Source organism: Rattus norvegicus, chromosome 20 (genome assembly GCF_036323735.1).
Source record: "Rattus norvegicus strain BN/NHsdMcwi chromosome 20, GRCr8, whole genome shotgun sequence".
NCBI classification, from domain to species: Eukaryota; Metazoa; Chordata; class Mammalia; order Rodentia; family Muridae; genus Rattus; species Rattus norvegicus.
The window spans coordinates 21,893,311-21,965,399 of NC_086038.1; the positions used below are offsets into that span (position 1 = coordinate 21,893,311).

The 72,089-nt window shown below is 44.1% G+C and overlaps 2 long non-coding RNA genes across 3 annotated transcripts; one reads left to right on the forward strand and one right to left on the reverse strand.

Annotated features, from left to right (window-relative positions):
- Positions 1-13,153: 13,153 nt before the first annotated feature.
- LOC134483801 (uncharacterized) lies at positions 13,154-25,815 on the forward strand. Of its 2 annotated transcripts, none has more exons than XR_010060835.1 (3): positions 13,154-16,352; positions 17,584-23,348; positions 25,356-25,815. It is a non-coding gene; the product is annotated as an uncharacterized LOC134483801 (long non-coding RNA). The 2 variants fall into 2 exon arrangements; XR_010060834.1 differs by having other exon boundaries at positions 13,154-14,639; positions 14,921-23,348; positions 25,356-25,814.
- A 2,255-nt stretch (positions 25,816-28,070) lies between these two features.
- Positions 28,071-39,952, reverse strand: LOC102552132 (uncharacterized). The gene is made up of 3 exons (XR_597397.4): positions 39,774-39,952; positions 31,468-31,571; positions 28,071-28,289 (listed from the first exon to the last, which is right to left on the reverse strand). It is a non-coding gene; the product is annotated as an uncharacterized LOC102552132 (long non-coding RNA).
- Positions 39,953-72,089: the final 32,137 nt, after the last annotated feature.

Genomic DNA, 72,089 nt, shown 5'->3' on the forward strand with positions numbered 1-72,089 from the left:
CCACATAAAGATTGATTTTTATATTGTTTTATGAATATGAATGTCTCCCTGCACGTACATCTGTCTATCACATGAGGGCCTGATGCCTGTGGAGGCCTGAAGAGGATGCCCGATCTTATGGAACTGGAGTTATAGGTGGTTGTGATCCACCACGTGGGTGCTAGGAATTGAACCCAGGTCCTCTGCAAGGGCAGCAACTGCTCTTAACCACTGAGCCACCAACCTAGCACTTTACTGTAATAAATTTTAAAAAAATTCCAAATGTTTATCTTTCATTAATGAATAATTACATATAATTGTGAAATACAATGTAATATCTCGATGTATACATGCATTATGAAATGATAATATTGGGGTTAATTAGTATATACATTACATCACAAGTATTTATCCATGTTTTGGGATTATGAAAAGTACCAAATAAATCCTCCCTTCTCCAAGTTGCCGTGGACGTGGCTTTTTATCCCAGCCACAGACACATTGACTGAGGTTCCAACGTTTGCCCTTTCCGCATTACACCCACACCCTAAGCTAAACACTGTCCCATTCTCTACCGTCATGCCTTGTTAAAGGTGAACCAATTCCCAGAGGCCCCAGCTCTAAGACGTTAGGAAAAGCTTACAGAGAAACTGGAGGACCAACAGACGTCATCCTGTTGTCCAGTAGATGTCTCACGATCGCAAGATTATTAGAAGCTTGCCGATTTGCACCATCGTCTGTCTATGGCTACGGTTGTGTCATAGTTTGCTGCTTTCCACTTGGGAAGTGGACAGTAAGGGGGCACACGGGTATTAAGCATTCAGTTTGGTGGAGTGCCACGGAATGAAGACAGGTATTTAATCTCCTGGTAGATGAATATCTATTACCTCAGGAACAGAAGGGCACCCCTAAACCCTTCTCACTTCCCACCCGTATCCATTCTCAGTCTCCCTCTTCACAGGTGACCAGATTCTGGTTTTTAACATCAGGGAGAACTCGTCTGAGCTGGTCTGTTCACATCAGCCCTGTTCTTTGCAATCCTGTCTTTTCTTACGGTGATACGATTCTATGCAGTATCCGGGACTCTTTCTATTTTTGGCATTTTTGAGTGTTTAGGGATGATACCAATTTTAAAATTTGCATCGCCCTGATGACTAATCAAGTTGAATGTCTTCATAAATGTTTTCTTAAAGCAGTTTAGATCTTCCCAGTGAAAAGTAGCTGCTTGTGTTTTTATAACAAATTGTGCGTGCGCGTGCGTGGGTGCGTGTGGTGTGTGTGTGTGTGTGTGTGTGTGTGTGTGTGTGTGTATTCTTATATTTGTGCAGGTGTCTGTGGCCATGCCTGTGGATGGAGAGATCAGAAGTCAGGGTTTCACCATTATAGAAGCATGGGGAGGGGAGATGGGATCCCCTCTGGGTTATGGACGGGAAACCGGAAAAGGGTTTTATTTACATTTGAAATGTAAATAAAAATATCCAATAAATAAAAAAGTCAGGGTTCAATGTCTTCCCCCACTGGTCTCTGTCTCAGTTTTACAGACAGGATCTCTTTTGAACCTGGAGCTCATTGATTGGCTGGACAGACTGGGCGGAGTTCCTCCAGTATCCTCTTGTTTCTGATTGAGAGATGGCACTGGGATTGCGGGTGAATGCCACCGCTCTTTGCTTCTTATGTGGGTGCTGGGAATCGAATTCAGGTCTTCATGCTTGTCCAGTCAGTCCTTCACCCCTCAGCCACCTCTCTGTCCCCACGCTTGTGCCTTTGGGTCCATCTTCTACTGCGTCGCTTTCCATGAAGGACCGTATGCTGGCCTTGAATTCCTTGCTGTTTAGCACGTTTGTAAATACCGTGTAGTCTTTTTCTGATGTTTCGTATCTCAGAACATTGATGTTGTATTTTGGTGAAATTTTTTCTATTTTAGTTTTTCCCTTTATTTTAATACAGCTTAGTTATCAATCCTTCTCTCTCTGGATGCCTTTTATAGTCTGTCTACGACTTGAGACCTCTATCTGAACCTCCAGGGTGTGTAGTATTCTGTGTTGTTATCAAGGGTCTCTTAACTTTCAAGTGTAAATCTGTGGTTTATGAGATAGGGCTAACTAAGGGTGTGACTTCATCATGAGAAATCTAATCTATTCATCATCATCATCAACATCAACATCATCGTCATTATTATTATTGTTATTGTTGTTCATTCTTTTTAGTTTTTTGAAACAGGGTTTATCTGTGTAGCCCTGGCTGCCCTGGAACTTGCTTGTAGACCAGGCTGGCCTCGAACTCACAGAAATCCACCTTCCTCTGCTTCCTGAATGCTGGGATTAAAGGTGTGAGCCACTACATCCTCAATCTATTCAGCATTTTTTACTGAAAATCAGCTTCTATCTCCTGACATAATTCATCTTCATGAAACTGTGAGATGGCTGCTAGGACTTCAGAAGTCTAGTTCTACTCTGTCTTCATTGTTAGCTTTGTGAATCTTCCTGTCTTGTCTATGATTGCAGTTTGAATGGAAACTGTCTCTCACAAACTCATGTATTTGAACACTTGGTCCCAGCATGATGGATGGTATCCCCCTCTGTGGATTGAATCCCATCTCCCGTAGGTTATAAGATTTTGAATGAGCTATGAATTTTTGTACACTTGGAAACAATTGACATCATTCATCATTACCCCTTCTAAGTTATGTTTTACAGACATCTATGTATATATTATAAGCATATTTTTGTTAGATGTATTCTTAGGCATTCTTTTTTAAATGCACCCTTAGCAATATAATATTATTTAAAATATTATTTCCCATTTACTTGATAAATAGAATTCTTTCTTTTAGTCCCTTTTCTAGAAAACTCTTTGAACTCACTTGCTGTGACATCTTATTGGTCAACTTGGCTGCAAGAAGCCCAGGAAATTAGCTGAGCATTGCTCTGAGTGAGTCTGTGAAGGCATCTTCTGACATCATTAACTCAAGAAGGACTCAGGCCATCCCAAATGTGGGCAAACCTGGGGCCCTGGTAGAATAGGAGGGAAGAGGGAACCTGTGAGCTCAGGTGCTCTTCCTGCTTTATGGCCACTATGCTATGAACTGTTCTGCTCCCCCCAAACCCTGACACACACACACACACACACACACACACACACACACACACACACACACTAGCTGCCGTGATGAAGAGAGAATCCCAAAACCAGGAGCCAAAATAAATCTGCTTCTTTTGTTTCCCCTCTGGTGTTCAACAGAACACTTGCTAGCTATCAGCTATGTGCACATCCACTGCCCATGCTCTCCACACAGTTCACTCGCTAGCAATAGTAGCAGCTTCAGTTCTCTTTAGTACACCTCTTCTTCCCCTTGCTCCTTGCCAGCTCCTTCCTTCCCCTTCCCCCTCTTCCCTAGTACTATGTAAATGTGAGTAGTAGTCTCCTCACTTTAAGTCTTAGAAAAAAAGATTTCAATATTTCACCACTAAGTGAATATTTACAGTGTTTTATTTTTCTGTAGATATTCCATGTTAGGCTAAAAAGTTCTATTTCTAGTCTGTTGAAGTCTTTTTTCTTTTTTTTTTTTTTTGACCCTGAATGTGGTTGAGTTTTATGAGATGTGTTTCTTGCAATGCTATTGAGTTGATTATTGATTTTTTTGCACTTCATTTTGTTAATATGGTGAGTTACAGTGCATTTCTGGATTAAATCCAATTTTGTCTTAATGTATTCTTTCTACATTTCATTGGTTTTAATTTGGGTACATAAATGGCTTACACTAAAACAACTGACAAAAATCCATTTGTAAAATACTCCTTTTTTTCCCACTTCATGTTCATGAAGACCATTTTTCCCTTCTTAGACTAAACATTTTCTCTATGGCCATATTGTCAACATGATCAGGTGTTGAAGGCCAGCTCTGGAGATCTGGTTCTTTCTTGAAGGCAGCCAAGGGGGAAGAGTGTTGGAGAGGGCAAGACTTGGTTTTGAGAGAGATGAGAATCATTTTCTATAATAATGTATACCTACCTTGACTTTACGTTACTCTGAGGCCAGAAGCTTCAGGCCCCTGGATCTATGACACTTGTTGCTAATGGTTGGGGAATTAGGTAAATGATTTATTGCTAGTGCTCCCTTCTATGGCCAGGCAGCCAGGAGCCCCTTACTGACATTGCTGGCTAACACTTTGTAAACCAGAAAAGAAAAGAGTAGCCCATTCAGAAAACACACACACCTGATGAAGCAGAAAATGGCCACATCACTATTTGTTTATTTATTGCGTTTAGCTTTTTATGGCTTTTAGACATATATTCATATGCATACACACTCTGGTTGGGCCCAGCCACCTGTCTCATCAACTTCACAAGTGTTCATGCATGCTTACGCATGTACACATATACCTTCACATGTACATGTAAAGAAAACAGACATATCCATTTGGATGGATGGATGGGGCAGAGTCCCTCAAGCTATCAACCTAGTTTTTTTCTTTGGACTTTTTATCCTGTCTTAGACAGACAGAAGTTCTTAGGAAATTATCTCAGAGATAAAATGTTACATAAAATGGGAGGGTGTTACGGAAGGATGTTGATGTTGAGTTCAAAGCAGTGTTTCATTCTATACGCTCATTATAAGTTCAAAGCAATAGTTTTTACATGGTCTTGCCTTATCATAGTGAACACCCGTGACTTTATCCTTGGACCTAAATGTTTTTCCCTGAACACAAATTTGTCCCAAGTCTACTTCTCTTGTTAGTGTGATTATGAAAGCTCATCATATTTCTTATCATGCAGCCTTTACTTACTATATGAAGAGTGGGCACATTCTATTCCTGATTCTAAGTTTATTATATCTTTCTAGCAAACAACTAAGACCATCCCTTAAAACTTTCTTCCTGAAATTATTTGAATCAAATCAGGAATTCTATAGAATAATTAATTCATATAAACAGAATTAATTCACAAGAGTTCATCTTTATGTTGATAGGCAGGAAGTCTGACCGATAGGGTAGGCTATTGGTTAGGGATTATTGTATTAATTTAGTATAATGATGACAAGTAATGCATACCAGCTGCAAGAAGCAATCCTGAGATGAGCTCACCCATCACAGACCATGAAAACATGGTGGGCCACCTCCAGGGAGGTTACCTGCCAGCCTTAGCCTCTCCTAGATGGCTCCTGACAATCAGGTATATTGCATTAGTTACTTTTCTGGTTTCTGTGATAAAAATATACCTTCCAAGAAGCAGCTTAAGGAAGGGAGGGCTTACTTTGTTTTACACTGTGAGGTGATGTAGCCCATCATGGCAGGAAAGGCACATGCAACCGAGGGTTTGCTGTCTGTTGCAGTGATTAATGCTTAAGGCTGAAAGCAAGGTGCAGAGAAAAGGGTTTATTTCATTTTACAGGTTACACCTCATCATTCGGGGACCCTAAGGTAGGAGAAATACTGCCCAGTGACCTGTTTTCTTTCAGGTTCATGCCTAGCTACCTTTCTTATATAGTCTAGGCCAACTGGTCATGAGATGACACCACCTGCTACATCAATCAGTAATAAAATGTCTCACAGATGTGGCCAGAGGCCAGTTTGGTGGCAGCAACTCTACTGGGGTTTCCTCTTCCCAGGTGTGTCAAGTTGACAACCAAGATTAGCTACCGCAGCATGATAGCAGGGGCGTGAGATAGCTGGTCTCTCAGCATTACACATCTGTAGTCAAGAAATGCAGCATGTCTAGGAAGTAGGATGGGGGCTTATCAATCCTCAAGGCTTGTCTCCAGGGACCTGTGTCTTCCAGTGAGGCTCCACCTCCTAAAGGTTCCACAACAAGACAGCTAGCTCTGTCCAGATATTCAAATACAGGAGCCTGTGTGTGGTATGCCCCATTCCAGCTACACCATCATTCTCTTTGGATATAATAAGTAGTGTGTTCTCCCTTTTGATGAAAAATCAAGTTGTAACATCTCTTCTTGGAAAAAAATGTAATTTCCTATTTAAGAGCTGGAAAATACAATTGGTATGCATTTGTTCCTGGCTAGGAATATAGAGGCATTTCTTTGTGCTTTATTAACTGGGAAGGTTACTTACTGACATATATTTTACGGTGTTCCTCTCCCCACTCATATAAGTGAATAGCTTCAAAAGTCCCAGAGTTTGGGGAGGGATACATTTTAGCAAATTACCAAATTTGGTCCTCATCATCTTATTAAATATGTAGGACTAGTGTTGTGATTGTTAATAAGAAACTTAATAGGGAGGTTTTATGGGTATGACCCCGAAAGCACAGGCAATGAACGCAACTACAGACAAATGGGATTTCATTAGACTAAAATTCTTTGCATTGTAGATGAAGCAACTCACCAAGTGAGGAGATTAACCCACAGAGTGGGAGAAAGTATTCACAGACATGCACACTGACAAGTGGGTGTTGTCTAAAAGATATAAGCTCAAAACAACAACAATAACAACAACAACAACAACAACAACAACAACAACAAAAAACAAGAAAGGGAACAGCCCAGTTACCAATGGGTTAAGCACCTCAATAGACATTTTTTTTCCGAAAGACCTGCTGAAGGCCAACAGGTACAGGGCAAAATGGGGCTGATGAGGTGGTTCATAGGGTAAAGGGGCTTGCTGTACAAACACGGTGACCGGTGTTCCATTCCTGGAACCCAAATGAAGATGGAAGGAGAAAACAGACTCTACAGAGTCATTCTTTGACATCTATGGTGTGCTGTGGTGCATGTGCCCACATGTGCATTGTGTGTGCCCACACACTAGTCTCTAGGGAGATTCAAATTAAAGCAACAATGAGTTAGTTACCATTTCATACCTGCTGGGATAGCATGTGCACCCATTGATTGATGAATCCTGCCAGGATAGTGTGTGTGTGTGTGTGTGTGTGTGTGTGTGTGTGTGTGTATGTGTGTGTGTGATGAATGAATGGGGTCAAGAGAATGTGGTGTTGCTCTCACACAACCAGAACAGTTTAGTGTGAAAGGAGGGGGTGGTGAGGAATTCTGTACCTTACAATATGAACAATCCTGGTTGGCTTTAAGTGAAGGGAGCCACAAATAAAGAGACAAATATGATACAGCCTCTGTCTTCTGGCTTGGTTTTGTGTCAACTGAATGCAAGCTAGAATCATCAAAGAGCAGGGAGCCTGAGTTGAGGGAAATGCCTCTGTGAGATCGAGTGTAAGGCATTTTCTCAATTAGTGATCAATGCGGGAGGGCCCAGCCCATTGTAGGTGGTGCCATCCCTGGGATAGTGGTTCTGGGTTCTATAAGAAGGCAGACTGAATATGTCATGGGGAGCAAGCCAGTAGCAGCACCCCTCTATGACCTCTGCATCAGCTCCTGCCTTTAAGTTCCTGCCCTGCTTAAGTTCCTGTCCTGACTTCTTTGGTGATGAACAGCAATGTGGAAGTAGAAGTTGAACAAACCTTTTCCTCCTCAACTTGCTTTTTGGGTCATGGTGTTTTGTTGCTGCAATAGAAACCCTCAGTAAGATGCTCTGTTACCTGTGGAATCTGAAAAGTTGGGAGTACTGTGCTGGTTCCCATAGGGGAGAGCAGTGTGGAAGGATGGTGTCTTAGTTAGGGTCTTATTGCTGTGAACAAACACCATGACCAATGTGAGTTTTATAAAGGACAACATTTCATTGGGGCTGGCTGACAGGTTCAGAGGTTCAGTCCATTATCATCAAGGTAGGAACATGGCAGTATCCAGGCCAGAACGGTGCAGAAGGAGCGGAGTTCTACATCTTCATCTGAAGGAAGCAAGGAACAGATTCAGCGTCTTCAGGCAGCTAGGAGGAGGGTCTCCAAGCCCACCCCACAGTGACACACTTCCTCCAACCAGGCCACACCTTCTAACAGTGCCACTCCCTGGGCTAAGCATATGCAAACCATCACAGATGGGAAGGACAAATGTTGATCAAAGCAAACAGTGGACTCCATAGAGAGTAGGGGGTAGCGTTTGAGATTGTAGGCACAGCAGATGGATTTTAGGGAGTAATAATTATGGTTTCAAAGTAAAAGTAAGCTTCAGATGCCCATGGGAAATGTCAAGCAATATAATGTGTATGTTAATTAGCTTGATTTCATAATTCCTCATTGCTTACATATGTCAAAACATCACCTTGTGTCTCGTAAATGTATGTAGCTGGGATTAATCAATTAAAGGGAAGCATTAACGGGGCCAACAAATGGCCCTGTGGGTAAAGGTGCTTGCCACCAAATCTAATGGTATGAGTACAAAATGGGAGGAAACTGATTCTTACAAGTTGTCCTCTGACCTCCACACGCACGCTATCATATAGATCTCCGATATTGTAAATATATATATTAATAAAACAAGATCAAACATTATAAAGTCTTATCCTGAAACTGAAGGGATGATGGGTTAATGGTTATTTTCTTTCCTTCTTTGTCACCAAAGCTCAATGTGGATGCCAGTTTTGAAATGCCAGACTGAGGCCCTTCAAGCATTTTAACTGTTTCCTGTACTACGCTAGAGCCTTTGAGAAGGGCTCAGTGTCATCAGGCCTGTGACTTAGAATTCAAGAACTTAAAAAGATTTTGAGGCCATGGAGCATGGAAACACAGGCTGTGTTTAATTAAAAAAGAGTTATGCATATGTTTTGTTCGTATGTGTACTGTATGTGTGCCTGATGCCCACAGAGGTCACATGTGGGCATCGGATCCGCTGGAATTGGAGTTACAGATGCTTTTGAGCCTTCTTGTAGGTGCTGAGAACCAAACCAGGGTCCTCTGAAATGAATACTTTTAACCACTGAGCTGCCTCTCCAGCACCCACGGACAATGTTCATACTGTGATTTAGTCGGGATTCTCTGAGAGACGGGATTCTCTGATTTGCTTAACTACGGAGGCTGTCAAGTTTCTCAAGGGGTTGTACGAAGACTGCGGGACCAAGGCTGCTGATTCTGTCCAAGCCCAGAGGCCTCAGAGCTGGGGAAATAGATGGTGGGACTCAGTCTGAGCGTGGGAGCCTAGGACCCTTGGGAGGAACTTGGAGGGTCGCTCTTGTGAATCTTGGCGGCCAAGACACAGAAGGCCTGGAGACTGACATCCATGTGCAGGAGGAGGGTGTCCTAGCCTGGGAAGGAGAGAGGGAGGGAGGGAGGGAGGGAGGGGGAGGAGGAAAGGAGGGAGGGAGAGGGAGGAAGGAAGGAGGGAAAGGAAGGGAGATCAGAGGGAGGAAGGAAATGGGAGGGAGGAAGAAAGGAGGGAAGGAGGAAGAAGGGAGTGGGGAGGGAGTTCTTGGATTCTAAGTCACAGCCCCGGGCTGATTGGATGCCTCTTGCCCACACTCAGGGTGGATCTTCGTTCAGTTCCCTTACCCAAGCAGAATGAGCCACGCAAGGCACGACTGGGCAGCCTCGTCATTCTAATCCGACTGTCAGCTACACGGCTTTGTCTTGAAAGCACACAGAGATGAGTCCCGAGCCCAGTTAGGGAACACTCAGAACATCTTCCCGTTTGCCCCAGTCTACATCCAAGTTCAGCTGTTGTAGAGCAAATGGCTATTGCTCTTTCCTTTAGTTTTAGGGTGTGGATCACGACAGGCACTGGGGTCTGCAACACCTTCCCTCCAGCTGAGGACCCGGCTTCTCTTCTTGTCTCTGGGTTGGCTGAGAAGAAAAGGGATGTGAGCTGGGGAATCTGTGAAATCTTTGTCTCCTTTTGAATCATCCTTGGAACACAGTTTAGCACACATCCTTCCAGTTAGGGACTCTTGACATTGCGTGAGCTAGCCCACACAATGACCAAGCCTTCTCTAGGTAATCCTGGCCACTCAGGTACATGCAGGCTGTTGAGGGAGGGGCTCTGCTAACACTAGCTATTATCCTTAATGTCCAGCTTAAGGACTCTGAAGTTTTTTTTTAATAAGTTTTTTTTAACCTTTAGAGTGTGTGTGTGTGTGTGTGTGTGTGCATCTGAGCATGTGTGTGTTTCATGTGTATGTTTGTATGTTCACAAATGTGTGCCATGGTACATGGTGTAGAAGTTTAGAACCTGTAGGAGTCAGATTTCTCCTTCTGTCTGGTGGGCTCTGGGGAATTGAACTCAGGCAGTAAGGCTTAGTGGCAGTCGCCTTTACTCACACTAAGGCATCTCTTTAGTGTGTGAAGAAGGACTTGACCTCATGACTGAGAGGCTGAGTCAGCAGTGGGGGGCAAACTCTGAGGTTTTCGAAGCCTATTCTGACATTTTGATTTTACCGCATTTCCATCCCTCCCAAACGTCATTTGGCATTTGACAAGCTTTAGTAATGTGGAAGGGGACAGAGGAATGAGGCAGCTTTGATAATTGTATCTCTGGATACTCTCTGCCACTGGTTAATGGGAACGTGTGTGGCCTGCCTTAAAGAATTTCCGCAATTTCTCTTTTTTCCTCACACATGCTCAGCACCACTGTCTTCGCCTAGATTTGGTATCTGCAGGATTTTTTCTTTTCTTTTTTTTTTTTTTAATCCTTTTACGTCTCGAAGGGTTGGAGAGCTAGCTCTTTGTATCTCTTGTCACTCTGCTGCCTAGAGGTGTTTGTGCTCAGGGGAGTGAGTCTTTCAAAGGACAGGTTGAGTGCTGGGCTGCATGGTACTCTGCATGGATGCGTTGTCTCTGGTGAGCCTGGTTTTTTTTTTTTTTTTTTTTCTTCTTCAAAGTTTTGAAATAGGTATCTTACAGCACACTAATGTACATCTAAAAAAATAATAAATCAATAATTCCAAGCTGCTCTTCTTTATCTTTGCCCATGTCTCTCTCGTCTCTCCTGCAAACTTGCTAAAATTGATGGTTCTTACAGATGATGACTGTCTTTGTACAAGCAGCCCCAGCGCTGGGATGGACGAGAGACTGCTTAGAAAAACCCCCTTCTGGTTTCCTTTCTCCTGGCAGTGGGAGCCAGAGGGCTGCTCCTTCCGTTGTGTGCTGAGGTGTTTGTGGGGTAAATTATTCCATCTTGAGTTTTACTCTAAGGCCGTTAGAATTAGATTTTTGCTGGACTCAGCTTTGATTTAATGCTTGTATGCGCTACAGGGGTGTGTGTGTGTGTGTGTGTGTGTGTGTGTGTGTGTGTGTTGGATTCTAGTCACCCGAAAGCCCTTAGTGCACCAGCAAACTAATGAAAGCTACCCAGCTAAGTAAATCCATTTTTAATTATCAGCAACACAGTGGTGTTTTTAAAAATGCACAGTTGGTGTAGTCCTTGAGAGGAAAAAAAATTCTAACATAGATCATGCTTGACGTTCACTCAAGGTGCACCCTTAGATGTTTTGGTCTCTTTCTATTGCAAAGACAGTGTGTTAGCCTCGGTGGCTCAAGTGAGGGACTAATGGGTCCACGACATGAATTTAAATGCTGGGTAAAGAGTGAATCTTCCCATCAATCACAGCCATTTTCTGACCTTATTTATAATAGTGGATTTTCAGTATTGAGTTCTTGACTTTGCTGCAGTACAAATTTTGATGTAATCTGACAATGTAATCTTAAGGTTCTTGGCCACCAATGAAGCCCAGTGTAAAGGGGCTATTGCAAGTGGATCTGCAGGTTTAGGGGAAACATGTTTGCTCTCACCATGTTGGATGACTGCTTCAGGACGACATTCATTAACAGACAGTCATTCCAGTCCCTGCTTTGTCCTCAACTAAAAGGTAGGGCAACAACTTTTTGGGCTCATGCTTTTGTAAACTGTAAAACAGGGTGGAGGGGTCAGCGAGATGGCTCTGTGGGTAAGGGAGCTTGCTGCCAAGCATGGCCACGTGAGTTCAACTCCAGGGACCCACATGGTGGAAATTGAGAACTCCCACAGGTTGACTTCCAGATGCACACTGTGGCATGCATGTACGCATGAGCATGCACATGCACATGCACATACTCATACATACATGCAATCAAAATTTAAAGATGGGTCATGGCTATAGGTGAGGAAAGAGTACACATGTTCTTTACCAGGGTTGGAATGGTGCCTTCTGTGTGGCATATTGTTTAACTGTATTTGCTGACTCTTCTTAGGTGGAAACTGATCGTCAACTGTCCTTACAGACTGGTAATCAAGTCAACAGCTCAGTCCTGGCAAAGGAGAGGGGGTGAGCCACCCAGGACTCTTTGTAACCACGACTGGGAGAGCCTACATTTGTCTTCAGACTAGGAGTCCTGTGAGGGCTGGTTTCGTCAACCTGAGCAAGCTCAAGTCACCTGGGGAAAGAGAACTCAGTTGGGAAAAAAATTGTTCTGTAGGCACGTCTGTCCAGGTACTTTCTTGGTTGATAGGAAGGTCCAGCACCACCCCTGGGCTGGTGGTTTTGGACTGTATAAAAGACCTGAGTGGGGTTGGGGATTTAGCTCAGTGATAGAGCGCTTGCCTAGCAAGCGCAAGTCCCTGGGTTCGGTCCCCAGCTCCGAAAAAAAGAAAAAAAAAAAAAAAAGAGACCTGAGTAAGCCTTAAGGAGCAAGCCAGTAATCTGCACTCCTCCATGGCCTTCGCTTCAGTTCTTTCCCTGACTTCTTTTCAGGGTGGATTGTCCCCCTTCTCACCCCGACTGTACCTCGGGGTAAGACAAATAAGCCCTCTCCTCCCTAAGTTGCTTTTAGTCGTGGTGCTTATCACAGCAGTAGAGAAAGCTAACGAATACAAAACCCTAAAGGAATCTACCCAGAAAACAGCAAAAAATTGAAGTTAGCCCTGTGGGGACAAAGACAGAACACAACATCCCCTGTATTTTCTACATACAGGGGGCGCTTTGCACACAGGCTGGGAATACTGTCTGGCTTTTGCAGAAATGCATCAAGTATTCTTTTCAGAGAGCTCTCTCAGAGGTTGCTTGGAAAGTAGGGTTCTCCAAACTGATTTAAAAGATCACGATCCAGGTGTCCCGAGTGGGCTGGAAAGGAAAAGATTGGTGATAGTGTTCCCAGACACCTCAGCGCATGTCTTGTCTCAGTTGGTCCTGGTTCCCACAGGAAACAGACCGTTCCTGCCTTTCGAGCAGGTTGTGACTTCCAGTGTTCTTGGGAAAGGATCTTCCAAGCTATTGTCCCGTGCGTGCCTGGGGCTGGAGACTTAACAAAATGGGTCTGTCTTGCTCCCACACACCTGCATGGAGTCAGTGGGCCCTTGAGAGTGTGTTAGGATCACCGTTTGTGTTCTGTGCAAAGGTTCCAACGGTGTGCGCCTGCTCAGAGCATGCACAATCAACCTCGAGGGCTGCGTGTTCTAACCGCTCTTCACTGGCCTCTGGGCTTCTCATTGTGCGCAGCCCACTGACACCTCAGAGCTCCCGGCACCTCAGCTGAGTCCTCATTTTCTTCTGCTTTTGCCACCTTGGCTTCACCTCACTCAGACAGGCTCAGTGCCCAGTTCTGGGTGTCCTTCCCTCCCGGGCTGCTTGGAAGTGAGCCGCCCTCGGGTGCTTGCCATCTGGGGACCATCTAGAAGTTAAATATCCTTTCCAGATGGGCAAATAGACTTCAGCCTGTTCACCACTTAAGACAGTCAGTTATGTTTCGAAGCTGATGACATCGGTCCCTCGCATAATCTTGCTACTACAAGATTGAGGTGAAGATTCTGGGAAACTCCAGGAGGAGCTACGCCCACCAAAGAATGGAAGAAAGGTCTATCCCACCGTGTACTTATACAGAGCACCCTCAGAGTGGTACTCGCTTCTCCTGCGATCATTCTTTAAGACTTTAAGTTTTTAAGAGGAGTCAGTGAAGTTGGCTCGGATAAGAAGCCAGTCACCTCATGTGAGTTCGTTGGCCAATGCCTTGCTTTGTGGCCGGTTGTTGTGCTTCTTTCAAACAGAGACTTTTGCGAGCAGGGCTCCGCTAGAGTCTCTGGCTCAGCCTCATCCAGTTCTTTCCTGCCAGAGAGGGTAACGAAGCCATTGAGTTGACCCGGAAGGAATGCTTTTCCATGTTGGGACCGGGAAGAGGCCTTCTTCACCCGCCTTTCTCAGTCTCAGTTTTCATCGTCCGTCGCAGAATCTTCAATGCTGCTGCTACAGCCACTGCTACTGTTGCAGAGGGAGGCGATCTCTCCGCACCCTGTTGGTTTCCTTTATAGGATTCATCAAGGACCCGCGTTTAGAGATAACTGAGTGCTAACAGCTTAGTGTCTTAGCAGACCAAAGCTATATCAGACGGCAGTGCCAATCAGCCTGCTAGGTCTTTCTCCTCTCATGCTGTAGACTGGACTGTTGGGATCCTATTTTATTTGTTGGCTACTGAAGTACTTTCAGTCATCGAGTTTTCTGACTTGTCCCCAATCTTGTCTGACCCTTGACCCTCACAACAAAAGTGTAGTGAAGTGTTTTTGTTTTTTTGTTTTTGTTTTTAAAATTTGAGCTGACCTTGGTTTAAATTTTACATCTGCTTTTGGTGTCCTACTCAGTAACTCCAGTGGAAATTCTTGAAACCCATGAATTCCCATTGCTCAGCCATGGCTTACAATATCTTTTACTATTGACCCCCTCATGGTTCTAGCACCCCAGCTCTTTCCTCATAGCCTGCCTCCTGCATAATGGAGTCACCTGCACCCATGTATGTGGATTCTCCTCTCCCTTTCATACTGACCAATCCTCTAGAGACTTTTTCCAGTGACTTAACTCATCAGTCCACCATGGCCTCTGCAGTTATGGCGTCCATTCGGGGTCGGTATGTATGTGCGCGGCCCGTTTTCCCAGCCTGCTTTGGGACAGTGGTTTCACTGATTTCTGTCTCCAGACTTTCTCTTGAAGCTGGGCCTATGGAAGCATCGTACCACGCACACAAAGAAAGGATAAGCTATAGGTGACATTTGTCCTTGACCCTTGTGGTTTCACCAGGAATTCACCATGCCAGTCCGAGCTGTCAGCCGCAGTGACCCGAATGAGACTTGTGTGTGCTGCATAGCCTGTCCTTCTCATTCTTCTTTTCTTTTTTTCTTTTTGCATCAGAGAAACCAGGCCTACATGACCAGGGCAGATCTGTGGTGATTGCAGGGGCCCATACCACTTCTGTGCTTGGAGAGAACTCAGCTCATGACTAGCCTGATTAGAATATAGTTGTAGCAGCCCAAGGCCAATGCCATCTCTGGGCTGCAGCTCAGGGGCCCCAGAGAAGCCAGAATTGAACTGCATGGGGGAGCTGTGTTTTCTGCATAAGGTCAGTGCATGGTTGTTGCCTCCCTGTTAGAAGCAAACCTTTAATATTGAGGAGATGGGAATAAATGTAGCAGGAAGGGGGGATGGGCAGGTGTTTCTAGACTTCAGTGTGTACTCCCTCACATAAACCCTGACCCCCTGTGTGTGGACATCCCCAGAAAAGGTCCCAGGCTCTGCCAGCTTCTTGAATTTATGCTGTAGGGTGGTGGGCTGTGAAGATATCCTGATTCCTGGTCAGGATAGGTTTAATCCCCAGGGGACCCAAAGGGACGGCAGTCTCCTAGGAGATCAGGGCCATCTCACATAGCTGTAGCCCCCACAGACCCCTGTAGGCAGATCAGTCACAGTCACATAGGGCAACACCCCAAGCTTCTCCTCCACAGATGAGGATGTGACCTCAGGTCACTTAGGCTCAAGACAGAGCAGTCGCAGAAGCAGGACCACGCCCCCAAATGTGTAGGTGAGGACTTCCCAAGCTCTGAGGCCAAATCAATAGAAGTACCTGCTGTCTGACACTGAACCGTCCAAAAGCTGTATTTAAGAATTGTGTTCAGAAGGATTAAGAGTGTGTAGGAATTATTCCATCATCTGAGAGCTTCTGTCCTAAGAGCTGTAACTCTGCTGCTTGGGGAAAAGATCCGCTCTCCTGAAATCACGGCCAGAAGTTCCTCTGTGCCTATTGCCGGCCAGTCAGTCTCCTGCTGGCCCAGCCTGGTCAACCAACCAAAGCGGCAGTGGCAGAGAGGAGGACCGGCAGGTCCTCAGGGGCTGTGAAAGCTGTTCCCCCTCCCTGCCCGAGTTCTCTTCCCTTCTCCTGAATCCAGATTTCCCCCAGTGCACACAGCCCCATATTATGCTACTTTAATAAACAAACAAACAAACAAAACCTTTCTTTGGGCCAAGAGCCACAGCTCAGCCCTGGTTTTGAGGTCATTAATGGGCAGTGGTAGGAGCTACTTTCCCAGTGCTTCTCTGGTTCCTGGCTTACCACCTTTTGTCTCTCAACAGCTCAAAGTTGCAGTCTCCACGTCTATGCCTTTTTTTGACTTTGATGGAATTGATGTGGGTACAATGCCTCCTCCCCGACCCTTCCTCCCACTACCTCCTCCCCTTCACACTGTTCATGGATCAGCATCTCATAACTGTGTTTCTATCACCTTGCCTGCACAGTTGTTCCACCGCCTAAGCACCACCCTTAAACTTCCTTTGGTGATGATATGATCAGGTAGGGCTCTTTATCCTCTGTTTGGAGCTTCTGCTATGACAGCTCCTCCTTTGCCACATCTTGGCCATTCAATTGGCAGCAAAACTCAAGTCAGCCTTGCGTGCCCGTCACGCAACGTAGCTTAGCATCTTGTCCATTGACAGAGCTACTGACAGAAATCTGAGTGCAGGGGACAGTAATCGGCCGTGTGTCCATACTGCCACGAGACAACTTGTAGCCACAAGGTCTATGGCCCAGGTGTCAGTTTTACGCCTGGAACACTTTTCTGCTTTCCTGAGGGAACACAGACATTGACACCACGGTCTTGCTGTCTTGTAGCAAGCACTCTGGCTGAAATATACAGCGTATCTCTGTGAAGAGCCCATCTGTCCTTGGAGTCATTCTTCTTTCATGCCTATGGTCAGTCATAGTCAGCTGAGTGAAGGTGACCTCTTACTGTTGGGGGCGCAGGCATCGCCGAGAAGATGGGAACGCCAAGTGGCAATGTTGTGCCTTCTTGCAGTCAAACGACCCGAGTGGGACCCATTCTACCAGAGTGCAGCCTGTTGTAGTAGCAGGTGCTGCCAGTACCATATGTGTTGGGGGAGACTTCTCACCTCCTGTCAGAACTCTTGGTAAACCCCCTGGCGGAAACTTGGTAAACTTCTGGTGGGAGTGGAGGATCTCAGCATTCCTTTGACGTTTAGGGAGTCTTCTTGTGACCAGTCTGACTACCTGGGGCATACCTGACCGGAACTCATTTGTAGACATCCCAAAGGCCAGGTTCACTTTCTGGGCTTATAGGCTCTTACATTCTCACATATAGGCACTGGGTTATATGGGCTGAAAGCATTGTAGCAGGAGACCTATAGGACTCAGGCTGGGGGCAGGGGAGAAGGGGCGGGGGTGTTTCTCTTTATGCTCTCCTGAGCTGGGGAGATTGTAGCCAAAATGCTTTTGTTATAGTCAGAGGGACCAAGACTGTGTTTTAGTGTGGCATAGCTCTTTTTTTTTTCCTTTGCCTCAGTCAAAATACCTGGTCAACAAGTTATGGTACCTCCTTCAACTTTTGGGGAGACAGCACCGCTGAGGTATCACCTGTGTTTGAAGGTATTAAGAACTTTTGGGTTAGGATATCGAAGCTCTGGTGTGCACATGTTTTGCAAGTGCTATGTCTTTATCAAACCCAGAAGTGTTTGTTGGGGACAGAGGGGTCATAGGAACACCGACCGTTCTTTTTTTCCTGGTTCAGGGTCTCTGCAAAGTAAAGAAGCAAAAGCTACTTAAAAGCCAAAGCAACTGCCCTCCTCAGAAGACTGTGAAGAGGATCAGTTGCAAATATTCAGGCCAAATGAACTTCACTTTCTAACTTCTCCTGCCAACTTCTGAAGTAAGGGATGTCAGGCTAGGTGGACACAAGGCTCCAGGACACAGAGGCAGGATGATGTGGTCTTGCTTCATTTTTGTCAGCTGCTTCCCAGTGCTCCAATGTCCCTGCTGGTGGCATTGTCCCAGATGCGTGTTGGAAACTCTACCTGATGTTCCTCCCTTAACATATTTCAATGCCTCTTTTAGTGCGTGATCTATTAAAAACCAATGGGATGTAAGCCTGCTTCTGTCTCCATGGCTATGACGAAGTACCTAAGACTGGGAAGTTTATAAACAGAGACATGGAGGTTGGGGTGTCCACGATCAAAGGCACCAGCAGGTTCACTGTCGTTGAGGATGTCTTTCTCCTACTTGATACCATGTTACATGTCCTCAGATATGGAAGGAAGAATGGGTCTGAGGATGTGTTCATTGCCATAAAAGTGGAAGATTACACCCTTTGATAAAGGTCCTGACCCCCACTCATAGGGAATCCATGAGTTAATAACCCAATGTAGGCTCATCTCTTGGTGCTTATCACACTGACTGGTGATATTTCCCATGTGAAGTTTGGGGAGCATCCTTAGCCCAAAGTACGAAACAGTGCCCACACCTTATGTCACTTTGAAGGGATAAATTGAGCATCTGGAAGCACAAAGGATGGGCAGGCTGGCACCTATTCCGCAGTGATTGAAAACATTATGTCTGAACCATTATTAGCTGCTGCTTAAAACTCTTAAAATGCCCCTTAACCAGAATGCTCAGATTAGGGGTCCATTAGGAAAAAGGCCTAGTTCAATCTGGCTCCAGTCTGCCATAAATCTCAAACAGCAAGCATCACAGTTGTCCCCGGTAGGGTAGGGTTGGGTTGGCCTTGTGTTCTGCTGGGCCACCACTGGATCTGGGTTCCATCAATGCAAGCTTTCTCGAGGTCCTTCAATAGGAGAGCGCACTTAAGATGGGAGAGAGTAGTGTGGGCACGTCCCCTCAGCTCTACACTTTCTCTTGGGCTTGGATTCCGTTCCGCCCCTACAATCATAGACCATGTGATGTGCTTGTCCTAGAGAGCAGAATGTGCACTCTCTCTCAGTGGTGTTTACAATGGGAGATGGACAAAGTGGGAAAGACCGATGAAGAGACTCAGAGTTGCAATTGGAAGGTCACTGTTGTAAGTAGGTCCTGAAACTGAAGTGATGGGTAGAAGTAACTCCAGTTGCATCTTGAAGTAAGAGGAAGCAGCAAGGTAGAAATGGGCTGTTTCCAAGCCAAGGAAATGATGTGTGAAAAGTCCAGAAAGGGGAAGCATTATGAGCAGGACTCGGGCAGGGAGTCGCAATTAACTGGTAAGCCAGTTTGGACTGGGATTTAGAGTTCTAGGATTTGGCAGAAAGAGATCGAACTTACTGTTACAGTAAGTGCTTTAGAAACCTATCTATTGAGTCCTTTATCAAAGAGTCAAGAGGCCTTAGGCTCAAGACCAACTGCTGCCCAGAGACAGAGCAAAGGGAAATGCCACAGTCATGCATAGACATGACAGACTTGGAAAAGTGAGAAGCAGTAGATGTGACAGCAGAGAGAGAAGGCAAGGAGGTGACTTAGATGCCTGGGACAGCAATGGCCTAGCCGGGCTAAGAGGGAGGCATATAGGATGATGAAGAGGGTCATAACTTTGTGGAATCTCTCTCTCTCTCTCTCTCTCTCTCTCTCTCTCTCTCTCTCTCTCTCTCGTGTGTGTGTGTGTGTGTGTGTGTGTGTGTGCGCGCGCGCACGCGAGCGCGCGCACACATGGGTAGAGGGGTGCTCAGCAAATCATCAGATTTCCTGGGAGCTGGACTTATGGGCATTTGTGGGCCATGTGATGTGAGTGGCAGGGATCTGAATAGTGATTACAAAGTGAAATAGAGCCTGTTTACAGCAGGAAGAATTTCCCAAGATTAAAATTTTTTTTTTTTATCCTCGAAGACAGTACTGTCAACATCCAAAAGTCTTCATTTTAAAAACATACAGGAGATTCAAAGCAAGAAGGTCAAACCTCTCAGGGAAATGGAAGACACGAATTTGATAAGGCAGAGACTGGGAAAACACTTGCAAAATCCACCTGAAGTGGATATGGTGGCTTATAGAATCTCCACACTTGAAATACTAAGGCAGGAAGATTGCTGTGAGTATGTGGTCAGCCTAGACTACACAGCGAGTTTGAGGTCAGCTTGGGTTATTGAGTGAGCACTTGCGTCAAAACAAAACCTACCAAGAATGAAACGCCCACCCAGAACGAAAGTGTATCTAGCAAATGATCAGTGTGCAGAATACATGAAAACAGTCTCACACCCAACGACAAAATGCTAAGGCACACGGCAGAGTAATTTCAAGATTTGTGCATTTCATTATGAGAGAAGCCCACATGTATCTAGTAAGAACATTTGAAAGCACTTCATTATTTATTGGGGAAATGAGGAAATTAAAACCATATCGAGATGTCCTCACAGATCAAATTTGAGAAATGTCAGCTGGGCCATAAAGCTCTTAGAACTCTCTTAGGTCTCAAACAGTGCTGTGGGAGAAATTCACATATGTAGGAGCCAGGATCCAGGCAGGGGTGAGGGAGGCACAGTCCAGAAAACAGACTCTGGAGACCAGCGTCGGTCTGTGGGAAGTGGGTGTAGCGGCAATCCCAAGATGGCGCCTAGGGAGTCTTAAGGCTAGCACCTGAAAGTAAGCCACGCCTCATCGTGAGAGCTGCGCAGGCGCACCATGACGCTAGATCAGGCCATGTGATGTGGACCTATGAACGGAGGTTACGCAGACTGGACGGTTGAGGCGGAGTTGAGGGAGGTTGTAAGGGAGTGCGCTTGGGGGCTGGAGAGAGATCGTTGCTGCTTGCAGACAAAAGGGTTCCTGAATAAACTGCTTTGAGACTGCTTTGGTGTCGCTCCTTTCCTGCTGGTCGGGGTTGGAAGCGACATCAGTCGAAGTGCAGATCTACTGTATTATTACCTAGCATTTTTTGTACAGCCTTTGGACCAATGTGGAATCAGCATGAGCTCTGGAGTAGCCAACCATACCGCTGTTACTATGGGGAGGTGCCAGACTCCCTGGACCTGAGAGGACTTCCTTAAAGATGGGGGAAACTGTCACCACCCTGTTTTGGGCCCATTCTGATTTTCCACCAGTTTGCTAGGACTGTTTATTTCATGTCACCAAGTATGCCATCATATGTGGACACTCATTCTACTAGGGTGTTATGGAAGCCTCTCTCACTGTCCTCCAGACCCCATCCAGGGGCCGCAGCACCCACACCCATAGGGCATCATGAAGCTAACCATATCCTCATCCCAACTACACAGTTTTATTTGTTTATTCTCGAGAATGAAAACCTATGAATACTGAAAGTCTACCAAAGTGTTCCCAACAGGTTTATCTGTAGTAGAAGTTGGCAACATTTTCAGCCACTTGAGTGCTTACCCAGCCATCAGCAGGCAAGAACATGGAGAATCTCAAATCCTTTACATGAGCAGGAAGCATGGAAGAGTGCTCTGTGTACGCATGTGCATGGAAAATGCTAGAACCACCAAAGCTAAGCAGAAGGGGTTGGAGAGATAGCTCAATTGGTAAAACACTTGCCTTGTAAGTGTGGGAACCTGAATGCAGTCCTCGGAACCCACATAATTAAAAAAGTTGGGTGTGGTAGCATGTAATTATCTTCCAGAAAAATGTGACCTTGGTCTGTCAGGACAAGGAACTGGATCCAGCTACGAACCCTACCATGATGACTTCAGCTTTGTGGTACCCCTAACAGGGAGCCTGTCTGCTTGCAAGAGGCCTCCTGATCCCTGGAGACCGAGATACTGCAAGTCTTTTAGTTTGTGGTGATTCAGTATTTAGTGATTAAAAAGTAATTGGTCACATATCCAGTGACATAGGAAGGCATTTGAGCATTTTCCAGTCCCAGGACGTACCTGGAGGTAAGTTATGGGATAGAAGGAAGTGAGTGCTTGAACTCCTTGGAGGCAGAACTACAGGAAGATGAGGAAAAAGCCTGGGAGAATGTGTTGCCTAAACTGAACCAAGAGGTGGGCATTGTTTTTACGGGGGTTTGGTGCAAGATGGGAATTTCCAGGCTTCCAAAGCCACCATACTTCTGTATCCTCAGATGAGATTCAAAACCTTGCCCATGGGAAGAAGCTGTGATTGTTTGTATATGCTCGGCCCAGGAATTGACACTACTAGAAACTGGGGTGGGCATAGCCCTGTTGGAGTAGGTGTGCCACTGTGGGTGTGGGCTATAAGACCCTCATCCTTGCTTGCCTGAAAGGCAGTATTCTGCTAGCAGCTTTCAGATGAAGATGTAGAACTTCTTCCTGGATGCTGCCATGCCTATGATGATAATGGACTGAACCTCTGAACCTGTAAGCCAGCCCCAATTAAATGTTGTCCTTTATAAGACTTTCATTGGTCATGGTGTCTGCTCACAGCGGTAAAACCCTAATTAATACAGAAGTTGTATCTGGCACACCCAGAAATGCCACTGTGATGCCATTTAGTCAGGAAACTAGGTGCTTTGACCATCAACATGTGTACCTTGATGTGACTTGATCTTTGGTAGAACTTTATTCCAAACAGATGTCAGGGACAGTGACATAGAAGCTTCTCAAAGTAATAGAGTTGATCTTATAAAAGATTTGCTAATAGACTTGCCTAGGAGGTATTAAATCACACAAAATAGAATTCAGATAAGGGAATAACATCTCCAAAATACCACCAGGGTAAGCAACAAGCTAGCCAGGCCTCTTAGAGATAGGAGAGATTTACAATGCTAGGGTGTAAATGCTTGTTTACCGTGATTGGCCTCCCATTAGGCTCCACCCCCAAAGAACATGCCTCTAATAACAGCTAGCTCAAGGGAGCAGTGCCAGGTCACAACTGATGCTAAATTCCGGCCTGCCATGAAGCCCCCGATTCTCTCCTCGAGAAAAGCATCATCCTGCCAGATGCACAAGATGACCCCGGGTAACATCTATTTGAAAAGACCAACACTGGTGTACTTAAGAAATCATTCTGGCAATATCATTTGCTGAGTAAACCTCCTGCCTTCCCCAGAGGCCAGACTTGTAGTCTCCTGTTTCTGTTTAAAGTGTTCAAAGTGCAACTCGAGGTCAAGACCCGCAGAACATTTAAGCGTAAGTAAAATATACAAGCCTATGGTGTGTGTAAGTTAGTAAATCTTCTGTTCAGGATCGACTCTTATTTCAGTATTAGCCCCAGTTGGTCATGTGCTTAAGTAAACAGTTCACCTTCATTTCTAAGAGTGTAGTGATTAGTCACTGAGAAGGTGTTCATTTCTACAACTGCACAGAGATTGTCCACACAGACTCAAAAGCCTCTTTAGGTTGGTTTGAGTGTCGATCTATCCCTGTAGAACCTACTTCCCTGTGTCTTTCCCACTCAGCTTTCTTCTCCCCAGTGAGCCAGCCCCAGCTCTGAGGACTCACGCTCCTCTCTCAGACAGCCCTGGGATTTTAGGATGGAGTTTACAAGGAAAGAAAGGAAAGGCTTATCTTTTCTTGATCGTTTTCCCTCTATTTTCAGAAATCGAGTTTACTCCTTCAATTATTCTGAGCCTGGGAAGAATCCTGGCACTCCAGCCTCAAGGTACAAGATGCTCTGTGTCAATCAGTTGTCAAGGGGACTCTGCCCCGCCTTCCATTTAGAGAATGAAAAGGGGTCTGTGGTTAAGTATTCAGTAGAATGAGTTAATTCAGACATTCTCGTACGAGCTGGGGGCGCTCGTCTGTGTGCTTGGAACTTTGCAGAGATCTAGTGGTATAAGCCCAAAGTGGTAAAACACCTTACATGGGCTTAAATTTTAGTTGGAAAAACTGGCACACAGTTAAAGATGGTACGGCAGCTTCTTGAGGTGGTGACACAGACTCGTAATCCCAGCACTTGGGAGGGAAGGCAGGAGGGTTTGAAATTTGAGGCTAGCCTTAGCAACACACTAAGCTAGAGCACAGCCTGGGCTACAAAACAACTTTGCCTTGATGCCTGGCAGAGGTTGAACAGTTAGTTACACAAATAGACATGAATGAACAACTTTCTGTTAAATTCCAAGCACAGCGAGCCCCCTCTCTCTTTTCCACTGACACCGAATGAAAAGCTACTTCCTCAATGTCTTCGGAGAGTGGTCCTTCATCTGTGGCCACCACGGCACCACCAGCTTCATTAGAAATGTCAGTGGCTAGAGATGCTGCTGTCCTTCCCAGGTTCCCATGCTAGAGAGGCCCCACGCTAAAGGAAGATACTGTGACTTATGTGTACAGACAGATAGAATTCTCCTATAGGCCCCTTCTTTATTTGATCACGAAAAACAGATGAGTTATAGGCGGTCAAAAATAAAACGTAGAAGGGCCAAACGTTATTCTAGCCTCTTCGACTGCTATCATAAGATTTAGCCTTGGCAGCTCATATGTAATAGTGTAGGAAGCTGGGTCCCACATTATGGCGTCTACAGCTCTTGTGTCTGGTTCACAAATGGTTAGCTGTGTCCTCCCAGGGTTGAAAGTGGCATAGTCCCTTAGGCCCCTTTCCTAAAGGCACTCTAGGGGACTTTTGTCCTCATGGTGACTGAGTTTCCACCCATGGGATTTGGAAGGGCTACCAACATCCAGATGACCGTGTTCTGCTTGAGCAGAAAACAGCTTTCACTTTCTTTTTAGGAATGCACCTTACTATTTAGGATCCCGAGTTTGGGCCTTTCTAGGCTTGTCTATACAAGAGGAGAAGCAATTTTCATCAGACTGTTCTGAAGTCAGGCAGATGCCCGGAGCATGTGTGGTCTTTGGCTAGGAACTCAGCAGCCCGTAGTTCCCTGTGCCCTCAGCTAGCAGGAGGCAGCTGCACTCGTGACACCTCCGGTTCTCCATAGCCGCTGTTTCTTGCTGAGGCCCCCCTGTAGTCTATTATCACTTCCTTGCCCACACAGACCTGGTGGGTGACGTGACACTGGGTAGAATCAAGGGAATTGAGACCCCAGACACCAGCAGCCACGCAGCTGGTGGGGAGGGCGGGGAGGGTGGGGAGGGCGGGGAGGGAAGAATATTCCTATTGTCTTCTGACTCTCCTGGACTTCTGGGCTTCTGTAATTGAAAATGCTCCTCTCATTTCTGAAAGAGGCCTCTCTGCTAGTTTTAGAAAGCTTCAGGCCTGGTAACCTCCAGCTCCACCCTTCCGTTTTGGCTGCTAGCAATGTGGGTCATAACTGTTATGGGGACTCTGGGGCTCATGGGAGAGAGACATGGTCAGACAAGTTCTACCCTTTAGAAGTTCCTACATCTGTCATAAGGATGCCTGGATCCTTCATGTAATGTCAAGGAGGGTTGAGAACCAGGGGAGAAGTTGAAGTGTCTCTCTAGTCAGGAAGTTCCCCACAGAGGGTGGCAGAGGATGGGAGAATGAAACGTGTTAACCATCCTCTCTCCAGGAGATGGATGACGCTGAGGTAGGGAAGGCCTTTAGGTAACTGGGAGCCAGAGTTTTCTTTTGTTTCCTCTTTCTCTTCCTCCTCCTCTTAAAATTACAACATATACCATACAGAGTAAATTGAAAAAATAGCAAAAGCAAAAATTACTATCCTTACCACTTAACCATTGTATTGGTTAGCTTTTTTGCAGGCTGGCACAAGCTGGAGCAATCTAGAAAGAGAGAATGTCAACTAAGGAAGTACCTCCATCAGCTTGGTCTGAAGACAAGCCTTGGGACATTTTTAAATTCCTGATTCACATGTGAGGGCCCAGCCCACTGTGAGTGGCGTCACTCCTAGGCATGCGGTTCTGGACTGTATAGAAAGATGGCTGAGCGAGCCATGGAGAAAAGCCATTAAACCCCATTCCTTTGTGGTTTCTGCTTCAGTTCCTGCACTCAGGTTCCTGCTTTGAGTTCCTGCCCTGACTTCCCTTCATGACGGACTTTCACCTGTAAACCAAAATAAACCCCTTTCTCCTCAAGTTGCTTTTACACTGTCTGCATCATAGCAATAGAAAGAAAACTAGAACAGCCATAAGCTGTGCTAATATTCTGCTGTATTTTTTCAATTGCGTCTTTCCTCTATATATTTTTAATAACTGCCATCAGTTCCTATGTATTTTAAATATTTAATATTATTAGTAATAATTGTCTACATAATTGCCTCTTACAGAAATTATTTTGTTGGTTGCTTGACATTCTAACAAGTTTTCACCGTAATATTTTACCGGTTACTGAATATTTAGATCTTATACTATAATTTTCATTATAAATAATGTTGCAATGAGTATTTTTGTCTATAAGTTTTCTGCATTTTAAACCTCTCTCTCATGAAATTGTTCACTTGTTAGGATTAGGGCCAACTAGGATTAATGAATAACTTTCAACCATCATCCAATGTAGGCATTTTGTTTTAAATCTATACTCAAATCTCACCTCAGAATTATTGAATTTATATTTTTAGGGATATAAGGTAAGAATGTATGTTTCATGTATATTTATATCTCCAGGTAGGTGTGGGAAGAATTCATTCACCCTTTACCATACACCTCAAGGGGGTTTCAGCTTCCTTTTAATGCTTATTCTCAAATTAAATGCCACATGTTTTATTATTAGTGTATTGCTCTTGTTACATCTCAGTGCTATGTATCAAGGTTTACTCTGTCAGTGGTGTGCATCAAATTGTACTACTAATATCACGGTATTGAAAAATAACCATCATTCTTATGATTTCTGCTCACCAGGACACTGAGCATAGAAAAGGCAGAGTAACTATTTTGTTTTACCCATCATATAACAAGGAACTCAGAAGGACTGGTTTGGGGAATCCCTGTGGACTTGATTCAGAAGCTGGGTACTCATTGGGGGATGAGGTGGAAGTCTCTTCTGTCTTTGCATGGAACTCCTCTAGTGAGAATAGCTAGACTCTCAGTAGAGCTGGACTTCCTACGCTTAGCTTTCGCCAGGATGGACATCCACAGAAGCCACCAGGGGAGTTAGAATTGCAAATGCCTGTAAAGCCAGAAGGATGTTGATGAATTAGACCTCAAAGTTTCATCACAACCCTGATGATTTTATATAATTGCACATAGAGTCAGTTACCAGCGCATTATCTTGAGCCTAGGTTCTAGACTAATGAAAGAAGAGAGAAGAGAGCCCAATTCTCCATGGGGAACAAATCGAAGGAGCTCCATGGCCTTCCTGTGGCGTAGAGCTGAGCTGTCTAATATCAGGACAAGTGCTGAAATGCAGCTATTTAGATTAAAAATAATTAAAAGGAAGTAAAACAAGATATTTAGATTCCCAGCCTCAGTAGTGATATTTCAAGAGCTCAGTTGCCACAGGTGATCATATTGGACAGCACGGGTACAGAGTATTTCAGTGTCATGAGACTATTGGATAGATTTAATGCAGAAACATTGTTTTCTGTGTCAGTTAAACCTGCTAAGAATTATGGTGCCTTCCATTCCAATGTAGGACTCTAAACAAAACAAAACAAAACCTTATTAAAACTAACCATCAATTCTTTTTTGAAAGTTTAAAACAGATCAGGTCTGCACCTCTAATCCCAGCACTCAGGAGACAGAGGCAGGCAGATTTCTGTGACTTTGAGGCCCGCCTGGTCTACATAGAGTTGCAAGATCCTGCCTTGAAGAAACAAAACAAACAAATGAATGAACAAAAATTTTAAATGGTTATTTTTCATAATCAAGATATAATCACAATTTTCTTCTTTTTCTCCTCCTCCAGCACCTACTATGCCTTCCCCGTCTCAAATTCATAGCCTCTTTTTCTTTAACTGTTACTTGCATGTGCGCACACACACACACCGCATATATATATGTATATATACACACAGACACATATATGTATATATACACACATATGTATACATATATACACACATACATATACATATATAACATACATATACATGTACATATATATACACACATATATATGTATATATACACATATGTATACATATATACACATACATATACATATATATACATATATATACATGTACATATAAATACACACACACCACATATATATGTATATACACACGCATATATGTATATATACACATATGTATACATATACACACATACATATACATATATATACACATACATATACATGTACATATACACACACACACACACACATATGTGTATAACCTGTGTATGTACATGATTTCAAGGCCAACCACCAGGGAGCTCATCTATGAGGAGAACTAGTCTTCTGCTCTCAGCATCCTTTAGTTGCCTGTAGTCCTTTGTCTCATTGTTGGGCAACATGAATCTCCTCCCTTCCGTGTTAACATGTCTGTTGGTATACTCACTCAGGCAGCCACATTGTTGAGGTGTCAAGCTTCTCTGTCATTTCTAGGAGACAGAGTCTCACAGTAGATTTCCTGGTCATTTGGCTGTCAGGCTCTTCTTCCCTGATGCTCCCAAAACCCAGGTGTAGGCGTTGAGGACCTAACTGTGTTGTGATGAATCCATTGTAGATGGTAAGCTGTTCTCTGTCCTTTGACCAGCTATGGTTTTCTGTAACGGTCTCTACCTGTTGCAAAACAATATTTTCTTTGGTGAGGGTTGAGAGCTACACTTACCTGACAGTGTAGTGATAAGCACTTAGAGTGCAGTTAGTAATTCTGCTTGCTTAAAATTAACCAACCATTCTTGGAGAATGCTGACTGAGGTCTGGCATAGGAAATAAACAACAGAAGACTGAAATAACTTGTCATAATGACATATTGTTACACTTGTGCTGTGTCGAAGGGGCAAAGGGACTAACCCAAAATGCTTTTATTTCTTATATTGGGAAAAAATTGCACATCAAAATAACAGTAATTGTCTTATGTTAAAAGTACTAGTTCAGTGTTGGAAAAATAGCTGCATATAAGGAAACCATCAAATATTTTTTCCTGTCCTCTCTAAACAGACTTAATCTTAGGGAAGCCATGGGATTAACAAAGAGAAATTTGAAACATGAAATTCTAGCTAGTAGTTAAAGAAAGAATGGTAAAATTAAAAATTAGCGGTTTTTTGTGTGTTTTCTTTAAGCAAATGACTTGTCCAGTTGACATTTAGCAAAGGCCCAGTAAGATGGTTTCCTGAAATGCTGGTGGGAAATGTTTCATGGCTTAAGAAGGTTGTGAGGGTGAAACTGAAGAGTTGATCTCAAAAGCAGAGACATTAGATCTTTTGCTCTTCCTAACATCGTAAAACCAGCTCCCAGCAGGCTGCGAATTTTCCTGCCAGTTCTTAACCTGATTCTCCGAAGCCCTCCAAATTAATTTCTGCTTTTATAAGAACTGTAGAGATAAGAACTGTTTAATAGCAATGAGGTGCCACGATATCCGGTCCTGAATGTTGAAATCCTAGGGACAAATGAATTGGTGTCTTTAACAAATCGCACGGAGAATTTTAAGAGAATTAAGACATATATGACCCAAATGAGCAAGGGGGAACTTGTTTAGGTCAACTCAAAGGTGCGACTGTCAACGTCAGCCCCATCCAAGGCAATTAATAAAATGTGAGAACTTCACACTTGACATTAAACATTCTTTGTTCTCATATGTGTTGTGTGTATAGATATTCTGGGTATATTAAGAATTTGAATTAGTGACCTTTAATGATTGAAGCATTTGTGAATGGAAGAATCTAATCGTAGAACTTGAGGCTAGAGAGATGGTTCAGTGCTTGAGAGTGTTTATGGCCCAATTATGAAGATCAAGCCTCATTATCATATTACATAATAACAAGCCGGGTGCCACACATAGGCCTGTACGCCCGTCTCTGAGGGAGGGAGTGAGGAAAAGAACAGCAGTCAGGGGTTGCTGACTGACAGCCTAAGGAAGGAATTAGAAAGCCCAAGTTCAGGGTGAGATCTTGTCTCAAGAGAGTAGGCTGAGAGTGAGAGAGGAGGTTTCCATTGCCTTCTTTTGCCCTCTGTGTGAATGCAGATATACACATGCACCCTTACACAGGAATAAATAAATAAAATGTAAGCAAAAATGTATTCCTGGAGTTCATAAAAGATGTAAACAAAATCAGTAGGTAGGAAGAGAATGGCGACATGGAGGGGGGCCCAGACGTTACTACACACACACACACACACACACACACACACACACACACACACACACACCACTACACTCCCTTGGTTTTACATGTTTCAGAGCTTCAGTTATAAAACATCAAAAGCAGGCTTTTTATGCCCCATATTTAAATATTCAGAGTTTTTTTTTCTTCTCCACCACACCCACCACATCAAATGAACAATATACTTTGAAAATTTTCCACTAATGTTTCATTTTCTGATAACATTTTTAAAACCGTTTTATTTATATTGCAATTGCCACTGTTTACTTCCAAGGCACGGCAAGCAATTTGAACCGATTCTCCTCACTAGAGAGGAAAATTACAAGGCTAAGGCAAGTTCTGTACGCAGTCTTCCCTGACCACACAGACCGCCGCTTCTCAACTGTGCAAAGTGATTTAAAAAAAAAGACTCTCTTATTTTTATTTTATGTATATTAGTGTTTTGCATGTATGTGTGCCATGTGTGTGCCTAGTGGCCAAGGAAGTCAGAAGATGTGTCACAGAGGGTTGCGAACCAACATGTGGGTGTTGGAAACCCACCTTGGGTCTTCTGCAAGAGCAGTAAGAGTTCTTAACAGCTAGGCCATCTCTCTAGCATTGAAAGTTGCTTTTTTTTTAGTCTGCTGTCTTCTCAAAGCTTCAGTTTTTTTTTCTTTTTTCTTTTTTTTTTGGAGATGGGGACTGAACCCAGGGCCTTGCGCTTGCTAGGCAAGCGCTCTACCACTGAGCTAAATCCCCAACCCCAAAGCTTCAGTTTTTAAAGGGCCATCTGACATCAATAAATAAAGTCTTGTGCAGCTTGGTATTTCTATGAGCTTGTGGTCATTCTTTTTTTTTTTTTTTTTTTTTTTTTTTCGGAGCTGGGGACCGAACCCAGGGCCTTGCGATTGCTAGGCAAGCGCTCTACCACTGAGCCAAATCCCCAACCCCGCTTGTGGTCATTCTAACTCAACCACGCAGAGCCAGTCTTAGTCATTCCTATATGAGGACAAAGGAAGAGTGGATGGGTTGAGTTGCCCATCACTCTGAGCACTGAGCTGCCTTCCTCTGCTGGTCTAGAACCTTTCTAGAACACTTTCGTAGGGTCTTTGTTAGACACGAGGGAGAGAAAAACCACTTTCACAACTCTCCGATGAAAGGGAGATGTATTCAGAAGTGCACAAGGGACTTGGAGAAAATCAGATGACAGCCTCCCCATAAGTCAGGGTTTCAGAGATCATCCCTTCACTGGCTGTTGAGATTCCCATTATGGGGAAGGGTTAGGGTTGATAGAAAAGAAACTGCCGAGATAATTGGCTGTTAGCACCTGGACAGGCGAGTGGCGGAGGTCTCAGGGCTGTCTGTGGAGTAGCTAAGAACAGGAACACATCAGGTGGAAGGGGTGTCATGGAAGGTGGTCAGGAGCTTAGCAAGGCAAAGGAGTGGACATACAGTGACAAGTTACAAGTTCAGCGGAGGCTGAAAACAAGATTTTTAGGATACACTAGGGTAAGTAAACAGAAACTTATCCTTCTGAGGGATAGAGACTTAGTAACTGTGTCTAACAATGTGGCTCCTTAACAATGTAGTAAACAGAAACTTATCTTTGTAAGGGATAGAGACTTAGTAACAATGTCTAGCAATGTGCTCCTTACCCGCAGTGTGGTTCTTGGTTTGGTTTCATGCCTTTTTCAATCAACCACATTCTGTTATTTCCTCTGGTCTTTGCTACACCCCTTTCTCCAGCTCCTTGATTTTCCTGGTGGGAAGTCAAAGGAGACAGAATAAAATCTTCAGTTTAAAAAAAAATGCTGTTACAAGATTTTATGCTTGGCCAGCCTTGGGCAAAACTCTATTATACGAGTTACTTAATTAGAGAATTGCACTTCTATTCAAAATTTATACCAATCCCCAGGCACCGGTTGTTGTCCTGGGGCTGTTACAAAGAAAGTGTCATTACTCAAGGAAGAGATCTTTGGCAAGTTTCTGGTGGAGTGAGACCCTTTCTAACAGCAAGGGTCTGATCATGAGATTTAATTGCGAGATTGCAAGGTACCAAGTAGTTCAGGGAGTCTGGGCCTCTAAGCTTACGGACAAACAGGCGCACATCTCTGAGAGCAGCATTTTATAAAGATGAGACTACATAGGAAGTGGGGGTTGGGTGTGTATGGGATCTCCAACATGGCCAGCTCGCAAGGATAAGATCTTCAAGATTTTGCTATTATAACATAGAGCAGTGACAGCAGTCACAAGAGGGTTCAGATATGCTCAGAGAAACGTATCTGACAGCCCCTAGAAGAACCAGGGGTTGAGAGAGTCTTTCCACCATGGCTCAGCATTAGAAAACAACCTAGTGTCATTTTAAGCTCTGAAGGACTCCAAAGTGTGAACGACAAACCCATAATTCGAGTGTTGAATAATTCACGTCTCTTACATACTCTTTTGAGATCTGTGTTTTTAAGCATAAATTGTTCATTTTATTTTCTCTGGCCTTATTAAAGGTGTCAAACAGTGAAACAAAATGTTAGGATTAAAAATTTATTTTTTAATCACAAAATTATATAAACAGGACATTTAAATAATTTAATGCTCAAAGGCTGATGTTTATGATGAAGTTATTAGATAATTATTAGATTGTATTTTTGATGACATTATTACAATTGCATTGAGATTTTAGGGTTCCCTGTTATTAGAGGCCAGAAAGTAGATGCTTCCAGGACACTACATGGTATGTGTAGCATACATGTATGCACACCCATTCAATGTTTAGGCTTTTCATTGTTTATTGCACATTTACTAGTTGTATGCTAGGCATCATTTTAGAAACTTAGAAAAGCAAGTATTTTTCCTTCTCTGTTAGTGTATCCATTTTTTCTAACAGTTTACTTCAGAGTTCGCATTCATTCATCATTAATAAACGCATTGGAGATAATAAAAGTAGAGAAGAAGAGTGCTGGGGAGACAGCTCAGAAATTAAGAGTGCTTGCTGCTTTTATAGAGGATCCAGTTTGGTTCCCAGTACCCATGTTAGGCAGTTCACAGGAGACCTGATGCTCTCTCCTGGCCTCTCTGGACATCTGCACAAATACAAGTACACACACACACACACACACACACACACACACACACACACACACACAAAGGGGGAGAGAGAGAGAGAGAAGAAGAAGAAGAAGAAGAAGAAGAAGAAGAAGAAGAAGAAGAAGAAAAAGAAGAAGAAGAAGAAGAAGAAGAAGAAGAAGAAGAAGAAGAAGAAGAAGAAGAAGAAGAAGAAGAAGGGAGGGAAGGAGGGAGGGAGGGGCGGGAGAGAGAGAGAGAGAGAGGGAGGGAGAGAGAGAGAGAGAGAGAGAGAGAGAGAGAGAAAAGAAAATTCCTTTACAAAGTAGAGAATGAGAGGTTTTAGTTTTCTTTTTTTCCTTGTATAGGATTTTCTAAGCATCACAGTGTTTTACCCCAGAAAGCGAATCCATGAAGGTTGTGGAATAACGGATTCTGAGCAAGTGTCTATCAGAGTACATACAAGATCACAAACATCTACTAGGCTCCCCAGAATCCAGTCCACATTTTACATTCTCTCTCCCCAGAGGACCAACCCTCTTCCCTCAGCTGGCATATTTTATCTCCCTGATAAAACCAGGCAAACAAAATGAACGTAAGAAAATGTCTGTATTTCTCTGTATAACAGCCTGTACTCCTCTCCATCTCTGGATATTAGCTGTCTTCAGAGCAAAGTTTACTTATTGCCATCACACTGCAATTCAAACAGCTTTGGGGTTACTGAAGACTTTGTCCATACATTTTCCCCCTCTTTTGTATCAATGATCTTTAACCTCCTTATTGAGTCTTTCTCATTTTAATGTAAATACCTTTTTTTCATAGATGGGGAGATAAAAATGTACTTGACTGTACATAATTGCTGCCTGTTTGCTTTGCTTTTATTTGTGGTAAATCTCAAAAGAGTTTTACACACACACACACACACACACACACACACACACACACACACCAAGAGAGGGGAAGAGAGAAAGAGAGAGGGGGAGAGAGAGAGAGAGAGAGAGAGAGAGAGAGAGAATAAAAAATCCCCTAAAAAGTAGAGAATGAGAAATTTTATTTTTCTTTTTTTCTAAGTATCATAGTATTCTTCTCTAGAAAGTAGATCCATCTTGACTAGTGGACTAGTCTTTTATTCACTCTTGAACCCTCTCAAACCAGTTGTTATATATAGCCACCATGATGGTTAATCTCCGTTCTCAACTCCATAGAATTTAGAATCACCACGGAAACACACCTCTGCATATATCTGTGGGAGTGTATCTAGAGAGGTTAGTTTTCTGGGTGTGTTTGTGAGAGAATTTCCAGAAATGTGGGAGAGTGAATGAGTCCATTGGGCATAACAACTGCTGTCTTCAATGTGGGTAGACAAGACAAGAGGGGTCATAGCACTCTGTTCTGAGTTGGAACATTGCTCTTAGACATCCCCGTCCCATGTTCTTAGGACCTCAGACCACCGGCTTTTAGCCAGCAGCTCCCTTGGTTCCCTGGTTGCAAAAGGTGGGACGTTTTGGCATTCATTATCACACAATGCAATTTCCCTAATCTTTCTGTGTTTCATCTCAATTTCTTTCTATTTTTTTTTTAAATTCTAAGACAGCTAAGCCTAGGGAATAGATTAGCAACCTAAGACTCCACTGGGCATGGTCTTCATATACCTTTCTTCTAATAATCCACTTGGCATCATGAGAACCTTACCTGAAGGTATCATGCACACACCCCTCTTTGACTAACACATCTAGCAGCCTGTTGGCAACTTTGGACCACCAACTTGCACCAAGGTACATGGTGTACCAAGGTGCACCATGAAACCTCCCATCTTCATGCAAAGACATTCAGGAACACGTCTGCCAAGAACCTGGAAAGACTTCACTCAGGTACCAACCACCAGTACCAGTTCTGCTGTTCTTGGGAACACTGGCTAGGACTTAAGACCAAGTTGTTAAGCCGATGGATAAGGATACCTTGCTTCCTCTATAGCAAACGTCTGTGTTTTAGGTGATTGAGTTTGTGCTTCTATTTATGTGTGCTGAGGAGAAAAGACGGGGAAGTGTTTGCCTACACAGGATGGCTTAGTAAGGTGTACAAGTCTACTTTTACTGGTAAATAGGAGAACTCTCCACAGCTTGAGGTGAAAGCTTGTATTGAGCCTTCTGCTTCTTTGGATGCCTCTTGGAGGCTTAACCAAACTCTTTGGCTTCCCATTACTAGGAAGTTTGACTATAGCTGGGTGTCATGTTAGAGGATAAGAGGACTTCTTGTGTAAATTGCTCATTTCAGATACTTCAAAGAAATCCCCGAAAAGATATAGTATTGGGACCCAAGAATACAGTGGAATGCATGGCAGTTAAGGTTGCTATGTCCTTCCTTCTTTCCTGACTTTTGGTGGCATGGGTGAAGAGCAATAGTTTCATTCTGCCCTCGTTTGTTGAGTTAACCCAGGACCAAATTTTCCTAGGACATGGCCACCACTTGTTAACGCTCTTGTCTAATCAGAATTCTGCCTCATCAGAGAACTTACCTCTTGTTTCCTTTTCTTTTCTCCCCACAGAGTCAGTTTTCTTTCTTCTTTTCATTTCTGTTTTGTTGTTGTTATTGTTGTTGTTGAGGCAGGGTCCTATGTAGCCCAGGCTGGCCTCATGCTTACTAGTAGCTGAGGATGACCCTAAACTCCTGATTTTCCTGCTTCCATTTCCTGAGTGTAGGGGTTAGTAGCATGAGCTACCACATCCGGTTTTACGTAATGATGGGCAATGAATCCTGTGCTTTGTGCATTCAAAGGAATCACTCTGTTAACTGAGATACACACCCAGCCCTGACCTCCTTCCCACAACCTTTTTTTTTTTTGAGAGTCTATGTAGCCCAGGCTATCTCTGATCTTTTGGTCTTCCTGCTCCCATCTCCCAAATGCTAGGAATCAATTTCCTTTGCTCTTTCTACTGCATAAAGTTGAGTTCAACCGTCTTAATGGTGGAGAAACCAACAAGTGACCAACTTTACCCAGGCCAGAAGAGGAGAAGTTTGCTAACCTTTCCGTCCAGGAAACTTTGAATCTTCATTGTCTATGAAGGCATTTCTATGCTTTAAAAAATTTCTGCACACACTACTCTTGGCTGACAAACTTAATTGTAAAGGGATTTAGCATTCAGTATTTGAATTGGGTTCGATGAAAGAGTAGCCGATGTCCACCAGAGAATTGAGCAAATATGCTCTCTACTTCCTTCTCCAATTGATGTGTTAACTTTTTAATGGGATGGCTTTTGTCAGGCAGAGAAGCATAGGAATCTGCTTGATTTCACTTCTCTAGAAGCTCGTTCTTTTAAGCATTGCCTAGTGGTGAGGGTTTGAAATTGGGAGGGGAGGGAGAAGTTGAACATTAATAAACACGAAGGTCAAGAAACCCACAGTACAGAAGGGTTTTGTTATTCTTTCAACATTTGTCACCAGATGCTTGTCTCAAACAAGTCTGGCTTTGAGAAATGGTTTTCAAGGCTTGCTTAGATGTGACAGCTGTAAAAGTCCCTTGTGCACACCGCCGAGGCAATCTCAGCCCAGCTGCTCCTGTTTAGGGCTATCCAGAATGAAAACGCTGCCAGCGACAGATTCATTTCCCCCGCTGCAATGGTTCTGACAAACACCTAGTGCCAAGTGCAAGAATGAGTGTCTTGCATTTTCTCGTCCTGCCTGCACTGAGCACCAAGATTCCTTCCAGCCTTCTTGTCTACCAAGGGTAAGAAAACACAGCAGTAAACTCTACAGCCGTGGGGGCATCCACAGTCAAGGCAGCAGTAATCGTACATGATTTGCATAAGGGGTAGGGGTAGGGGTAGGGGTAGGGGTAGGGGTAGGGTAAAGGGTAGGGGTGGAAGTGGGGGGTGGAGAAATGGTCTCCAATAATTGTTTTGTAAGAGGGGGGAGGGGGGGAAGGTATAGACATACACATACCTGTGCTAGATAGCTTTATGTCAACATGACACAAGCTAAAGTCAACTGAGAGGAGGGATCCTCAATTAAGAATATGCTTTCATAAGATGGGGCTGTAAGCAAGCCTGTAGGGCATTTTTAAAATTAGTGATTGATGAGAGAGAGCCCAGCCCAATGTGGGTGGGGCCATCCCTGAGCTGGTGCTCCTGGGTTCTAGAAGAAAACAGGCTGAGCAAGCCAGGAGGAACAAGCCAGTAAGCAGCATCCTTCCATGGCCTCTGCATCAGCTCCCGCCTCCAGGTCCTTGCTGTGTTCGGGTTCCTGTCCTGACTTTCTTCAGTGATGAACGGTGATATGGAAGCATAAGCGTAAGTGTAAATAAACCCTTTTCTTCTCATCTTGCTTTTAGTCATGGTGTTTCATCATAGCAATAGTAGCCCTAACAAAGACAGGAGAAAATGTGCATTTCATAAATATTGAGGAGTCCTTGGAGAATTTCATGTGGTCACACATTGGTTTAAAGAGGAATATAGACTTGCTTTCAATAAAGTTTTAAGTTATATGATTATTTTAGATTTTACACGTGCACACAAACACACACACATGCACACGTACATATGACTACATATAAATAGGTATTGTGGGGGTTAGGATTGTCAACCTAAGAAAATCTAGAACCACTTGGGAGATGGGCCTCTGAACATGCCTGTTGGTGCTCTTATGAATATCTTATTAGGTTAATGATGTGGGAAGCCCCATCTTAATTGTGAGCAGGACCATTCCCTGGACTGGGGAATCCTAGACTACGTGGGTGGAGAGGGTAGGTTGAACATGCATTCTTTGCTCCCAACTTCCTGATTGTGGATGTCATGTGGCCAGCTCCTGCCATTTTGACTCTCCCACTGTGAAGATAAGCTACATTCTTGAACTAAGTCCTTTCCCCCTTCAGTTGTTTTTTTTTTCAGAGTACTTTATCACAGCAATCAGGAAAATAAGACAGAGTCCGTGAGATGTCTTGCTGTGTGCCATGTTCAGATCAGGGTAAACCTGACCGTCTCTCCAAACAATGATCACTTCTGTACGGTGACACATGAGCATTTCTTTACAGTGCATCAGCCTGGATGGACTTTCTGCTACAGAATCGTATCAGTCATTGCAATTGACCCTTATGTGGAGTCTTGGGGGTAGGACAGCTCCTCAGGTTCATTTAGGGTGCTTGCAGAGTAGAGTTTAATGCAGTTAGGGGCCAGTCTCCCCACCAGCTCTCGTTCTTAGCTATTTGGGGATCCCTTACTGCTCTTTGATACCATGTACATTCCTGACTGTGTCAGTCCTTCCATCTTCAAGCCATTGGCACCATTTCAAATGTCTGGTTTCTACATGTGGTTGTGTCTATTATCAGCCAGAGAGGGTTCTCTGTAGAGGCTCAGGTGATTAGATCAGTCTCTTCAGATTTTTTTTTTCTCTTAAGGTCAGCCATGCCAGATAATAACAGACTTGTGGGAATAGAGGAGGTGGGGGAGGAAAGAGACAGAAAAATAGTTGGATAAGTATGATTAAATCACAAGTTTCAGTGATGCTTGTTATTGACATAATGGTGTTACCGTCAGGGCCCAGTAGGTCTCTAAGAACCTGAGGTCCAGGGATGGAGGCTGATTCATTGTTTGAACTCGGTTAATGGTGGAAGCAGTGTGAGTATTCCTGTGCAGAAGGAGGGACTTGATTGACTCCAGCATCCTCTGAGATAGTTAGCCCAAGTGTCGTAGTCTGTGTTGCTGTAATAGAATGTTACACTTGCTGTGGCTTATCAATCCTAAAAAATACATTCTTCGTTGTTCTGGATGCTGGACATCTGAGATTGAAGTGCCTAGTTGGTTCTGGTTGAGGGCGTGCTTCTGGGTTTTGGAGGCCTATATTCTGGTTGTATCCTAGCATGGCGTAAAGAGAGCTAGGAAGCTGCCTGGCCTCTTTATATGAGGACACTAATCCCATTTATGCAAACATGGCACAGATAGGTTTTGCCTTTTACTCGTTTTGCCCTTGCTAAAAAACATTAGATTGTAGCCCTAAAGTTAGCTACCCTTTTTTGGACACTTTCTCCTCCTGAGGCTGACTACCAAGGTCTAGCTATCAAAGTATCAGAAGTCCAGCAATCAAAAGCTCCCTTTTGGCTCATCTAATCACCATGCCCAATCAAAACAAACAAAATCCTAATATGGGTTTTCCCCTTTTCCTTTTATAAACTGTCATTTGACTATGGGTCACATCCATTTCCCCTCTATCTAGAGGCAGTCCTTTATCCCTCCAGGACAAAAACCCTTCTCTTGTCCTTTTTCCCATCCTCTGTCTTCCGCTGTCTCTTATTTCTGCCCTTTGTTCCTCTGGGGCAAATAAATCTCCATTGTGCTGAGATCTTAGGCTTGGTGTGTCTTGTGCCAACTTTGGTCCTTTTAGTGCTTACCTGCTTTTCTCTCAAAGCATCCTCATCTAAATACAGTTGCCCTTGGATTGGGGTCCATCATGCAGACTGCAGAGGATAAACATTCAGTCCATTATCAGCTGTGTGTAGGAGGGCAAATAGGGGGCAAGCATCTACCTCGTTACAAGAGTGTTGGCAGAAGGAAGATGAGGGAGGGGCAAACATTCTGTCCATCACCATAAGTGAGCGTGAGCATGAGGCAAGGGCTAAGCTTCTGTCAATCAAACATTAACAGTATATAGTCATAGTCCATCACTGAGGGTAGTCAAGGTAGGAACTGAAACAAAGGAATGCTGCATTTTGGCTTATTCCTGCTTAGCCTTCTTATACAGCCTAGAACCAGCTGCCAAAGAGAATTGTGCCACCCACAGTGGGCTGGACCCTCCTACCTCCACTAACAACCAAGACAACCCCCCACAGACATGGCTACATGCCAATCTGTTTTAGTCACACTCCTCAATGGAAGTATTCTCAGGCTCTAAGCTGTGTCAAGGTGACGAAGCTAACCTGGACAGGTGTTGGTTGAAAGGAGATTAACTCATTGCTGGTGGAGAGACAAGAATGGGATGTTTATAGTTGAAGTGAAGCCGGGTGGTCTGTGGAGTCTGGACACAGACTAGTTCATGGTTCAGGTTCAGCTCTGCTTCTGGGTCCAGCTCTGCCTCTCACCTGTGAAATGGGGGGATGGGGGCATCATATTACAACAGTGCCCATTATGACTGTTACGGGAGCCAAATGGGTTACTATTGGCAACTAATAACTTTTATGTAGTAAGCACCATTTAAGGGTAAAAACAGTATACAGAGTACTTTATATTCCTTAATGAATTTGTGGATATATGTATGCTCATATGTGCATGTATGTAGAGACTAGAGCCTCAGTTTTGCTTCTCAGGAAACATTAACCTTCATTTTCTTTTCTTTTTTGTTTTTCTTTCATGCAATCTTTCTTCTCCCCCATCCCTCCTTCCCTTCCCTTTCCTCTCTCTCTCACTGGGACCTGGAATTCACTGTCTAAGCAATACTGGCTTGTGAAGAGCCTTTTGGGGTCACTTGCTTCTAGATTCTTAGCGAGAATTTGGCCAGGACAAAAGAAGTAAACTCAAGGTGGGCATCTGACTTTGGGCCTGGACTCAGGAAATAGGCCCAGATTAAGAACATTTTCATTTGAGTTAATGAAAATCTCAGAGCAGGCTCAGTGAAGGCATGCGTGGCATCTCTTTTGTCTTGATCATCCTGACTAGCCCCTAGAAAGGTGTTTACAGGATTTTGTTCATTGCCTTGCTCGTTTCTTAACCCAGAACTGATCTTATTATTTTGCATGTTCTTAAAGTGGTATAAAAGCAGACTGGAAAATAATAAACCTGCTTCAGCCTCAGAACTGGCTGGGATCATGCTACTGTAGGACCCGATCAGCCCTACATATGGGAAGTCTCACTCACAAAAACACAGAGGTGGAGAGTGATGCAATAAGCAAGAGGTTTATTGATCCAGTGCACTGGGATCGTTCCGCAATCGGGGCAGAAGCGACCCCCAGTAACAAAAGCACACACCTTTTATACATGTGTGGAGGACAGCCTTTGGCAACAGCATGAATTGGTCCTTGATGAAGCACATTGACCCTCACATTCCTCAATGGTGAGATCTCTTTGGCACGCAGATGGGGGACTGCTAAGGGTAGTTAGCTCATTTCCTGCAACAGGGTGTTATCCTAAATTCTTTGGATAGTGTGTTAAAGTTGCAGCCACCTGGTGTTTCCCTAAGGCGGCCTTTGTCCTTAAGTTTGAATCTTACATTACAGTGTCGTCTAATTGTTTTTTTCTTTTTAATCTTCACTCCTGCCCTGGAGAACCTGTTGACTGAGCTGTCTTGGTCACTGGCTGGCTCAAGGGATCCTCTTTCCACCTTCCAAATGCTGGGACTATCAACTGATATCACCATGGCCTGGATTTGTTTATGGTTTCTGAGGATCGAAAACCTGTGGCAAGCCTTTTGCCAACTGAACCACCTCCCACTTCCAGTGGTGGTGAAAATTTAAATCACCATCACAGTCCCAGAACAGGGGAACACCATGCAAAGAATGAAGAGTCACTTGACTCAGACCAGGGAGGCAGCCATTGGGAGAGATAAATACAAATCTGTAGTTCAAAGATTTATTGAGTCTTTCCTTATACATCTGCTAGCTGTGCCACGGTAACAAATCTTTCAATGTCTCAAATCTCTATGTCACTGTCTGCAGTACAATTTAGAGAAGACGGTATGACAGAAACTGCTTGGCCTCCCTTTAATGGGCCCTATACGTTGGTCTCCCATATTTCCTTGAAAAATTTGAAGCCGAATTATGTTGAGCGTCCCTTCGTCAATGACACCAGAGAATAGATTCTTGAACTAAAGGGAAGCTGGGATTAGATACCCTCATAACTCTTTAGGTTCGAGAGTCTATGTACGGGTTTGGAAGGAGCCTGCCTGTCAAGGTTTGTGATTGTAGTAAAAGAGTTAAGGAAGGGTTTTGTTGTTGTCGACAGAATGAATGAGAAAGAGCGATACAGAAAAAGGGATTGTTGGGGAAGGCTAGCTCCTAGTGTGAGGGAGCCTCGTGACTCTGGTTTTGCTCGCTAGCCCATTACACACTCATCTTCCTGTCTGACTTTCAGCCAGTTCCACTTGAAGGTGCCCAATTTCATCTTTGGCACTAAAGCATAGGATCATTTGACTCTCTCGTTTTCTCTCGTAGAACGTTTCTGATCGTTATGGTTAAAAAAACAAACCTAATGCATCTTCAGTTTAGAAATCTAATGAAAAAAAAAAGACTTTTGGCAGGAGTGTGAGATGGCGTAATGCATCCTTTCAACAAATCCATCTCAACCACGCTTCCTGCCGATCAGAAAACCCTCGGGGTGCCCCTCCCCTCGGGAATGGCTTCTGATGTTTGAAAGGATGTGTGCACTAAGGATGTGAGAATGACTGGAAATGGGCTTTAAAGTGGTGCTAACTTGTTTGTTTTAAAACCCACTCTCTGATTTGGGTTTTGAAAAGGGTTTAAGGAGCCGCCTCCATTAAAATGTAGACTGATGAGGTGATTATGGTAATGAGAGCACTGCTCGCCTCTGTTTGGAATCAGTGGGTGGGTGGGGGAACTGCTCCAAGGCAAAACCTCTGCAAAGGGAAAAAAAACACCGGGATCTGAGAAACTTCAAATCAAGTTATAGGAAGAGAAAGAAAGGGGGAAAGGGAGAGGTAGGGAGGAAGAAGAGGGAGAGAGAGGGGGAGGAGGGGGAGAGAAAAAGGGGAGAGAGGGGGGAGGGGAAGGGAGAGGGAAAGGAAGAAGGGGGAGGGAGAGGAAGAGGGGAAAGGGAAGGGGAGGGAGAGGGAAGAGGAAGGAGGGGGAGGGGAGGGAGAGAAAGAAGGGAGAGGGAGAAAGAGAGGGAGAGGGAGCAAGAAGAGTCCTATAAATAAGTACCAGGTGAAGGAAAGCAAGCCAGAAGATGGGAAGGAGTGGTGTGAAATCCTGACTTTTTGAAAGAATGTCCGTATCAAACTCATGAACTCTGAGCAGTTGTGGATGCCTGCGGGAAGATCTGCACTTGATCAAGCTAGCCAAATTTTCGCTTGGAGGACCAGAAAGGGGGGTTATTCATGTAAGGGTCCAGGATTCACCGAAGAATGATACCCTGGAATTGAATAGCATGCAAATGCAAAGAGTGGTTTACTCTGCAGAAGTCCAGCCTGCTGTGCTCTCTCCTATTATCAGAGCAGAGAGACAACCAAGTGAACTTGCAGGCTCCTTTTAAAGCATATTAGGCCTGGTCTCCTTAACCGCCAACTCAAAGTCTGTCTTGGAATCAGCCTGGCTATCTCATTCATGAGGACCCACCACTAAGCTGCCAAGGAAAGAAGAATCATTCTTCTTTGCAGACGTAGTTGCCTTTGCTACAGTGAATGGCCCCGGATCCAAGCACGTCTAAGTAGTACGGTTTGGGCTTAGTGGTTATTTAAAAAAGAGAGAGGAAACAAGAATTTGGAGGGAGACATGTTTCGAGAGATCCATGGAGAGTTCGAAGAGGGTTGAGGGGAGTATAGGATAGATGCAATTATTTTTCATTGTATACATGTATAAAATTCTCTAAGAATAATTACAAAAGAAAGAAAGAGCAGTGCCTTGTGGCTATTGGAGGTGGAGAGACCCTAGGTATCTACCCAGATCTAAGGTGGAGAGTGTGTTGGGCAAATAATTAAACCTGGGCTACTTTGAGCCGAGGCATCATCAGAACTATGTGAGGGAGGCTTTCCAAGACCATGGACTCCTAGAGCACATAGTAACTCAATACGGTTAGTTATGATATTAGAAGAACTATGGATACATTTTAATTCATCCAAGCATATTTGCTAAGTGCTTAGTGAGTCAGGGTAAGGAGCTGGATGTGAAGGTTTTGATACCTGGCTTTGTCTCCAAAGAACTCACTTTGCCTAGTAGGTGATTGGAGAGAGAATTGGCTTTGTGAATCCATCATCTTTAAAATCTGATACTAGAGTACATTTAATATTCTTTTTAAAAAGATTTATTTATTTATTATACATAAGTACAAACCAGGAGAGGGCATCAGATCCCATTACAGATGGTTGTGAGTCACCATGTGGTTGCTGGGATTTGAATTCAGGACCTCAGGAAGAGCAGTCAGTGCTCTTAACCACTGAGCCATCTCTCCAGCCTCACATTTGATATTCTTAAGCTAAAGTATGTATCAGTAGATGGAATTATGAGAAGATTTTCTTGGAATATATATTCAGATGTATAAGAATATATATCCATATATATATATTCCAATATATTTATATATTGCAAATGGAAAAAATCTAATCTGAGAAGCTTCAAATAAAGTTATATAAAGAGAAAGAGAGAGGGCTAGAGAGCAAGGAGGAGAGAGAAAGGGAGAGGAGAGAAGGGAGAGGGAGGGGGAGTGGAGTTGGAGGGGGAGGGAATTTCAATATTTTCATATATTGGAATATATATACATATATACACACTTATGGATATTCTTTTTTTAATAAAGAAGGTGATTATTGTTTGTAAACTAGGTGAACTGTGTAAATCTGTGTGCTTTGCGGGAAGGTACTTGGCCCCTGTATCACCGAGCATAAACCAGAGGTTTATTTGTTCATTTAAAGGTAACACTTGGAGTCTGGTAAACATCTTTAGGTGATTCATGAGGGATGAGTTAGCCTTGCTCCAATGTGTCCTCAAGGCTGTCTCGGTCCATTACCTCTTTCTCTCCCCGTAAGTCTTATCTCCACTAACTCATTCCAATATGAGGCAGAAAATGCAGGCAAATGATAAAGCCTGTGTTTAAGAATCTACCCCCGCCTCTTGGGCATTTGAGATTTTTACATGAAAAGTCTATAGCATACTAAAGCAGTAAACAGACTTCCATTAAAAATTTTCCAAGCTTGCATGAGTTTTGAAATAGAAGAGATGTGTCCCCAAGGATGAGCCATAGGGAACTGCTTTGAAACCGGCTTTGTTTTTTGTTTGTTTGCTTGTTTTGTTTTATTGATACAAAAACAACTATTTTCAGCTATAAGAGGCTAGATTCTGTGCTAGGAGATTTGGGCCCAAAGATGAGTCAACAAGATGCAAAAACCTTATGATCAATTCCTCTATACAAATGTTTACAACTTCATAATGACTGGAGTGGGTAAACATTCTAATCGCTGCGGTGACATGGACTCTGTTCGTTGTCTGTCTGAATCTGCATGGGGGAGGTGCCCACAGGTGGGATGGTTCAGTTTCCTCAGGGGAGAATGAGCATTTGCAAGCAGAGGAGAATGCTGCAACCTTTGTATGCCAAGGAGAAAGATTGTGTGGTACACCATGGAGAAAGGATACTTTGTATGCCATGGAGAAAGGATGTGATAGTGCAGGGTCCTTTTAATCTATCCCAATTTCTTCCTGTTCTGGAATTTCTCTCTCTCTCTCTCTCTCTCTCTCTCTCTCTCTCTCTCTCTCTCTCTCTCTCTCTCTCTCTCTCCCTCTCCCCTGTGCGTGCACGCTTGTGCTCACGTATGTATCTGCATTCAAAGGCCACGGGGGAAAAGCATTAGGCATCGCTTCCTCTATCACTCTCAACCTGTTTCTTTGAGAGGCAAATCCTTTTTCCTGGTAAGCTGGGTGTACCAGATATCCTGTTTCTTCTGCCCTTCTCAGTTCCAAATATGTTCAGGACCACACACCCAGTTTTTATGTGGCTAGTGGGGACCTCAACTCTAGTCCCCAAACATCTCCCCCCTCAGTTTTGATTTTTGTTTGTAGCCTAAGTTGACCTGGGACCTATATAGGCCATATTGCGTTCACAGGGATCGGCCTGCCTTGGCTCCAGAGTATTGGGATTAAAGACAAATGCCACCACACTTCTGTCTCGGGAAAGACTCTTAACTGCTGAGCTGTCTCTTCAGCCTTAATGGAATATATTCAGTGATCTTTGCAATGTTTCCCTTAAAGATCTGGGAGATTTGATTAAATTACGAAAAACCCACCAGAAAAAGGGTGTGAAGTAAAGTTGCAAAGGCTAACTCGGCATACCTTCAGGGATATCCTCATCATTCGTTCTCAATCCTACCTGCTCCCGTTACTATTAGGACTCTCTTAACGACAGAAGTGTAAGGAGATGCCTCTGACTTCTTTCTTTGTCTACTGCTCCTTCTCTTTCTGACTCATTTATGATGTATAATGTTTCATCATACGGCGCTGAAGATCCCAAGTTACCTAAAATTAACATAGAGCTAATTGGATTGGATGCTATTAGAGGGATGGGAACTACCATAAAACATTTGGTTAGATTCAAGGACATAAAAATAAGGACATTATGCAAATACTTGGTTATTAAGATATTCTGCCTAAAGCAGATAAAGTCAGATAATGGGAAATGAATGAGAATCAATTGTTTTTTGTATGCTTTAATACTAATATACTTTAAGAGTAATATCTGTGGACTGGGGAGATGGCTCAGTTCCTAAAGTGCTTGTTATATAAGCATGAGGGCCCATGCTTGATTCCTGGCACCCATATAAAAATGGTGTGTGTGTGTGTGTGTGTGTGTGTGTGTGTGTGTGTGTGTGTGTGTATGAGCATGTGATGGGGCTGACACTCTGGGACTTGCTGGCCAGCAATTTTAGGTGAATTAGTGAGTTTCCAGTTAAGTGAGAGACCTGTTATCAACAAATAAGGTTTAGGGCAATTGAACAATACACCCTGCTCTGATTTCTGGACTCTGCTTACAGGTAAACCTCAACACAAATGTGTACTTGCATGCATATCTGTGTACACGTACACAAGTGTGGCATTTCACCTGTTAAGGGCTAGTTCTGAAAGGACCATATAAACCCCATTTGTCCCCATTTAAGGACCTCATTTGTCTCCGTTTTGAGGACCAGGCCTGATTTCAAAAAAGGCCACAAGGCACCAGCTTCAGGAATAGACTATAAGTTCCAGAGCCTAGGTCATAAGACACCAGCTCTAAGAACAGACCCTAACATCCAGAACAAGATCATAAAACCCTCTCCCAAAGAACAGCCTAAGGATAACCACAAATATGGGACTATCTCAGAATGGGCTGTCTGTGCTGGACGGCCCTATTTCATTACATGATTGAATGCTCATGGCATAAGAATATAGACCACTTGGGGCTGGAGAGATGGCTCAGCGGTTAAGAGCACCTGACTGCTCTTCCAGAGGTCATGAGTTCAATTCCCAGCAACCACATGGTGGCTCACAACCATCTGTAATGGGATCCGATGCCCTCTTCTGGTGTGCCTGAAGACAGTGACAGTGTACTCACATAGATAAAATAAATAAAATCTTAAAAAAAAAGAATATAGACCACTGATCACTTGTGACCCTCTAGCACCCACCAATGAAATTTTAGATTACCTAGTTCTTCAAGAGAGTTCCCCTGGTTCCCTATAAGAAGGCCTGTGTGCCTTTATCTGGGGTTGCCATTTTAGAGAATGGTTGACTCCTGCATGCTGGTTGTTTCTGCAGAATAAACACCGTTTTCTTTTGCATACTATCTGAGACTGGAGCTTTCCTTCAGCAATTTTCAGAGCTTAGAAGTCTATGTAGACAATGGTAGACTCTTAATTATTAGGGTTTTCCCATACCTTCTGGCTGTGGCGGTTTGAATGAAAATGGTCCCATCAGCTCATAGGGAGTGGTACTATTAGGAATGTGGCCTTGTTGGAGTAGCTATGACCTTGGAGAGGAAGTATGTTACTTAGGGTGGACTTTGAGGTTTCAGAAGCTCAAGTCGGTCCCAGTGCCATTTTCTTTCTTCATGCTGCTTGCCGGTCCGATGTAGAACTCTCAGATATTTCTCCAGCACCATGTGGGCCGCCACATTTCCCACCATGATGATAATGGACTAAACCTCTGAATGGTGAGTCAGCCCCAATGAAGTGTTTCCTTTATGAGAGTTGCTGTGGTCATGGTGCCTCCTCCTAGCAATGGAAACCCTAAGACACTGGCTCTGGAGAGAGACAGTCTGGCTTAAAATTTCAGCTCTGTCTCTCCCTCAAAGTACAATCGAAGTATAATCGAGTATGTGCCTCCTCAGAGATTCTCACTTTCCTGAACTGTAAGATGGGGATAACAGTTGGCAATTACTAATATGATTGATGCGTAATTAAATTCGAGATCACACAGAGTATTTGGCCAAAGGACTGGTGCATGGTGATTAAGAGCTACTGTCGTCACTATGGTCAGCCCTTACAATCACCACCACCACCATCACCACCACCACCACCATCATCATTGTTAACATGTCCAACCTTCCCACCTTTCAGGATGGTCAATAAAACAATCAATAATTATAGTTCATCTTGGAGAGAAGTTCTTTACATCTTTGACTTTTTAATATTTAGATGAACTTAGGGGCATTGTTAGTAAGGTATGTTTGAGTCAATTGTAGAATTAGAATATATAGAGTAGGGTTGGGGATTTAGCTCAGTGGTAGAGCGCTTGCCTGGGAAGCGCAAGGCCCTGGGTTCGGTCCCCAGCTCCGAAAAAAAAGGAAAAAGAAAAGAAAAAAAAAGAATATATAGAGTAGAAAGAGTTGAAAATCGAAATAATGACCTCAAACTGCAAGGTGCCGGGGAGCAGAGACAAGGGCATAGACAACTTTCACATCAGAGGTCATAAAGACAAAAGTCAAATTGTACAACCACAGCACTGGAAGGAAAGGTCTTGAGGAATTTGTTGACAAGCAGCTGAGAGTGAGGAACCTGATATGAGGTTTTCCTTGGCCAGTGGCATGAAGTGGGGCCAAGTCATCCAGGCTGCATTGGCCAGTCAAGGCAGCAACTGTCCTGCTGTCTGTTGTCTGGGCAGCAAAGTCAGCAGTATTTCTATGTTTATGTTGGGGGTAATTCCATGATCACTGTTATTCTATTAAAGGTTTGAGTGTTTTGGCTATAGATGAAAGGATTTGGGTTAGGAAATTTGTTAAGTTATTCAGAACTGCTCACCGTCGTTGAGGATTTGGGATAAATATCAGTTGAGGAGGAATACTCATTGTTACTTTCATTTTAAAAAGAGTTATAAAAATCACATTTGTTTATGCGTGTGTGCGTGCAGGCACATGTATGGGTGCTATTGAGTGTGTGTGTAGGTCAGAGGACAACTTAGTACATGTGGCTCTTTCCTTTCACCATGAGGGTCTCAGGAATCGACTCAGGTCATTAGGCTTGGCAGCAAGCACCTTAACCCACTGGCTTTATTGAGAGGAGAGGGAGGGGGAGGGGCAGAAGGAGGAGGATAGGGATGGAAGGGGGAGGGGCATAGTGAGGGAAGGGGGAGGGGAATACTGAGGGAAGGGGGGATAGTGAGGGGAGGGGATGGGGATAGTGAGGGAAGGGGGGGATAGTGAGGGGAGGGGGAGGGGAATAGTGAGGGAAGGGGGAGGGGAATAGTGAGGAAAGGGGGGATAGTCAGGGAAGGGGGAGGGGGATAGTGAGGGAAGGGGGAGGGGCATAGTGAGAGAGGGAGGACAGAGAGTCAGTCAGTGGTCACCCTTCCTTCTCTTTCTCTCTGCCTTTCCACGTTTCCTGTCTCTTCAGTATTTTCCTACCTTGTTATCCTCTATGTTTTAGCTCAATGCCTCTTGTGATTCTCTTTGGCTCCACTCCATCTGCCAGAGGCTTCCCTTTAAGCCAGTGTGGCGACAGCTTTACCTTGGATTTCAAAAGCTTCCTAACACCTTGCATAATACCAACAATGTACTATTGGCAGTGGTTAAAACTGTGGTAGACATTCAGCAGTCTGGAAAAGAAATAGCTTCGCAAGAACTTTAGACTGGATGAAGAGACTTGGTCTTTCTGGGAGGAGTCCACTACTAGGTGGTGTGCTTGGTGATCGTGACAGATGGACAGGCCTGGGATTTTATTACCTGCAGGATTCTGGTTTTGGGGTTGGGACTAGCAGAGTGAGTTGGGGCCAGAGGACCAGAAGTTTATTGAGTGCACTGGATGCCAGTACAGTTCAGAAAGTTTGGGTTACTGAGGTTATTAGACGACTTTTATTCTTAGACCGGAAAGGTTTGCTGACATTTGGGTTTGATCTCATTTAGCTGGGGGTCTACTGGAGGCAATGACTGGATCTTATTTCCCAGTTCACTTATAGTGGCTATTTGGGCCATGCCAGACTAAAGAAGCAAGGTATTAGGCAAGTGGAACTTCAGAGAGCAATTAAACCAGGCAGTTTAAGCTGCGACTTAAATGGATTGGAGTGCTTTGGTTATTCTGTGCAGATCCAAGCCTTAACTGAGGCAGAACCACTCCACCTCACAGCTGCATGAACATCTTTCTCTTTCACAATGAGGGTCGGGGTGGGGGAGGGCTGCTTTCTCCACACTTTAAAAATCCATAGCATGTTTCTCCTGAAGATGCTCTTCCAACACCTCTCTCTTTCTCTCTCTCTCTCTCTGTCTCTCTCTCTGTCTGTCTCTCTCTCTTTCTGTCTCTCTCTCTGTCTCTGTCTCTCTCTGTCTCTCTGTCTCTCTGTCTCTGTCTCTCTCTCTCTCTCCCTCTCTCTGTCTCTCTCTCTCTCTCTCTGCCTCTGTCCCTCTCTCTCTCTCTCTCTCTCTCTCTCTCTCTCTCTCACACACACACACACACACACACACACACACACACACATTTTGTGGACCATATCACATAAAGGATGTATTTTACATGAAATTGCTTTTCAAGGTGATACCACCCTAAGTGTAATGACTTCAGTCGTGCACATCGAAGGGGAGCCTACAGATGTCTGGAAGTTTAACCAGTGTGTTTCCCATTGTTCTACATCTTCCTTGCACATCAAGGAAGGGAATCTACAGGAAGAATGCTTATAGAAAAAGGAAGAAAAAAGAAGTCCTCTGTAGTTTGACTCTTATGATACGGTTTCGGAGTTCAGGGCAGTGCAGGAGATGACAGCCAAATATTTGTCTTGGTTTTAGAAAGCCAGGATGACATAGACATCCTCGAGGTTGAGAAAAGGGGGATAGACTGGAATTCGGCATGGGACATATGACCAGAGGCTTGTGTGTGTAGGCGGGGCACACAGCCGTCAGTCTCAGTAGATGCGACCCAGGAGTGTGAGATTCAAAACGTTGCAGGTCAGACACGGCTTTGTAGATGGATGGATGTGCAAAGCCCAGATCTTCAAATGCTGTGTCAGTTCCCGCTCACCCATGAGATAGAATTCAGCAGGGAAAGAAATATTGAATTGACTACCCCCTCACCCCTGAATTGATAAAGATTAACATCTTTATGCTCAACAAAGTAAGGATGTGAGACATTTCATTCAGTTTTGGAAAAGCAGCTGTTTCCTTGTGGACCTGAGTCTATTCTCCTGTTATTAATGCTTTGTGAGGTGCTGAGGGTGAATTGCTCAACTATTACTTAGCTTCAAAGAACATGACTGTGCATGTCAAGAGACTTACAGAGGCACTGACTTGTGACTGTGTGGCCTTGGATGGGCACTTTCCCTTCTGAACCTCTCTGTCTTCATCTGTGAGGACCATATCTTGGTGACCGAAGTCCCTGGGGCTTCTGCACCCTTTGGCTAAGGCCGACTGAAGCTGGGGGTGGACTGATTATGGCTGTAGACAGAATGATTAAGGTGTTTTATGCATCGGTACTCTAATTATTCATGATGTTTATAGGCCCTATTGCAGTCAGTAAAATATAGCTGATTCCTTGAAGGGCACCACTACGTTTAGATTCTGTCTTGCAGCTACTTATTTCTCAATTGAGCAGTGCAAAACTTATGTCTACTAATTATAGATTCTGGAGGAGTCCCTTAGCTTAAATTTTAGTCTGAAATTTGAATTCTGTGGGACTAGTAGATCCTTGTAGAGTCAGTCCAAATCCCATTGAGTACAATTTCGAAATGAGCTTTATGTTAATTGGGGATCAAAATTACAGAATTATTCCAGAAGTGATTGATTGTCTCATTGAAGCTGACAGCAGGGCTAACTGAGTCATCTTAGAAACATAGAGTCAACAAGAGATCTTTTCAATAATAGGGATATGTTAGTCGCCCGCATGCAAAATCGTCTCTCTTGCCTGCCTGATGGATAATCTCTGCTCTCTCTAGGAAAGTGTTTTAAAAAAAACAGTTTGCTTAAAAATTATGTTTCTGTGCAAGTATGCGTCTGTGTATGTCTGTGTATATATGCACACAAGCATGGGCTTGTATGATGTGTTTATAAAAAGATAAAGAGAGGATATGTCCTGGGTCCCTGATTCGATCCCGGGTTATAGCACTAATGTTGTTAATAAAAGGATAAAGAGAGGGGAATTTTGTTCTATGGAGGTCTGGGGAAAGGAGGTGCCTCAGTGGGTCCATGCTGAGGCATCCCTTCCCCGTGAGGGACCGGCCACAGGACAGTATAGAATAGAATAGAGTTTATTCAGGGCATGGGGTGGGAGTTAAGAGGGTAGTAGGGCAGAGAGAGAAGTAGAGAAGTAGAAGAGTAGAACAGGAGTAGAGGCCGGCCATGAGCACGTGGAGAGAAGGGGGGAAGGGAATGGGGTGAGAGGGACAAAGGGGGAAGAGGGTAAGAGCAGGAGAGTGAGGAGGGGGGCGGGCAGCCCCTTTTATAATGTCAGGCATACCTGGCTGTTGCTAGGTAACTGTGGGGGTGGAGCTTAGATAGAATGCCGACATTGTATGTGCGTGTTGAGTCCGCAGGTGCATTGGACCCCTTGGAGCTGGAGTTACTGGTTGGTGGTTCTGAGCTGTCTGATGTAGGTGCTGGGAACTGAACTCAGACATTCTGGAAGAGTTTCCAGGTCTCTTTGCCATTGAACCACCTCATCAGTGCCAGGAAGATTTGTGGTAAAAATCTGCTATTTAACTGCCTGTCTACTAGCCGCGTGTTCCTAGCTGGGTTATGCAACCTTCTCGAACAGGATGAAGCTGTTTAAAAGTTAGGATAAAACTATTCCTCTGAAAGGAATGTTGTGCAATTTAAAACACAATGACCCGGGACCCCACCTCCCAATCTTGCCTGGCAGAAGGAAAACCTTTAAAAGGAAACATGTGGAGTACTCCTGGGTCCCTTAAGAAATCTCTTTTAAGGCAAAAAGGTACGAAAAAAGGCAAAATAAATTAAAACTTGGCTTACAAATACGATGGGCAATTTAAACATCCAGTCGGTGGCAGTTGGCGTCACAAGCTCAGGCGCCACCTTGAGCCAGGATGGGCTGGTGATGCTTATTCAGTCCATAAAGGAGCCATGTGGTTCCGCCACCTGCAAGGCGATTCCCAAACTCCGAAATGCTGTGTGCGTTTTGCCCCGGTTGGTTCCTTTCTTTCTGAACAAGCCCAGAGAATATTTTTCAGCAGTCCTCCTTCCAGCAGCCGACAGTGCAAGTCCCGGAGGCCTTTCTCTTGTGAGGTCATGAGGAGAACTTGAATGGATCGAATGGGCGTTCAAACTCATTTATTTGGAATGCTTTCCCACTTTGGTGAGGAGAGGAGGCACAGATGGCTGGGGCAGGATGCCTGCCAGCTCTTTCCTCAAACCAGGCGTCAGGTGAATCCAGGCTACTGCGGAAGGCTGGGGAAGGCTGAAAGAACCCAGCAAGCGAGTGCTTAGCTTGGTTTGGCCTCTGGGTCACCATGAAAAGCAGTTGTTTTGGGTGACCAGAGACCTTTGCTTGTGTGTAAGACTGATGTGTGAAATGCTTGCTGCACTGCGGACCCTGAGTAGCGGAGGTGATTATCTTTATTGGTTCTTTCAGGAGCTGCTCTGTTGGATGCCCTGGCTTAGCTGGGAATAACCCGGTGGCTTGGAGACTGGAGCCTGCCCCCAGCAGAAAGCTGCCAGCATGCAGGTTTCCCAGCCTCACCTGCTGTTCTCTGCTTTGCCAAGCGCCCGAGTGGCTGGCTGCTTGCCTTTCTCCCTGAAGCTGTCAGGAAAGTTGTTTCAAATTTCCTCATTCCCTGATCTGAGGGCTCCAAAGCAGCAGCTCCAGTTACTTCCAGATGCTTCCCTGATTCGTTCCTAAAGATTGCTAACCTCCCACGGAGTTAACCAAGTTCTTTTAGGCTCTGTGGAAGCGAAGAGTTCAGGTTATCAGAGGTGGTTGGGTCGATGTGGGGATATGGGAGGAAGCCAGAAAAGCCTGCTGGCTAGCTAGCAGTGACGTCAGCAGCTCCAGGCGTCTGGTTAGCCTGCTTGAGTAGCCCTAACAAATACTACAGCTGGGTCGCTAAAACCACAGAAATGCATTATTTCAGCAGCTCTGCAAGCTAGATGACCCAGTGAAAGTAATGTTTTCCATGGCTGAGAGAACCTCTCACCCCGTGTCCGCCACCGTGCAGCCCTGACTCCTAGATGTATTATCCATCCATCTTTGCTGCCTTCACGGCTACGGGATTTGAGTGTATGAATCTACTTCTAATTTTCCCTTCTGCATAGTTCCTAGTCACATGGGTGACCCATTAGCACTGGTCCTAATGACCCCACTTTAACTTGAAGATTTGTTTGTTTGTAAAGACTCTGTGCAATTAAAGCCACGTTCTAAAGTATTGGGGAGTGAGAACTTCAGTCTGTGAATTCAGGGCACATAGTTTAACTTATTTACAGTCCTCTTCAGACTCAGCCATGGTCCCCAGTAAAAATTATCCTCCCTCAGTTTCTGCAGTGATTTTTAATTTACAGTTTTCTTTCTACTCTTTCCTGACTTGTGGATTCTGCTGCCCCATGACCTCCATTTCTGTATCACTCTCTGTACCTCAGGCTCCTCTGGAAGTATTAAAACTCTAGAGAATATCACTGACTTGATCATTTACTAGTCTAGTGTATGCTTATAATTTTTAAAACCTACTTTAATAAGGGTTCATAAACGCTCCAGTCTCCCTTATAGCCACCGGCCAAAGGTAGGGGAGGAAGATGGTTAATTGGACAAGGAGGATGTAGACCTACTTAGAAGTAGTTCCTTGGAACAATTCCTATCTCAGTTATCTGCAGTCTACTAGCAAAACACCAAACTCGAATCAGCAGTAGCAGCTCGATCCAGAAGAAACTGCAAAGCTCCGCTGATAGGTACCAGTCCACTGAAGTGGCAAAAAGCGGCTGGCACACCACCAGAAGTTCTTTGGTGTATTTTTCTCTACAAAGTTAAGACAAATGAAGATCTAAGAAGAAAGCCAGGTGAACCAATGCCACGGTGGTCAGGGAAGACCAGCACCAGCAAAGCCCAAAGAAGACCAGCAAAGCAAATCAATGCCAGAACGGTGTCCACTATCTGTTGGGTTATACTTATAACTCTTTCTAAACATCGCTTGTCCTCTCAAGCATCCACTCCAGCAAAACGTTACCTGCCCTTTCGACAGGCAGTTCCAGAAAAAAATACCACATGTCTGTTTTCAGCAAAACATCTCACATGTCTGCTTCATCAAAACATCCTCTTATAAGACAGTTTTCAGAAATAGATCACATGACACAACTGAGTCTCCCACGAAACCAGACATTTTCACTTCAGTCTAGCCCAGTACCTGCCTATTGGAAAGGTTCTCCTCTTAGGCCACTACACAGTTCCATTGCCTTGGGACAAGTGATTTTGCTTAAGTTGTGACCTCTTGATCAGCTGGCTGTGGCTAAGATGTTGGCTTTCATGGAGCACAGAGTGAAATCTTGGGCAGAAGTCATCTGTGTTCAAGGAACCCTTTGGTTGTCCTCTGGGCTGCTCCCACTTAGACCCCATGGCTTTATGTTTCTTCTTCTTTCAGGCTTCGACTTCCTCTATGTTTTTCTGAGGAATGTTTTCTGTGCCTTCAACACACAAGAGATGATATGACTGTGACTTTCTCTGCATATAGGAATAGTAGCTTTCTATATCAAACCTAGCATGTCCTTCTATATAAACTCTGACAGGTCTCCTTGAGTCAGGTAACTACGGGTGCCTGGGAAAGGTCACAGAGAAGGGGGTTTGGGACTGACTAGTCTCTTTGACAGTGTCTCTGCCATCGGTTTAGGATTCTGCAGTTCACAAAATATTTGACCCAAGTATTACCTGATTTATTTCTCACCACATGCTGGAGAGTGAATGTTTCTAGAGTTCTCACTCAACTCAGGAGAGACGTGAGGCTCAGAGGGATTAATTAGATCACATGTTAGCTGACAAGAGCTTTGTAACAAAGAGTCATGAACTAGGTATTGGTAATAGCAGACTAATTTTTGGAAGGTTAGTATTATTCCGATGTTAGGTCCAGATAAGACCACTAGAAGGAAAAACTTATGGGCCAATATCCTTATGAATATAGGTGGCAAACATCTCAATAAAATTACAATGATAGTAGAGGGATAAAAAAAATCATGACCGAATTGAGGTTGTTCTTGGAACGTTAAGCTACTTCACCACCTTCTCTTACTTTTTCTATAAAACCATGTCATCTTTGAATCAGTTAATTGAACTTTTCTGCCCTGATATCTTTCATGTTTTCTTGCTTGAATGCTGCACCCAAGATTTCCTGCACCATGTTGAGAATTGATATGGGAGAGAAACCTTATTTTTCCTCCCTGATTTTAGAGGAAATATATCAGCTTCTCATCTCTGAATGTAATATTAGTCCTAGGATTATCGTACGTGGGCTTTATTTTGTTGATTTACATTTTCTTCTGTGCCTAACTTCTGAGGACTTTTATTATATAGTTGTTGAAATTTGCCAAATGATCATTTTTGCATCTTTTGAGATGATCAAATGGCTTTTGTCCCCATTCTTGAATGCAGTGTATCATATTTATTGGTGTGTACCAACCCCCTTACATTCTGCCACATCTATTAGTAACCCCTCTAGGAATGCAATCCTATAACACATAGACTTGGGTGAACATTAAATATTTAAATTATAGAGAGTCTAGGCAATTCCCTAAGAAGACACATGCATGTCCATCAGTTAAATGAGAAAGTGCTCAAAGTTATTAATCAGGAGAATGCAAACTCAATGATATATTACTCAACAATTGTTAGGGTGGCTATTGTCCAAAAGATAAGAGACAATAAAAAGTGCTGCTGTTTGTCCCAATTCCACTGATGTTCATATGGTAAAATATCAAGAACAACTTAGAGTGGAAAGGGTTTACTTGGCTTGTAAATCCAGTAACTGTCCATCATTACGGGGAAGTCAAGACAGGACCTTGAGGGCGCTGGAAGAGATAGAGGCAGGGTGTTGGAGGATGAGCATCTGCATACTCAGAGTTGTTCATCTAGGTTTGTCTCCTCTCATAGAGTCCAGCCCCCAAATATAAGGAAAGGTGCAATCCACGTTCAGGCAGGGTCTTTCTACATCGATGAAGGCAATCAAGACAAAACCCATAGACACTCCCATAGGCCAACTCAATCCACACAGAGATTCACTGAGACTCCCATCCTAGGTGATTCTAGGTTGTGACAAGATGGCAAAGCTACCACAATGATAATGTGAGGGGGAAAGCAACCTTTTACATTGTCACTGAAAATGTAAATTCGCCCTTACTTACAGAAACCAATCTGTAAGTTCCTAAAAACAATTAAAAATAGAACTACCATATGATCCAACAAGCCCACTTCTGGGTATATATTCAAATGAAATGAAGTCAATAGATTGTTCACCGTTCAGCGGCAATAAATAGACTCAACCCAAGGTTCCATTAAGTGGACGAATGGATGAGGAAAACATGATATGTTATATAGAGTGGGAAATTATTAAGACTCACAATAGGAGTTCCTGCCATGTGTCAACATGGATGGACTTGGAGGATATATGCTAAATGAAATAAGACAGGGGAAGAAATACAAACACCGCATGGTTTCACTCATGTGCAGAGGCTTCTAAACATCACACTTACTGACGGAATGAGGTGGTGAGTGCCAGGGGCTGTGCGTTGAGTAAGAGAAAAGAGATAGAAATGATCAGGAAGTCCAGATGACAACGAAAGGCAAATGAGTTTTAGAAATCTGTGAGACGTGATGACTGTAATTACTGATAATGGGGTTGCATGTTGGGAAATTTCTAAGAGAGTAGGTCTTAAATGTCACAAAAGTAAGTGTATGAGGTTATGCGTATGCTAATTGTTTTGATGTAATCATTACAGATATCTAAATACGTCCATTACAGCATAAAGACATATTGTCTACTAATTAAGCCTTAATAAAGCTGAAAAAAATAGCCCACTCCAAAAGACAACTATAACATTTCTAAATTAAATCACCGAGTTGGTGGGTGGCTCCCACCTGTAATCCTAGCATCCAGGAAACTGAAGCAGGGGGTTTACTGTGGGTTTAGTTCAAGTTTGGGCTATGTATTGAATTTCAGGCCAGCCTGGGCTGTAGAATGAGATTTGTTGCAAGCAAGCGAGCAAGCGAGCAGATACAGGTGCAATCTTAGCTCTCTTCATTTCTTGGAAAACATTTAAATGTCTTCCTGTTCACCAGTCTGATTTTTGAAATAAATATATTTTAAGAGTTTAGTTTGTTTTCTTACATTTATTAGCATTGTGCCTGCATGTATATCTGTGTACCATATCTATGCCCGGCGTGTGAGGAAGTCAGAAGAGGGTATGGGCTCTCCTGGAACTGAGTCATGGATAATTGTGAGCTGCCCTGTGGGTGCTGGGATTAAAACCTGGGTCTTCAACCAGTACCACAAATGCTCTCAACCACTGAGCCATCCTTCCTACCCTGCAAGCTCTGGTTTTAATGCTCACTATGTGCCGGGTCTTCAAAGGTTGAATTGTTCTTCTATTTATTGGCTTAAAAAATAAATTAGGATATTAAAAAAACCCAGTTTTGTTAAAGTATAGAGGAAAATAGAGTTCATGTCTACCAAACCGATGGGACCCTTGTAGCAGGTGTAGGTTGAATTATGAAACGGTTTCACAGGAGCCTGAGCTTTATAAAGTCCAGTTTATGTTGAGCAAAAGTATGTATTTCCACTTGATGTTTGCTTTGTTTTCACTCAACAGTGTTTTATACATCGGCTCCTTTCTGCAGGCAGATGAGAGGCACCGTGGCTTCCATTCTGATGGGCAGGTTCATAGGCTCTTTGCAGGCAATCGTGAATCATGTATAACACGGCGAGGCATAAAACCATCTCTTCTTCATAAATGTCACACTTTGGTAGAAGCATCATTTTGCCATGCTGTGTTACACCAAACTCATGCTCATGCTCCTTGTAAAATACTTTTTTCCCCATAAATTGACATTTTAATTCAGCTTAGAACATTTGCAGGAATGTTAGATGTTCAACAGAAAGAACTTTCTAAGCTTCCATTCAGTTCAAGAGATTAGATGAAAAAACCACAGGGAGGCATTAATGGAATTAAGTTGGATTAGTTTCCCTTTTGAGGCACCTGATAGAACGGCTACCAAGTTAGTATCTGTGGGCAAAACTTTTCTTCTGCTGACAGAGTCAGCACATGGGCAGCTAGCTATTCTCCCTTTAAGTATATTCATGGGGCAATGGAAGAAATTAAATGGCTTTGGCTCACAGGAGTCATGCGTCTCATGGTGACATAAATGTGTGTTCTGCAGCTGTGTTTGTTGAACTGACTTTGGGTGCAGTCCTCCCACGAATACTAAGAATTTTTGAAAATGCTGTTGACTCTGCAGCAGGATTGCTTAGAGTCAATTTTTCCATACATATTTCCCCAAACCGTAATCGCTCCTACATGTTATGAGCCCTCTGTCTCAAGGCCTGAGGGTTTTGTATAGCTTGTAGATGTTAGCGTATGTCATGCGGCTTGTCCACCCTCTGGGGACAGGAGACAGTAGCAGCACTGTATACATCTGTGGTTGCGATGAAATGCCATCCCTGGTTTCTAGTGACAGATCACACTTTGTGCTATCAGTAGGTACTTTGATCTGGAAAGGGGAAAGATGAGTTGAATTATTCCCGGTCATCTTTCAGGTTTAACTAAATATGAAGTTGGCCATGCAATATTCATTTCATCATTATTCAAATACCCCATGCTCAGTATAAGGACTGTCTTGGAGTATCTGTGTCTCAGGTGGATAGTATAGAGACTGGAAGCTTGCAGTGGAAATCCATGGATTCTATCCCCATATATGTACATGTACACACACACACACACATACTCACACATACATGTACACACATACACACACACACACTCACACATACATGCACACACATACTTACACACACATACACACTTACATACACATACACACACATCACATACACTTTTGTCATATTCATTGTTATAATCCACTCTCCATGTACACACACACTCTCTCTCTCTCTCACACACACACACAAACACATACATCACACACATACACACACATCACACAGATACACACACACAGATACACACACACACACACACACACACACACGCACACACACGCACACACACACTGAAACTAGGACAAATGCCTAGCCAGACTAGGGAAAAATAAAACCTGATAATGGGCCACCCTGGATACAGTAGCAATAAGGAGTGACTCCTCCTTATGGCTATGTAGTGTAAGCCTGAGGTAATACTAGAGTTGTTATCAGAGTACCGCGCTAGGAGGACAAATGCAAACTCCATGGCTAAGCTCCACCTGGGACAAGATAAGAGACGATCCATAATCACCCTTGCTAGTGGGGTGCTGTAATATTCTTATCAGCTAGCTATGGTAGGCTGAGGCAGTAAAGAAAAGCCCTGATCTGTAGTGCTTTCAGGTTTCTGTGTTGTCCATAGATGTCCATAAATGATAGGTAATTTCAAGTCCCTAACTCGACAGTCACTGAACTTGGAGAGGTAACCAACATGCCCCCCACAAGCCTTACCCCAAACTTCATCCAAGAAAACTGAATACCATTCTATTGTTCTTTCTTTCAAAACAGGTACACCAGAAGGAGAACTTAATTTTTTAAAATATTACATTTATTTATGGCATGTGCATTTGTGTGGTATGTTTATATGTGCATATGTGTAGTGTGTCTGTGTGTATATGTGGTATATATGTGTGTAGTGGTTTGTGTGTGTCTATGTGTGTGTCTGTGTGAATTTCTTGTATGTGTATAAATTACTGTTGTGTGGGTGTTCTGTGGGTTTGTATGTGGTGGATATGTAGTATGTGGTTTGTGTGTGTCTGTGTGTATGTAGTATGTGTATGTGTGTCTGTATGTGTAGTGTGTAACTTTAATTTTTTCAAATCTTATTTTCAATGATGGTTCTTAAACGCTTTAATCTCCCTTGTAGCTCACTACCCAACAGAGGTAGTGGGAAAGAAAGGACATGGGGTTTGGGGGATGTGGACCTATTTAGAAAGGTTCTTTGGAGCAACTCCCATCTGGGTTGTCTGGAAATCGGGAGTTCAGTTCACAGGTCAGCAGGCAGTGGCAACTCGACCCACCCACAAACACTTCACAAATACACCAGCAGTCCAGTTTGGTAGAGTCAGGTTAGCAAGCAGGAATCAACAATGGTGACATGACCTAGAAGAGGCAGCCAGGCCTCGGCCTCAGCATGAGTCAGCAGGAGGGACCAAGAGCGATGCCAGGAGAAGTTCTGGGCTGTGCCTCTCAGTGAGGCAAAGATCAGCAAAGCCTTGAGACCCACGAGTGTTGCACAGCTAGCTCTATAAGCAAGCCTCGCTCAGAACCCGTCACTGGCAGTTGAGTCCTTTTCATACTCTGCAAACATCACGTGTCCTCCACCATGCGTCTTGCCTCAGCACTGTCTCTCTCAGCTGACATCACTCTGTAAAGTCCAAGTTCTTGGCAGCAGCAAGAAACTGCAGCTCACCACCAGAAGTTTTTTGGTGTGTTTTTCCTCTATGGAGTCCCTACAAATGGAGCTCAACTATGAAATGTAAGGTGGACCAATACATACATGTCGTTAGCAAAGAATGCTTCATGTGTCCTTTCACGCGTTTGCTTTAGCAGAACCTTTTTTCACCTCTGTCTGCTTTCCTGAAGCATTCCTTCACAAGTCTAGCTAAATCTTTCACCTGTGTCCAGTTCAGAAAAACATTCCTTCATGTGATTGCCTCAGCAAAACACCATCCGACACAACCGACTTTCCAACGAACCCTTAAGTTTCCACTTTAGTAATGTGTGTAGTGGTGTGTGTGTGTGTGTGTGTGTGTGTGTGTGTGTGTGTGAATGTGTATATGTGGTATGTCTGTGTATGTGTATGTGGTGTGTGTGTGTATGTGGTGTGTGTATATGTGGTATGTGTGTGTATGTGGTGTGTGTGTGTATGTGTGTGTATGTGGTGTGTATGTGTATGTGTATGTATGTGGTGTGTGTGTATGTGTGTGTATGTGGTGTGTGTATATGTGGTATGTCTGTGTATGTGGTGTGTGTGTGTATGTGTGTGTATGTGGTATGTGTGTGTATGTGTGTGTATGTGTGTGTATGTGGTGTGTGTATGTATGTGTGTGTATGTGGTATGTGTATGTGGTGTGTGTGTGTATGTGGTATGTCTGTGTGTGTGTATGTGGTATGTGTGTGTGAATGTGTATATGTGGTATATCTGTGTATGTGTATGTGGTGTATGTGCGTGTATGTGGTATGTGTGTGTATGTGGTGTGTGTGTATGTGGTGTGTGTGTATGTGTGTATGTGGTATGTGTGTGTGTATGTGTGTATGTGGTATGTGTATGTGGTGTGTGTGTGTATGTGTGTGTATGTGTGTGTATGTGGTGTGTGTGTGTGTGTGCATGCATGTGCATGTATGGCGCATGTGGTGGGTCAGAGGACAATTTGCAGGAGTCAGTGCTCTGTTCCTTTGAGTGTGAGCTATCCAGATTTCACTAGACCTGGAAGTAGAGCCATTTGTTCCCTCGTGTTGATGTGTCTTCAGATCCAGCTATAGAAAGTTTAGCTCTTTTATTCATCTCCTTTATCTTAGGAAGACAGTTTAATAAACCAAACCATCCCCCCCCCCCTATTTTTCTGACCCTAACATTCTATTTATTTTCTTCATGGATTTTAAGGCAAAATGTACTAGCTAGGTTTCAGCATCAGTATACCTATGGCAAGTGTGATTTCCCCAATTATAGCAGTAACAGTAATAACAATGATTGTAATTTCCCCAGTAGTCAGTAGTAAGGGAGAGCAAACATCCTCTGTGAAGACCCCTTAGCGTCTTCGCTTGTGTGTGCTATATTACATAACAAGAGAGAGAAGCTGAAGAAACATCCTATACTAAATGTTTAAACCACAGAGCACTCAATTAAGTTTGGTGGGTTCTGGATTCCTCTGGGAAAGTTTGGAGGCTCAGTAATCTCATATAATAAACCTTTGATATACATGAGTCTTTTTTTGTGTGTATAAAAATAGAAAATGTATATTTTATGCATCAGTTATAGATATTGTTCTGCAACATTTCTTCATAAAGCAGGGTGCGCCTTATGCTAATTTCCCATGAATATTTCAATATCATTTGCAAAAGGAGCAGAAATATGACCCACGTTTAAAAAAACAAAACCTTTAACCCTGGGGTTGCCATATTCTCCGGTGATTTCTTTAATTACAGAGTCACACAGGGAGACCGCTGCAAGCACAATAGACGTTAAGTATACTAACCAGGAAGGAGATGCTCACTGCGACCACAGACCACTAAAAATAAATAAACAGACGAAAAGCTACCAAGCACAAGGATAGACGGGAGCTCTGTGGCTCCGTGCTCCAGAGCCGTGACAAGTTGGCGACTCTTTCTGAAAACCTGATAGAAGTTGGAGTCAGTAAAAGTGAGCTGCTTACAAATCACCGGTGGACATTTATTGGTGGGTGTTCCTGGGACAGAGTCAGGAAGAGAATGAAGTGCGTCCAAGTCTTACTTTGGGAATTTCCCCTGACCTTCGCTCTTTAGGGCTTGCCTAACTCCTGCCGTGGGTGCTCATCTGTCTTCCCTGTTCCCCAGTTAGTGTCCTAGGCTTCCCTTTTTGGTGTGTAACGCGAACCATTTCCATGTCCAAGGTGGAGCTTCTGACAGCTCTATAACTTTGAGAGACTCCTCCGTGGGGAAATGGTTTACTGTGATGGTCTTCATGTTGCTAGAGCCAGAGCGAGACTCTATTTTGATACACCACCCTGGGAAGAGAATTCTTGCTTCAAATGTCAGAAATCTTTGATGTCAGCGGGACTAGTCCCTCTCTGGATTTATTTGTTTGTTTGTTGTTTGTTTGTTAGTTTTTCTTGGCATATAATCTGTGAAAAAGGAGAGGGGGAAATAGCTGTCTTTAAATGACCCCTGACTTCTCTGTTGAGTTGTCATAATTTCTCACTCTAGGGTGGTCAGGAAGGGGTCAATAGAATCTCTTTGTCTGGGAACATAAACACTTTAAGGGGTTTGTTGGCAGTTTTAATTGTTCAGGGAGGTTCCTTTTCTTGATCCCCATAGCCTGCAGGGCTATTTGTTTGTTAAGAAGTGTTAACAAATTCAGAGGCACCAGTTCCCTGCTCTTGGAAGGTAAATTTTATTTTATTTTATTTCTTATTTTTGTCAACACAGCATCAGAATGCTTAAAGGAAAGTCAGGAGAAGAGCAATCTATGAAACACATGGGTCTTGATAACCTGTGTGCACTTCATCTCAAGTGCAAAGACTTAAGAACTCCATTGAGTTTCTGACCCTTCCCTGATTGCTGCCGGGTTTGGAGCAGGGACCATTTTGCAAAAGAGACTTGGCCTTAGGCGAGATAGAGACTCCAGTAGAGCCTGCTTCTTGAATGTATCCAGCATCCTGTAGCTGTGTTTTGCTAACCCCAGAGCTCCTTAAATTTGCTAATAGAGGTCATTGCCTGAACCTGTAGAGATTTTCTTTTCTTTGCATCAATATTAAGGGAAACCCCACTCATTTGTCCTGTGAATAGACACTGAGCCTAGTGACTGGTGGATGGTCTTGTTCCCTTTGAAGCTTTAGCCTTAAAACTCAGTCTGATGCTGTAAGGGGTCACCTGTTCCCCTCTCTCCCTGGCGGAGTTATGAGGGCATCATTAGGTGCTTGTTAGACTAACAAGGCAGATAGCACCAATCATGGAGACCACAACTCTGTGTTATGCTCCATCAGTTTTCTGTTCCCTAGATACAGCCTTTCTCAAAGCAGGTAGCCTGGAAATGGATTATTAGTTATCAAAATTTATGGCTTCTGTAGTTAAAGATCTGTGTTAAGGAGAATACTCAGTTGGTAAAGCATTTGCAGTGCAAGCCTGAGGCCTTGGACTATTTCTCCCATGTGGAGAAACAAGCCAGACATGGTGGTCCATGTCCCGTGTAGCTCAGTGATAGAACCCTGGTTAGGGGCAGTGAGGGAATGAATGGACAGACATACAGTCACATGTACAATGAAGCTGGGATCTCGGGGTTCTGTTACCACCACTGCTGCAACCTGGGACCTCTGCGTATGTTGGGTCTGGATTAGGGGCAGGGGTTAGCTAGTTGGAGCAGGAGATCGATCTCTGAAGGTGAGCAATCTCAGGCTTTAAGCATCCAGGAGGAGCAAGCTGGAGTTTGTTTGCCGTCACGTGCACCGATCGATAATTCATACACAACCCAACTCAGACTCCTGAGGAGAGCTTTGCCATTCCTCTTGAGCCTGGCACCTACAGGAAACACATTGCCGTTGTCCCCTGGGCTAATTTGTCTCAGGGTCCTCAACAATTATGTCAAAATACAGATTCACAGAAAACTTCACTCACTCGGGCTTTGCTTCGCTTCCAGTCCAGGGTTGTGGAAGGGGAGACAGATTGGTCCTCAGAGTTCCCTGGATATCTATCCTAGTCACTTAGCTAGTTAGTTCTAGGGCAGTGAATAGCTCCGTCTAATGATGATGATAATGTTGGTGGTGGTGGTGATTGTGATGGTGGTGATGATATGATGGTAAATAAGAATAAATAGGTAGATATTACCTGTGAAGGGACACCTAACGTTGTTGTGATGGCTATTCTTGGGTGTCAACTTGATTACAACTGGAATCAACTTAAACCCAAGCGGTTGAGTATACCTGAGGGATTCTCTTAATTAAATCATTTGAAGTGGGAAGACCCACCCTCAATCCAGATCTTTCGAGGTGGAAAGATCCACTTTAAATCTGGGCCACGCCTACTGCTGGTGGCCTCTATAAAGGCCATGGAAGAAGGAGGTTTTTTTGCTCTTTGCCTGCTTGCCCTCACTCGCTCTGGGAAGGCCATCCCTCCACGGGCATTAGCACCTACTTCTCTGGAATTCGGGCCTATACTGAAGACCAGCTGAGACATCCAGCCTTGTGGCACTGAACTACTCTTGTCCCCTCTCCACCCCCGTTCTTCGGAATCTGTTGCCACTGAATGTCAATTGGCACTCATGGATGTGACAGATGTGGTCATAATGTATTCTGTGAATTCATTCCCATTGATGTGTTTAAAAAGCCAATGGTGATCCTGAGAACTAACTGGAGGGAGGGAGGGAGGGAGAAAGGGAGGGAGGGAGGGAGGGAGGGAGGGAGAGAGAGAGAGAGAGAGAGAGAGAGAGAGAGAGAGAGAGAGAAGATTCATCATAAATTACTACAGCATGTCCACTTTGGGGAAAAAGGTGTCGGGTGTTAAGCCACAGGGGATGCTTTTAGTTAACATTTTCCTTAATAATTAGAGAGAAAACACCTCATCAATAATGTGGGCATACGTTCTCACACGGGTTGGTGCTGATGAGAGAGAAAGCCACAGATGTGAATGTGGGTAGCTTCTTAATCAAGGTAGCAGGCAACATGTTGGAGAGTGGGTGCCCACTCAAGTTGAGGGAGAGATCGGCGCGAGTGGTAGGAAATGGTTATGGCTATGAAGTAATTTTTGAAATGTCTTGTTATTTTCATTTCCAGATTTATGCCCATGGCATCTGGGAATGTGCTAAACTGTATCCAACTATTACCCTGATTTTCTTCTTTCCCAGAACAACTGTCTAATTTGGTTTGACATCACCATTTCCTCAGTCTCTCTGGCTCGAATCCTGGAAATTATTTTAAACTCATTATTTCATCGGTTTCTGAAAAACAAGCAAGACGTATTTAACGAAGTGTCCAAAAGCCCCCCCGCGTTAAACGGTTTTTACATATATTGTCCAATTCCGAGGAAGACTATAAATTATTGTTGCTCCTGCTTCGCAGGTAAGGAACAAGAGATTGTGAGATATTAATTAACATCGCTGGACCCCGAGGGTTCTTACAGACTCGCTCTTTATGAATGTGTGGCCAGGAAGCATGAATGACTGGAGCTCTTTCCTATCCAGGATGTCTACGGCTGAGACTATTTCTCAGTTAAATGTAAAAAAAAAATTGTTTTCATTACGTAATTCTTCCTGTGCTAAAACTTTACTTACTGACTCCTGTAGGTTTAGATCCACAGCTAATTCTACTTCTGTTACGTTTGAAGAATGCTTCCCTAGTTTATTTGTATCTAACTTCTAGAAAACGCTCATCTTCATAAAAAAAAGAACAATATAATAAGAGAAAACCATGCTGAAATACGTGGATGAAAACCAAATGCAGAGGGAAACATGAAAAAGAAGACGATGGCAGAAATGACGTTAGGGGACAAAGGCTTACAAGGTGGTATGTACCTGCAAATGAAATGGAGTCTGTCTTTCACACATTTGCACAAGGAACTGAGTTTGTGGCACTAGGAAGAGGGGACATGCCATCTTATGCTTGCTTTCAGGGAAGGGATGGGGAACTGTTGATCCATTATCCTACCATCTAGTATCATCAGGCTCTGCTCATAAGGGTATTTGCTGAGGAGTTTCCCACAGAGGCCAATATGTTCACCTCACAGTCTAGGGAATGCCCTGTCTGATTGCGTCAGAATCACAGTGGGTGGGGCTGCCCTTTGTCTTCTAGGACAGATTGGATAAAGGCAACTCTCTCGACTTCCCTGGGGTTCCAGCATCAGGTCAGGACTGCTCAGGGGCGAACTACTACCACCAGACCCTCAGCTCTCTCTCTCTGTCTCTGTTTCTGTCTGTCTCTGTCTCTGTCTCTCTCTTTGTCTCTCTCTCTCTCTCTGCATCAGGAGACAGCAATTGTTGGACTCCTTAGACCAACATGTAAGCTACTTTAGTAAATCCTACATATGTATGTATGTATGTATGTATGTATGTATGTATGTATGTATGTATGATATCTATCAGCTATCTATGTATCTATGTATCTATCTATCATCTATCTATCAACTATCTATCATCTATCTATCTATCTATCTATCTATCTATCTATCTATCTATCTATCTATCTATCTATCTATTTATCTATCATCTATCTATCCATTTATCTATTATCTTTCATTCTGGAAGTTCTGCTCCTTAGACAGACTGGCCTAATACAGACTCCAACACATTTTCTTCCAGGAGGTGAGTCTTACTTGTTACAGGAAACACTACAAGTGTAAGGCAATACATCGTGTGCTGTGCTATCCTCTTGACAATCTGCTTCTTTTATAACCAAATCTGACATCATTCTAGGTAGGAAGATGTCAAATTAGTTTCTTGAGGGAAGGTTGTTAATTTATTCTGTGTTACAGCCTTTCACCGTGAGGTAATCAATTAAGAAGTATACTCAAGAACTAAGAGGAATTGTTAGTGTGGCTAGAGTGTCCAATTTCTCTAGGGAAAAAAGATGTGTGAAATCATCTCTCTAAAGGAGCAAGAACAAAAGATATTTGTGTTTTATTTGAATGTTCACTAAAGGGTGACCCCAGCAGAAGATTCTAGAAGCCAAGTAAACTGGGTGATCTGTTCTGTGGACATAGTTCCTTCTTTCCTAAGACACTACCACCATCAGGAACAAAAAGATATGGTAGCAGGGAACAATGTTTCCCATCTTTTTTTCTTTTCATTCCTTTTCTTTTTTTAAAAAACTTATTATTAGCTCTTTGTGAATTTCACAACACACACCCTAATACCACTCACCTCCCTGTCCCCTCATACCTGCCTGCCACCTCCACAACCTTCTCCCAACAGAGGAAAAAAATCTTGTTGTGGAAGGTACACAGCAGACAAGAGGCAGGGTCAGCTCTTGCACACTCACACCCTCAGGGTCAGGCCACCCATAACCCCTACACCCTAGGTCAGCTCTGTGTTGCCTAGGTACAGGGCCTGCTCTTCTGCTCTGATGACCTTGGGGCCAGTTCTCCTGCTCTGGTGACCTCCGGGCTGGCTCTCCTGCCTGCTGTAGTTGGCAAGGGGTGAGAGAGGAGCATGCCCCTTGCCTATGTTACTGCTTGGCAGACAAGTGGCAGGAGAGCCAGCTCTCCCACTCACCAGCCTTGGGGCCAGCTTGCCCTAGACTCCGACATCAGGGTCAGCTCTACTATGCTCCAGGCAAGGTGCAGGACCTGTTCTCCTGAGTGCTGCAGCTGGTGAAGTGTGGGACCTGCTCTCATGTCCCCAGGGTCAGATTTCCTGCCTGCCACAGGTGGTAAGGTGTGAGGGGCAGGAGGCTATCTCTCTATAGTCCATACCACAGCAGGGAAATGAATGGTAAGGCCAGCCCTCAGATCTGGGACATTGCCTGGCCTTTGGTGGTAACAGACCCCTGCTGCTACAGGGCCATGGACCCAGACATGGCCAGGGCCCCACCACAGTCTCAGATGGCACCACCAACTCCACACATCAGGCTATTCCTCACTAACCTCCAGTCTCCAGTTCTGCTTCTCTTCATTGTGCCCACATCCTTCTATTTCTTTCTCTTCCATTTCTCTACCACTTACTGAGTCCTCTTAGTAGCACCCAGGGTCTCTGGATGTCTGGGGTCATCTCAGAAGAGATCTCAGGAGTGCTATGCCCTGCTAGAGCATTATGGCATCAGGGTTATCTCAAGCATGTTCTAACCCCTCGCCAGGCCTGCACTGTGCGGGACTGGTATTTATCTCAGGCTAGCTCCCTGTCTGGTTCCCATGGAGCCAGCAGCACCTTTGGGTCCTATTCACTCTGTGTGGTAGAAGGCCTTTCTATTAGTGCCACACTAGTAGAGAAACCCGATGCAAAGTGAGTCTTGTCTGGATGCCCCGAGTCCTGGACTCTGTGTCTGGATGTCTGTACCCAGCAAGATTTCAAAATCCACTCTTGCTGTGTCTAGTTGCTGTGGGCACAGCTGGGTACTCTCCTGAGACCCTGCACCCCCACTCTCTGTGGTGATTTGAGTTGCTTTTAGGTTGGTAGTTACACGTAATTACTAATCTCTGTAGAGATGTATTTGATGCCTCTTGGGTGAACACCATAGAATATGACTGCTGCCTCATGAGGAAAGTGTGTGTTTTACACCTTACTGAAATGTCTTAGATGCTTTCCAGAGTGCAGCCCCTCATGACTGCATGCAGCCTGTGTCGGGTCTTCATTGCTCCACACTCCCACAACAGTTGGTGCTGGACGTCTCAGAGTCTTATTCCCTCATGAAAATCTTAAGTGGCCGTGCACCAGTGTGATTTCAGTTAGCATTGCTCTGGGGACACTGGTGGGGGCCCTGGTGATGTACAACTTTTTGTGTGGGTTTCTTTTGTCAGTGTCAAGTCTTCCCCTACTTTTAGAACAGAGGTTGGCTTAAACATGAATTTGAGTTTGTTAGATATGTTGGGCACAAGTTCTTTGTGAGGTGTGTGTGTGTGTGTGTGTGTGTGTGTGTGTGTGTGTGTGTGTGAATTAGGGCTGGTTCTTCCTCTCAACCCCGTGCTCTCACAATAAGACTCAGATTTAAAAATATATTTACAGATACCTTGGCCGTGTAGCTAGGCTCTTCTCTGACTAGATCTAACTTAAGATATCCCTGCATTCTGCCACATGGCTGGTTATCAGTGCTCACGTACCGTGTGCCCATCTCTCATGTCTTCCTGGGCAGATCTCCCACCTTCGACTCTGTCCCAGAATCCTTTCTGCCTCCCAGGCATCCCACCTTCTATTTCCTGCCTAAGCCATAGGCCATAGGCCGTAGGCTTTTTAATTGATAGGTGTTGCATCCATACAACACACAGGGTATTCTCTCTCTATGTGTATATGTGCTATGCGTGTGTGTATGTATGTGGTGTATGCGTGAATGTTTCTGTTTATGTGGCATAGGCTTAGATTTTCTCTAAATCTACTGAGGGTTCTTAAATGCTTCAATCTTCCTTCTAGATCACTGACCAGAGGTAGGGGGAAAAGATTTATAGGAAAAGGGGGTCGTGGACCTGTTTAGAAGTAGTTCTTTGGGGGGGAATTCCAATCTTTGTTGTCAGGATATCAGCAGTACAGCCCGATAGTAAACACAGAACACACATCAGTAGTAGCAACTCGATTCAGCAGAAACCACAGTGACCCACCAAATCAGCATGAATCAGCACACGTCAGGGGAAGAGGCAAGAATCCATGGGAACACCATGAGAAGTTCTTTAGTGCAGTTCTCTCTACAGAGTGAGGGTCAGAGAAGACCAGCGAGGACCAGGGAAGACTAGTGAAGGCCAGAGAAGCAATGCACAGCCCAGCAATGCGAGAGCCTCCTCTCACTGTCTGTGGGGCTATATTTATATTCTTGTAAACATGATGTCCCCTCTCAATGTGTGCTCCAGAAACATCATCTGCTGTGTCTGCTTCAACAGAATATCCTCTCCCAAGAGCTTCTTCCATCTAGAAGTGTCTGATCCTGGACATTCCAGCCCAGGACTGCTGAGGAGGAGGCCTTCGAAAAGTAGTGAGGATGGCCAGGCCTGCCATCTTAGCTCCTTTCACGTCAGAAGCAGGAGGACCACAGGTTCCAGGTCATCGTGGCTTGCAATATTTTTTTCCCTTAGGTTTGTGAGAGATTTACATAAAGCGATGGGGCTTGACTGTAGTCCTCCTGCTCCTCCTCCTCCTGCTCCTCCTGCTCCTCCTCCTGCTCCTCCTCCTGCTCCTCCTGCTCCTCCTCCTCCTGCCTCTCCTGCTCCTCCTGCTCCTCCTCCTGCTCCTCCTCCTGCTCCTCCTGCTCCTCCTCCTGCTCCTGCTCCTCCTGCTCCTCCTCCTCCTGCTCCTCCTGCTCCTCCTGCTCCTCCTCCTGCTCCTCCTGCTCCTCCTCCTGCTCCTCCTGCTCCTCTTGCTCCTCCTCCTGCTCCTCCTCCTGCTCCTCTTGCTCCTCCTCCTGCTCCTCCTGCTCCTCCTGCTCCTCCTCCTGCTCCTCCTGCTCCTCCTGCTCCTCTTGCTCCTCCTGCTCCTCCTCCTGCTCCTCCTGCTCCTCCTCCTGCTCCTCCTGCTCCTCTTGCTCCTCCTGCTCCTCCTCCTGCTCCTCCTGCTCCTCCTCCTCCTGCTCCTCCTGCTCCTCCTGCTCCTCCTGCTCCTCCTGCTCCTCCTCCTGCTCCTCCTGCTCC